At 39.3% G+C, this 72089-nt stretch overlaps 2 protein-coding genes across 6 annotated transcripts; both read right to left on the minus strand.

Annotated features, from left to right (window-relative positions):
- Nucleotides 1-10946: 10946 nt before the first annotated feature.
- LOC143040308 (uncharacterized) lies at nucleotides 10947-29851 on the minus strand. Its single transcript, XM_076211202.1, has 3 exons — nucleotides 29693-29851; nucleotides 20237-20353; nucleotides 10947-12070 (listed from the first exon to the last, which is right to left on the minus strand). The coding sequence occupies exons 1-3, from the start codon at nucleotides 29748-29750 to the stop codon at nucleotides 11829-11831; spliced, it is 417 nt and encodes a 138-aa protein (XP_076067317.1). The 5' UTR covers nucleotides 29751-29851; the 3' UTR covers nucleotides 10947-11828.
- Nucleotides 29852-35706: 5855 nt separating this feature from the next.
- On the minus strand, nucleotides 35707-53622 carry Lipt2 (Lipoyl(octanoyl) transferase 2). 5 transcript variants are annotated; one of them, XM_076211254.1, is made up of 6 exons: nucleotides 46976-47146; nucleotides 46378-46457; nucleotides 43443-43603; nucleotides 40538-40715; nucleotides 39977-40092; nucleotides 35707-36249 (listed from the first exon to the last, which is right to left on the minus strand). In XM_076211254.1, exons 3-6 carry the CDS (start codon nucleotides 43594-43596, stop codon nucleotides 36011-36013), a joined length of 687 nt encoding a protein of 228 aa, XP_076067369.1. In that variant the 5' UTR covers nucleotides 43597-43603; nucleotides 46378-46457; nucleotides 46976-47146; the 3' UTR covers nucleotides 35707-36010. The 5 variants fall into 5 exon arrangements, with proteins under 5 accessions (XP_076067369.1, XP_076067338.1, XP_076067348.1 ...); XM_076211223.1 differs by lacking the exons at nucleotides 46378-46457; nucleotides 46976-47146 and adding an exon at nucleotides 53539-53622; XM_076211233.1 differs by lacking the exons at nucleotides 46378-46457; nucleotides 46976-47146 and adding an exon at nucleotides 53488-53604.
- Between the last annotated feature and the right edge of the window lie 18467 nt (nucleotides 53623-72089).

A 72089-nucleotide genomic window follows, 5' to 3' on the forward strand; every position in this document is an offset into this window, starting at 1 on the left:
AATGACAAGACATCTTGTCATCGGAGTTGAATGGGTTAAGAATGGAATGGTGAGTTTTGAGTTCTCAACTGGGGAACATAAAGTACAGAGGACCAAAGAATAAGTTTCTTAATGAGACACATCAATTTCACCACAGAATATTAGTATTCTAAAGTAATAATGATAGCGATAATTATTGTTGCCTCAAGTTTCAGTGAGTGATTAAAAAAAAAAATAATAATAATAATAATCCGCAGCCCCATAGTGGTTGGTCGTGATCTTCAGAAACTCCTACAGATCTCTCTGGGAGGCAACTTTGAACTTGTCTATGTTGCATAATTCTGGGACTGTTTCTGTGTGACCGGCTAAAAGTAGTAGGCTGAGATGGAACAGAAATCAGATGTCGGTTCTTCGTGTGCGAAAAAATGTAAAAAAAAATACAGATAAAGTTGATCTTGGGGCTCAGCCCGGTGACCCAAGTGTCAACAGTCTAATCGGTCAGTAGTTACTAAGATGTTCCTGGTCTCCTTTCTTGTGAAGTAAAATCACCATAGCATTACACGATGATTCAGGAACGCTTTCCTGACGTAAACGCTGGCTGCATAATTAGCTAATCTACAATGAATTTCTTTCCCTTTTTCTATCACAAGAGAGGAAAAAATCTAAGATTCATTTGGAACTTACATTGAACAGAAATGTGCAGATACAAAAAAAAAAAAAAAAAAAAAAAAAAAAAAAAAAAACAGGAGTACAGGGGAACCCTGGTCGCCAATGAGCTAGAAAGGAAGAAGACCATTGCTTCCACTTATACCATTAGTCACAAAGGTCGGTAATCAGTGGGTCACTTTTACCAACTCGGTATAACAGAAAAGACACATTGAAGCTGTCCAAAGTCTGCGGGATAACCAGGAAGTGACCATAAGATTTGTCGATAAGGCCTCAGTATTCGTCCTTATATCCACCTTTGAATATCTAGAAATGGCTAATGCCATCCTGGATAATAGAACCAAAGTCTAATCCATCTAAGAAAATCCTATCCCAGAAAAAGTCACATAGGCTAATTCGATAGGACTAAGGACGCCACTGGCGCGGTCGCTGGAGGTACCAAACTGTAAATTGTCCGGTGAATACAAGCCAGTGTATTGTTATGGTAATGTAAAAACACACAAACCTAATAATAACTATAGCAACGTAGTGAGCAAAATAGATAAATAAATAAATAGATAATAAAATAAATAAATAAATGAATAAAAATAAAATAAAATTGATAGATAAATAAACTAGCTCCATTTGCCCTTAACAGGTGAATGCCGTATTTTATTATCTAAATTTTACTTTCATTGGCTGAGCAGGTTAGGGCGTCGTTACTTGCGGCGAAGGTCGAGGGGATGGCGGTTCGACTCCTGCCACCGGCGAAGTTGAACCAAGGGCATGCTTCATTAAATTCCACGCTGCAAAGTCCTCTGTGAGGGGCACTGTTCTAGCCTTCCGATGGGAGGAGTTTGTGACGTTAAACCATATCTACATACTTAATCTGAATACTTCTCTTTCATTATGTATACCTTATCACCTCCTCTACATTTGTCTTTTCTTCTTTTTGTTATTCCATAATTTTATTTGGATTTGTTCTTGAAACTGGCCGTATTCGATTTCTCTGATATTTCTCCACGCTGTCCTTGAACTTAATCTTATCTTTTTTTTTAAATTTGTTATAATTACCCTTTAACTCCTCTTTTTTTCTATAAAATGCCATTCATTGATATTGTTACCTCATTTTACTTTTCTAATTGTGAATTTTAATTGTTTGGCCAGTTACTTGTTTCTTGAGTAGTTTCATTTCGCTTTTAGTCTCTGCCTTATCTGACTCTTTTTTTTTTTTTTCTTCTTCTTATCTAGTTCATGGTTGACACTCGTCTTGGGCTGATTTATAAGACCTCTTTCATTTATGATTTTGAATTTACTATGACTTCGTTGACACGGGGCTAGTTTACTAGACGCTGGAGCTAGCGACTTGTAAACTTCCCTTCTACTTGCATAATATCTACGGAAAATTATTTAACTTGCCTCCAAACTACCCTAGTGTCAACACTTACTTGCCGGGTAAGTTAACTTGCAGCTAGTAGCATCGGCTACTAAACTAGCCGCGTGTCAGCGAGGCTTGTCTTCTTCCCGGTCGTTATCAATAACCACTTCAGTTCCTCCTTGATCTTCAGCCGCCAACTCTTTCAACAATGTTCCAGTTGTATATAGTGTGTTGATTTCCACTATTTCCATTTTAACACAATATAAATTTTTTTTGTCATACATCAGGATCCTCTGTTCTCCAAAACGACAGTTTGTTGCTCTTGATTAGGTTGTTCTCCTCGACTGTTGTTTATGCCTATACCATGGATGTTCCAACACAATCCGTCATTACCCCCAAAAGGACACTATATTACAGGCTATGTCACCGATGGCAAACCCGCTTATCTTCCGGAGACTTGAATTTCAAAGAACTTCCTCTTCTCTCACTATGTCCAGAGCGTTATTAACCACTTAATACTGTAATCAAAGTTGGCCCGAGTCCATGAGAGATTAGATGAGGCTAGCACTTATCCCGAAGGTTACGTGATCTCCTTCTGCCATGATCACGACGGACTGACGTGGGTCACATAGATGTACACGTGCTTTGGACAGGTACACAAACCAGGCACGCAGCTACGTAGGAGTATTTTTTCACACATACATACACATATATGCAATAAAAACACTAGGAACATGTGCTTTATAAATGCAAGGTAACCGCTTAAGAAAATAAACAAACGGAACAGAGCGCTTTCGTATATTACATTTTCAGTGTAATCTACACTGAAGATGTAATATACGAAAGCGCTATGCTCCGTTTGTTTATTTTCTTAAGTGGTTACCTTGCACACACACACACACACACACACACACACACACACACACACACACACACACACACACACACACACACACACACACACATATATATATATATATATATATATATATATATATATCTATATATATAAATAGAAAAATATATATATATAAAAATATATATAAATAAATATATATATATATGTATATATATGCGTAAGTAACCACTAGGAAAAGTAAGCTAACGAAGCAGAGTGCTTTCGTATAATTACATCAGTGCAGATACAAAGAAAGAATTATAAAATGAAGAAACAAGGTACAGAATATATGACATAGTGAAGAGGGCATTCGGAGAGGTAGTGGAAGAAGTACACGTGACGGACATTTGAACCGTCCTGGTAACCAACAAGTATGGGACAACTGTTCATAATTTATAATATGACCAGTTGTCCCATATTTGTTGGTTACCAGGACGGTTCAAACGTCCGTCACGTGTACTTCTTCCACTACCTCTCCGAATGCCCTCTTCACTATGTCATATATTCTGTACCTTGTTTCTTCATTTTATAATTCCTTCTTTGTATCTGCACTGAAGATGTAATTATACGAAAGCGCTCTGCTTCGTTAGTTTACTTTTCCTAGTGGTTACTTACGCATTTGTGAACACACGCTCCTAGTGTTTTTATTGCATATATACATATGTATATATACATATATATATATATATATATATTATATATATATATATATATATATATATATTGTGCGTGTGTGTGTTTAATATGCACGCTTCGAGAATTTCAATTCTTTTGTGGTCTTTTTTCGTGTCATTAATGGAAGTACCTTTCACGAGGTCCTCTCTTGTGAGTTGTAGTTGGTAGTGGTCTCTGTAATGATTTCTGATGGCGCCTGAAGATAAAAGAAGAATAAACCTTCCCGATACTTTAGTTATAGTCATACAATTATACGACATATGAGGCCCACAGTCCTCATGTTGGCATACAAATTTGTATGCGACATGACTACGTTGAGGGAGAGGGCATTCCGGGGTGGTGTTATTTCTCATGGCCAGATTACTAATCCTTTTATTTTTTTTGTAGAAAATTACTATATTTAGCTTATCGCTCTCATTAGTTGATTTGACATTTCCTTTAACGATGTCCTTGGTAACACGCTCTTCCAGCTTCTACGAGGTTGACATCTGTGACTTATGATACGGACGTACACTGATACATACACACGCACACACACGAACACACATAACGGCACCTACACACATGTACAAACACACACACGCACAGAGGTCATTAAAAGAGAATAGATAAAATTGACAGAATTTTTCATGGTCTGGGAGGTGAGAGTTATTAGTACATTAGAAGAAATGTGTATTCACTTGGTCTTGGTCTTTGGATCACGTGTTGGACTTGTGATCGACAGCTATTTCCCTCCTGGAAGAGAGCTCAGAGCTCGTAGGTCCGATCTATGGGTAATGTTATGACCTTACACACACACACACACCCAACTCCCCGCCCACGAGAGTCAGAGTAACGACCCGAAGCGCAGCGGTACCGAAATAATTTCGGCCCTGGGCAGGATTCGAACCAAGAACTACGGGCCACTAGTGGCAGTTCAGCGTTCTACCAACTGCGCCACCGAGTGTGTGTGTGTGTGTGTGTGTGTGTGTGTGTGTGTGTGTGTGTGTGTGTGTGTGTGTGTGTGTGTGTGTGTGTGTGTGTGTGTGTGTTTATGTGTGTGTAAGAGAGAGAAGGATAGGTAAATATATATAGAAAGAGCTAAATAGAGAGATAGAGATGAATGGATAGAGATTCTAAAGATTTCCAGGTAAATCACAGGTCAGATGTCCTCATAAGAAGTTATCTGAGGAAGAGAAAGCATCCCAACAGAGTCCACAAGAGGCTAACCAGGTGTGGATACATCACAGACGTAAAGAATGTGCGCCTCTAAAGGATATGTCACACTACACATCTTTTGAGTCAGAGTGGCCAGGCGAGGGAATGAAAGGCGTGCGTCTTTTAACTATCCTGTGTTCAAAAGGTGACTCATTGCCATAGGTAGTGGTGTGTGCTACTCAGTTCATCAAAGCTGTTGCAGCTTTGTTCAGGTAATGCTTCAGTTGCCACAGGAACAGGCTATCCTTGTACAGTTCTATTAGTTTAATGAAGTCTTCACGGCACCAGTGGAGCTGAGACTTCTGTGACATAGTGAATGATGTAGTTTGGTGGGTCTTTTGTCGCGCGTCACCACCCCACCACTACCGATAGGACAGAGGGGTGCGTCAAGTTTCCCGCGCGACTCAATTTGGGTGTGTTGCAGGGACCGTCGGGATGAGTTCCCCACGATTTGACGCGTAGAGTTGATTAGCTGAAAATCACAGAGGCCCCCTCTGTGATTTTCAGCTAATCAACTCTCGTAGCCTCCCGCCGCCCTCCACCACCAACATCATCTTAAAGTATTCTAATCTGGCTAATACCGGACTATTTCATTCAGTTTAGGGTGAATAAAGTCATTGAAATCATGCTATAACTTTAAAGATTCACGCAATGTCGCAGCCAACAACTGTGCTATTTTCTGATACGCATTCTTGTGATATTCAATCATGATCCACTTCGGATTGGGGTCAGTTGCAATATCTACTGACACCTTTAAGCCCAAGGTCATCAGACGATAAGACCCTGACAGGTGCATCTTGATTCAACCCAGGTGTTCCTTGTCTTGCCTAACCTTTGGTTTGCTACACATTTACATACTTTTTTTTTAATCCTCATTATGCCGTCGCCAATAAGAAAAAACACATCGGGTATATTGTTTCATTAATTCAATTTAGCATCCTACTGTCCAGAACTACCTAAGCAGCTAAGATGATCTCCAGTTATTAGTATCTCAATGTTTTGGGCCAGGACACGAATGAACTATTGGTGTATGGAGTGCACACAAACAGAAGAGAAAAAAATAAGGGCCAGTGAGCAGTTATTAGACAGGTTACTGGTTCACAATGACTGGTTATTACATGAACGTTCAAAAACACTGGAATGTCAACGTTAGAGAAAGAATAAAGGGAATCAGGAGACATGTTCCTCTTATATAAGTACAACCAGGTTGATATTTTCTAGATAGATTATATACATTAAACAAGTAAAAGTCAATGCAAAAAGCCTTGTCTAAGAATAGTAAAAACAAACAAATAAACAAGAACGTGAAGAAATCTCTTTCTAAGTAGTACGATAGACGAATGAAGATTTTTCTAACGGGAAAATTTTATGTTTGAGAGTTTGTGTTTCCAACAGAGATATGATAAGCGAATGCTACTCAGTCGACGAAGGTGATTCAGTCACATTGCGTGACACGAGTGTGCTCTCAATCATGCTTCAGGAAGGGGAGGAGGAGGAGGGATCGCCGTCTAAAGGGGTTATCACACTGGGCTATTTTTCCTCCAACCTCCAATTAATCGACGGTACCGCCCATCTCTAGAACGTTTTCCGCCGTAAAATCACTAAGGCAAACTATTTTGTTTTGCTGGAGGAAAGTTATTTTCCTCCAGCATATTAGATTTCTTTCCGAAAGCTGCGGGGTGTAAATCTGCTTCAACATCATCATTATCATTTGGGGGCATACACCAGGGGGCGCGTTGTTTCACTCATACGCCAGCGCCAATCCTCACGGTCTCTCCGAGCAAGCTTCCATGCAGACACCCTTCCTACTCCCAAAGAACTTTCTACATGTTCGATCAACTTGCTCCACCCATGAACTATGTTGGCGTCATCCCCTTCTTCGTCTCCTCCATTGAGAATTGTCTTCTGTAGAGACAATTCTGTGATTAGAATCATCATTAGGGAAATGTGCCACAAGACCATATAGCTGGAATTGACATTCACGAATTATGCTGGTAACTGGCTTAGAGTGGGTCTCGCAGTAGTCCCTGGTTTGATATGAAGTCATTCCAGTGTGCCACAAGCCCATATAGCTGGAATTGACATTCACGAATTATGCTGGTAACTGGCCTAGAGTGGGTCTCGCAGTAGTCCCTGGTTTGGTATGAAGTCATTCCAGTGATACCTCATGATTCTCCGAAGGCATTTAGTATCAAAGGCATCGAGAATCCTCTTCAGGTTTGCATTCATTGTACATGTCTCGCAGCCGTACAGGAAGGCAGGGAGCACAAGTGACTTGAAGATTCTATTCTTAGTCCTGCATAGGTAACGACAAAGTCATATACACTGGTTGAGCGAGTCCATAACGCCATGGGCAATGTCAACCCTTCAAAGCACTTCCTGACATGACCCATCACTGTTATGCACTATACTTTCCAAGACCTCAATGTCCTCGCCACATACATCGACAGACTAAACCGTGTCATCCAGTAAACCCCCAAACTCCTGGACCTTGGTCTTGATCCAGGAGACCTGGAATCCAATAGCTCTCGTCTCCCTGTGCAGTAACTCGAGGGCTGCAACCAAGACCTCCAACGACTCTGCAAAAAGGACAGCATCATCAGCAAATACAAGGTCAATGACCTTGGTGTTGCTAATAGATGCTCCGCAACGACATTGATCGACAACTCTGTCCTGTACTAAGTCCATGCAAGTGTTGAAAAGTGGTGGGGAGAGGACACACCCTTGCCTCAATCCTGAATTAACAGGAAAGAAACTGGACACGCCTCCTCCACCTTTTACAGAATATAAACCAGATATCAAGTCAATAATCCTTGCAGGAATCCTTAGGATCCGCAGAAGATCCCAGAGCACTCCACGATGCATCGAGGCCGGAAGAAAAATAGTCTAGTGCAATAATACCTTAAGTGAAACGCCCCGGCTGTGGATGTACTGTGCTTTGCTGCATTGCCTCTGACCCAGGCAGAGGGTAAGAGATATCACAAGGAGCTAAGATGAGAGAGAAACAAGAATGGTGGATGGGAGAGGAATGGGTGGGAGTGGGTGAGTGCTTTGATTGGCCATCTCCCTTATGAGGGGGAAGAAGCCCCTAATGTATAGATAAATAGCTTCAGGAATATCAATAAACGGTTTTCCGTACAAAGCGTCAACTTGTGAAATAGCCTGAAGAAGGATATAATAGAATCTTAATACATAAACGAATATAGAGTTAAATTTGATTGCTAAAATTAGGTAAACAATTTCAAATTTCCTGCATAATAGATATTTCAACTGAGAACCTAATCTTGTTAACCCTAGACGACAAATTATAGATTATGAAAAAGGTGTATTAAAATAAAGTGTATCAAAGCAGATGCGCAGGGCAACAGACTGTCTATCTTAGATACACTGATATGGAGGACGGGCAACAAGTTGAAATATTCAGCTTACAGGACACCGAAAAATAGAGATGACTTCAAACACTATTTGTTGGTAAACAGCAATTCTCCCGACAAAAACAGTGACAGTGACTTGTTTCTTCCTTACAGCCTTGAGAATTTGTAGAGAAGAGTTCTTAGAAAAGTAATCTGAATACATAACACTTCCAAAGAATATATTTTCAATAGGCCTGCTAATGAGGTAAGAGGAAAGTGATTCGAATAATGAAAAGGAGGAAAAAGACGAGACAGCTAATGGATTCATAAGTGTCCCAAGTTCGAAATTAACGGCAGCCCCAGAGAGACATCTATTAAGATGAAAAAAAAAAAAAAAAAAATCGATAAAACTAACAGCAGTTTTGGGGTCATTATGGTGACCTGGCCATCTCACCCACGGGTGGGGGGCCATCATGCCTACTGCCAATTGCACTTGGACACCACTCAAGCCAAAGGTACGGGCGCCACAGGTGGAAATGTGAGAAATCAGAAAAAGGCTCAACTTTGGTAGGTCACCACACAGACGCCCTTGGGTCTGGGTTCCTCGCGTCTACCTCACAGTACCCTATGTACGACTCTTTCCCTCTGGCGTAAGTTTGTGCCAGATCGTTGACCTGACGATTTTCGGCAAATTCCGTGGCTTTTGAATTTTATTCGTTTTGGGATCATGGTGATCTGCTGCAATTGGTCCATCATCTCACTAACAGGTGGAAGCCCACCAGACCTGCTGCCGATTTTATTTGGACACCACTCACGCCAAAGGTACGGCATCACAAGTGGGAACGTGGAAAATCAGAAGAAAAGGCTCAATTTTGGCAGGTCACCGCGCACACACCCTTAGGTTCGGGTTCTTCGCGTCTACTCCACAGTGCATTGTGTACGACCCTCTCCGTCTGGCCTAAGTTTGTGCTAAATCGGAGATATGACGATTTTCGGTCACCGATTCCGTGGGTTATCCACCTTTGAATTTTACTCGTTTTGGGATCATTATGGTGACTTGCCCCGATTGGGCCACCATCTCACCCAGGGTTGGAGGACCACGAGGCCTGCTGTCGATTGCACTTGGACACCATTCAGGCAAATTCCGTGGGTTACCCCTTTCAATTTTAATCGTTTTAGGGTCATTTTGGTGGCCTTCGATTTGGCCAACATCTCAACTACGGTTGGAGGGCAACCAGTCCTACTGCCAATTGCACTTGCACACCAGTCAGGCCAAAGGTACGGGCGCCACAGGTGGAAATATGAAAAATCAGAAAAAAAAACTCAAATTTGGCAGGTCGTCACGTACACGTTCTTGCTTGTGAAAAAACTTGTATTAGCCATATTGACCCAGGATTCAGTAATAGCTATAATATCAAATCTCTCTACGCATGCTTTACCTCGCAGTAAATCCATTTTATTTATTAAGCTTCTGCTGTTTGTATAGTAAACTTTTAGTTTGTCCTCTCTCCACCTGATTTGGTGATTCTTTACACAGTCCCTCACTGAGCTGTTTCTATTGCCTTAATTATATTCCAATACTTACCTCCATGACTCCCACGTAATCTGCCTGAAAAAAAAAAAAAAATAGGATGACTACTTCTCACTCAAAGGATTCAGCAAGGAGCCGAAATTCTCTGGGCGACAAGTGCACCCCGTACTTTGTATATAGATGATTCTTACCGTAAAAGCGACCCCAGTTGTCGACAAATGCCATCAATTGGCCTTACAATATTTTACCAGCCTGCAATTCATTGCAATGGGCCTGGAATGCTACATGCCTCCAACTCTACGCCTCGGAAGGATTCCACATACAACAGGAACCCATCCCTTTTTCCTAATCTTATCTAGCACATCCCGAAACCGCGCAAACAATTCCTCACTCCCTAACTTACCTATGTCATTCCCATCAGCATTCAAACAAACGATGGGTTTTACACCTTCCCCGACTACACACTCTTCAATCCTCTCTCTAACATCACCTATCCCCACCCCGGGGAAACACATCTGGGTCTTATGCTTCCTATCTTTATCGCAGAAGGCCCTATCTATGTACTGCACCTGGCTATCTCCTACAACTAAAATCTTACCTGTGGACAGGGACCTAGCGACTGCCCTGTCCTTCTTCTCTTGCATTTTCTCCTTGTAAACCCACGAGAGCTTGATATGAGTTTCTGCATTCAAGCAGGTTTGGCGAGTTTGTTTTTTTAACCCTCTCCCCGTGTTTTGTTTGTCACCTTTTTCCTCCCAGGTTCCAAACATGGTTTGTAATCCGTGTTTTGGGTCTTCGAGCGAAGAACTTGAGTCTCCCCTTTAAGGCCCTCAACAGTTTTCTCTAAGGCAACAATTCTATTACGTAGAGATTGTACCTCTTCGGCGCTGATCACTGAAACACAACCACTCGCCATCTTACTGTTTGAAGCAGCTACCCCAGTTGACCTGACCTGTTTGAATAACACGTGTGTAGGTGGGTGTGGGTGCTGAATATCTTAAGGCCAATGAGAGGATAAGTGGAGGAATAAAATCCCAAATACTGATGAAAATATAATGTTTTAATGTTTCGGTTTTTTATTTAGCATAAGCTACAAGTATACTGATTACCAGCAACGTATATGGGCATCACATGGAGTGTCATCAACAGTTAGGGATGTGTCCCAGGCGTCCTGAAAGATGGCTCATTTATGTGTACAATTCCATATTTCAATAGGTTTCAGCTTAGACATCGAGGCTCGCTACATTAAATATAGTTCTTAGATTATTCCTTGTATCTTTCACCTTCACACACACACACACACACACACACACACACACACACACACACACACACACACACACACACACACACACACACACACACACACACACACACACACACACACACACAAGCATACACACACACAAGCATACATACACACACACAAGCACACACACACACACACACACACACACACACACACACACACACACACACACACACACACACACACACAATAACACACACACATACACACACACACACACACACACACACACACACACACACACACACACACACACACACACACACACACACACACACACACAATAACACATACACACACACACGCACAGCTAGATAGTCATTGTTTTACTGCTTCTATATAAATGTAGAAAATGAGATAAATATAACTTTATCAAACTACAATTTTATGCCAACGAACATCATATTTTCATATTCATGAAGTATGGTAAAAAACAATATCATATACAAGCATGAATAAAATAATTGAAAAGAATGTACGGTATTAAGACAGCGTAAGCCTCTCGATGAGATATTTTTTGCCTAAAATGTTAAGTTACTAAGCCATCTCATTTTGTACCATTACGGGCACAAGTACCTATGGATCCGAGTTATGCAAATTCATCTTTTGTTGTTACGTGAGTGAATTTTGGCTTTTAGTAAATCACTTTAATCCTGAGAAAGCTACCTAAAATTGTGGTATAACGAATATTTAACTTCTATGTCGCAAGTTAGGTTCGGATATCTACAATAGTTTGCGAGCTCCGCTTTTTCCATCTGGAACCACAAATGGTACACTTGATATATTACGAACTATTGTAAAGAAAACTTTTTTACACCATAGGGTGTCAAACAGCTGTGTAGTATCGTCCAAGCATCCTTTGCTCATATTCTGTACCCAATAACTTGAAGCCCAGGTTCACTGTGGTGCCTCTTTAGGTTATGTCCGTGCTTAGAGGAAGAGGTTGCTCCTGAAGTGGTGCCTGAGTTAGCTGCTGAAGTTGTGCCTGAGGTGGCTGCTATAGTGGCTGAGGCACCGCTGTCTCCTCGCGACCGTGATTCTGGAGTGCTTTGACCGGATTCATGGTGATGGTGATGATGGTGATGGCGGATCCTCGAGATCATTCCTATTGGATGAGAAGGGCGTATTAGTTATAAACTCAACTGACAAACAGTAGCGATCGTCCTTATATATATTTCCGCTTGCTATCGGGAGATTGTATTCAGCCTAGAGAACTCACCGTTTAAGACTTGGCGCACACTGAGACGCAGGCGACAGAGACAACACAGAACAGTGCAAAGGCAGGCTTCCTCTTGTTGAGGTGAAGTATAATTTGAACTTCTCTCTCAATTGAAGTGCTTCTAGATGTACTACCTCAGCATTTCAAGTAAGAGAAAAGTTCAAACGGTACTTCAGTTCAGCAATAGGAAGTCTGCCTTTGCTCTGTCCTGTGTCGCCTGTGTCGCCTGTGTTGCCTGTGTCGCCTGCATCTCCGTTTGCGCTCAGGCTACGGCTTAGATAGAATACGAGACTGATTTTGCACTCAACGTTGGCACGGTCAAATTACTCATGTTTTGGGAAAAAAAAAAGAGTAATAAGGAGAAAAACAAAGATATAGTTTTCGAATAAATGACCGTTTCTGTTGGGATTCGAACCACTGATTGTGTATTCATTAGGCTAAGACGGTGCCCGTAATCGCACAATTTCAGATGCCTGTTAGTTTAATCTACAAAGATATCAAAGACTAAGGTGTGAGGGTTAAGACGGTGGAAATTTGCAGAAGACTTTTTGAATCATAGAGTTTAATGCAGTATGTCCAGGGCCTATGAGAGGCAGTCCAGTCCTTTGTTCCGGGATTCAAGAGGTAAGATGGGCCGCACACCAACCATACAACATCCATCTCCCCTCGAGAACAAGCACTTTCTATTACCTCCAGCCCGACATACACTTGCATTTACATGCACAGATGTCACTATACTTATCACACCACACTAACTTATTTTCATTAGTATTAATTTTTAATTTAGATTTACTGGACATGATCCTTAATTAAAAAAAAAAAAAAATCTTTGCCTGCCTCGGGACCCCCAAAAAGTCTTGTACCACCTTGCAAAAATTCTCTTGGAGGCCTTGAATGTGCAATTGCTACGAACTCGCTCCACCGGGCAGCCTCGAATCACTTCCATTCACCTCGCGCCTCGGGGACGACGCTCCAACCCCGCTTGACTACCTACCAAAGGGTCTCTGACCCCGAAAATGAATTTGCGTGAGTTTAACCTTGTGTGTGTGTGTGTGTATGTATGTATGTATATATATATATATGTATGTATATATATATATATCTATATATATATATATATATATATATATATATATATATATATATAGGGTGTAGGTTGAGCATCGTGGACATGAGTGAAACAAAAGTAACGTGGTGCAAAAGTGTAACAGTGTCTACGAGCATAAAGAAATGCATGTATATGAAGGTGAGATTAGATAGTATAAAATCAGTGATTGCAACTGTGTATGCCCCACATGCACAAAAGAGGGAAGGAAGAGAGAGAATTTCTGGTTGGAGCTGAGTGAGAGTAGGAAACCACTTAAAATGGGAAAGAGTCATTGTGTTAGGGGATATGAATATAAAAATTTACACTAAGCACAGTGAAGAAGTTACAGACTGTCTTGGTGTGGATGAGAACGAAGAATACTTGCTTGGCATAGGTGCTACAGAGATTATAATTGCTTCGAGAAGAAACTAAGACATAAGTATACATGGAAGCATGGCAGTAGAAATGTAAGCAATATGATTGCGGATCGAATATCTATGAGACATATCAGATATGAAAATGATATGAGAAGCATGAGGGTATATTGAATCATTCTCTTCTGTTGACGGAGATAAAACGAATAAAGAGCGAAAATGTAGACATGAGAGAGAAAAAATAAAAAAAATAAAGACCACTGTTGGGAAACTAAGGAAATATGAAGTAGAAGAGGATTGTAAAAGACGGGCTATTACTTTGTTAGTAATAAACAGTGTCTCTGTCCTGAAGGACAATATTGTGCAGAAGTGGAGTCATAAAGGTGGTAAGAAAGGATTTAAGAAGTATAGGCGAACGGAAGTAGAAGTTAAAAAGCGATCAGCATTTTTTTTAAGTGCCGATTAATTGTCATTCACAAAGGTATACTGCGTGACTAGTTTGTAAGGATACCGCTGAAGTCCCTAAAATATTGACTACATAAGAGGGGGTTAACACGGTCTCTAACGGTTCGTCGAACGCGGTTCGACAGACACGTGTTTAAAGTGATGTGTGAACGTGTAAACGGGGTATTTGGTTGTCGAACACGTTGGTTAAACCCCAAATACCCCGTTCACACGTTCACACATCACTTTAAACACGTGTCTGTCGAATCGCGTTCGACGAACCGTTAGACCCTCTTAGACGTTGTCAATACCTTATATGGGTATAAAAGACGGTTGAGGGAAAAGTAGGATAAGGTGAAAGACGTCTAGTGGAAGAGGTGGAAGAAGAAAAGAGGAAAGTAAAATTGGATATAAAAGAGGTGGCTCTTGATTTGAGAAATGTGTGAGGTTGAACGAGGTAGGAGAGGAACTGACAAGTAGATTGAGGAACAAAAAAAAATAAGAAACAACAGCTACTGCTAAATAAAACAAAGGAAAGTATGGTTTAACAGAAGGGAATTTAAATTCAGGGTACTATGCAAGCGCGAAGGTGATAAGAAATGAGGGCAGATGATATCTGTGAGTTACAAAAAATAATCATATTTTCTTCTGGAAATAAGTGAAAGAAGTAAGAAAGCCAAATGCTAAGATGAAGAGTAGAATTAATGATAACAAAAGATAATTAACAGAGGAATTCAAGATTGCGGAACAGCGGAATACCTGCTGAATATTAGTAAAGATTGGTGAAGTTGAAATGTCGACGTTACACAGGAATGGAATGAGAAGCATAGAGTGGAGTATGGAGAAATTAGTGACAAAGAATTGAAGGCTAAGTTGAAATATCGAAAGCAGTGGGGCTAGAGTAGGTTAACATGAAGTTCATTCAAAAGGGGAATAAAATTGTTGTGAGAGAGTGGAAAGGGGGTGTTCTGTTTGTGATGAAAAAAGTCGAGTACCCGGGGCTGGAAGAAAATTGAGATCCCGTGGAACCATAACATCTTTACTGACATTAGTGCTCGCCGGCCATATATAGTCGTGATTGATGGCTCTCCTGAAAAAAAGACTCAAGGAAATTAAGACTACATACTGCACCGTGCGAGTTGACGTTAGGGAATGGTTAGGCCAAGTTCCAGAACATTCCTTTTAATATTTAGCACAGTACAATGGTAGCGTCATTGCCTTTTGGTAACATGTCGCACAGTCATTGGTTCGAGTCCCAGTGACATAGTTAATACATTTGTCGTAACTACACACACACACACACACACACACACACACACACACACACAAGATATATATATATATATATATATATATATATGTAAATTTATGTGTATATATATAAATATATATATATATACATATATATACTGTATATATATATATATATATATATATATATATATATAGTGTGTGTGTGTGTGTGTGTGTGTGTGTGTGTGTGTGTGTGTGTGTGTGTATTTACCTAGTTGTATTTACCTAGTTGTATTTTACGGGAAGGGGAGCTATGCTCGTGGGGTCCCGTCTTCATATCTCATTTTATCTAAACTATTTTTAAATTCATGTATTGTTTTTGCACACACCACTTTCTCATCTAACTTGTTCCAACTGTCTATTGCTCTGTGAGGAAAGCTGTTCTTTTTAAAATCTCTTCTATAGCTGTCTTTTTTTATTTTCTTTCCGTGTCCTCTTGTATTTCTGTCATCCCATTTTATCAGATTCTCTCTATCAGTAATTTCTATGCCTTTCATGATTCTGTAAATAGCTATCAAATCTCCTCTCTCTCTTCTTTGCTCTAGTGTCTGTAGTTTAAGTTTTTGTAGTCTCTCTTCATATGATAGTTTTGAGAGTGTTGGTGCCAGTTTTGTAATTGCTCTTTGTATTCTTTCAAGTTTTTTTATACATTTTTTTGTACTTGGTGACCATATCGTTGCTGCATATTCCAATCTTGGTCTTATCAGGGTGATTAGGATTTTCCTCACCATTTCTTCATCCAGGTATGTAAATGCCACTTTGATTGTTCTTATTAAATTATAAGTTTCTCCAAAAATCTTATTTATATGTTTCTCAGGTGACATATTATTCATAACAATGACTCCCAGGTCCTTCTCATTTTCTACTTTTTTTATTCCTTCTTTTCCCAAATTATATGATCCTGTTATTCTGTTTTTGCTTTTTCCAAATTCCATTATACTACACTTTTTTGTATTGAACTCCATCTCCCACTTCCTACTCCATTCTTGTACTTTATTTAGATCTCTCTGTAGTGATTCACAATCTTCTTCAGTTTTCACTCTTTTCAGTAATTTTGCATCATCTGCAAAGAAGCTCATATAGCTTTCAATTCCTTCATCCATATCATTAATATATATAGCAAACATTATTGGGGCCAGAACTGTTCCCTGCGGGACACCGCTTATTACTTCATTCCATTTTGAGTGCTGATCTCTTATCACTACTCTCATTTTTCTTTCTTGCAAAAAGTCTTCCATCCAATTTAGCAATTTACCTTGTATTCCTCCTTCATATTCTAATTTCTTAAGCAACTTCTTATGTGGTACTTTGTCAAAAGCTTTTTTTAGGTCTAGAAATGCACAATCAGCCCATCCATCTCTTTCTTGTATTATATCTATTAGTCTTGAATAGAAACATATTAAATTGGTGACGCATGATCGTCCTTGTCTGAATCCAAATTGCCTTGGATTTAGTACGTTGTTTTTTTCCAAGTATTTTACCCATCTACTTTTGATAATTCTTTCACATATTTTTGCTATTGTACTTGTTAGAGAGACTGGTCTATAGTTGGTAGGTTCTTCTTTATTTCCTCCTTTATATATAGGTACTATATTTGCTTTTTTCCAATCTTCTGGAACTTTTCCTTCTTTTAAGGAACTGCTTATTATGCTATGTACTTTGTCTGCCAGTTCATTCCTGCATTCTTTCAGAATCCAGTTTGCTATTTCATCTGGCCCATGCGATTTTCTGACATCAAAATTACCCAAGTGTGTCAATATTTCATTCTTTGTTACTTCTATTTCTTCCATAGGGGGGACTTTTTCCTTCCACTCAATCTCTTCAGGTTGTATATTTTCCCTTGTAAACACTGATTTAAAATGTTTGTTCATAATTTCTGCCATTTCCATTTCCTCAGTGTATTCAACTCCTCCTTGTCTTAATTTCTCTAAGTCTTGTTTGTTTTTCAGTTTATTGTTTACAAATCTGTAGAATAGTTTTGGTTGATCTTTACACTTTTCTATAACATCTTTTTCATATTTTCTTTTTTCTTCTCTGCACTTTTGTACATATTCATTTCTATAACCAGTATATATTTTCCATTTTTCAGGTCTTCTGTCTTTTTTCCATCTGTTCCAGGCTTTGTCTCTTTTGTCCTTTAACTCCCTACAACTTTTGTTGTACCAGCATTTTACATATTCTTTTTCTTGTTTTTGTCTTGGGACATACTTTTCCACTCCTTTTTTGTAAATTTTTGTCAAAATATTCCATTTCTCTTCCACTGTTGTTTCTTCTTTGTATATTTCTTCCCAGTTTTCTTGTTGGAAGAATTCTCTTATTTTATCAAAGTTTGTTTTTTCATACTTCATTCTTCCTTTTCTATATTGTTCATTTCTTTTCATATATTTTTCTTCATTAAGTTCCAGTTCAATCAATATGTGGTCACTTTTACCTATTGGTGTTTTATATTCAATCTTGTCCACTATTCTAGGTTCAGATGTAATTATTAAGTCTAGCCTCGATGGTTCTTCTTCATTTCTATACCTAGTGTTCTCTTGTATCCATTGTGTCATTGAATGGTCAGTAATCATCTCAAGTAGAGCATTTCCCCATGAGTCATCACCACTCTTTACTGTCATTTCTTCCCAGCAGATTTCTTTGCAATTAAAGTCTCCCATCATAACTATTCTTCCTCCGTCTTCCATTATTTTAGTTAATGCTATCTTTGTGTCCTCTAACATACTTTTATGTTCACTCTCCTCCCATGAGGCTGTTTTCGGAGGCACATAATTGATCACAAATTTTCTGCTCTTCTTATCTCGGTCTTCCACTTCTATCATAATCATCTCTACTGTATTCTTTCCATATATGACACCTTTCACGTTTATATCCTTCTTAGTCAGGAACATAACTCCACCCCCTTGTTTTTTCTCTCTGTTTCTAATCCAATAATTGTATGTATCATGTCCTACACTGTTGGGTGGTAGTGGGCCTTTTAATTTTGTTTCTACAATTCCCATTATGTCCGGTTCTTTTTCTTTCAAATAATCATTTAGTTCATTCAATCCTGTTATCAATCCATCTATATTTGTGTAAGACACTCTTAGTTTTCTGCCACTTCCATTGTATTCTCTGTTTCCCTTATGTTTTTCTTCAGTATGTCGAACTGCTTTATTTTCATGTTCACTACTCTCCAATAGAATCTCTCTTTCTCTGACTCCGTTCTTTCCTCGTTTTTTGCCTTAGCTTCAATTCTTTTCTGCTTTTCTGCCTCTCTTTCCTCCTTATTCATTTCTCTTTTTATCCATACCTTTTTATATTGATCATTTGTTGCTAGTTTCCCTGTCTTGGATAGAATTTTCTCTGCTGTTGTTTGTGACCTGAATTTAATCTTAATTGGTCTGGTCTTATCTGTACTATATTTTCCGAGTCTGAATTTTTCCTCAATTTCCTTTATAATTTCTGGTTCATCTTCCTGGACTAATTTTAATAAACTGCTTACTCTTTCATTTTCCTCCTTGATTCTTGCAGTTCTATCTGGGTTATGTTTCTCTTCCATTCCTAATATAATTATACATTTCTTTTTGTCAGCTAATTCTCTTACTATATTCTCCTTCTGTCTCATCACTTTAATAACTGAGTCTTCATTATGTTCTTTCAATTGCTGTTTGACTATGTCAGTGAATGAAACCTTATTCCCTTCTTGAGTTATTCTCCAATTTTTAGCTTCTGTAGCTAGTTTCTCTCTGTTTTCATTACTATTCTTCTTCAATTTCTCATTCTCCTCCTTTACATTTCCTAACTGTCTTTTTAGGTCCTCTATTTCTTCAGTTAAGTTTCTGTTAGCCTTCTCTAGTTGTTCCAACCTTTCAATTCTTTGAAAAATGGAGTCTACGTTACCTAACTTACGCTCCAAGTCCTCGATCACCTTATCAACTCTCTCCTCTAGTCTTATCAGTCGGGGGGGGGGGGGGGGGGGTTGTGTCCCCCCACCCTCTTTAAATCCCTGGAACATATTCTCGTCACTTTCTTCTGTATTGCTCCTCTCTATACTTCTAATCTTTACATTTTTATTAGACATTTGATCCTCGCTAAGTCTTTTGTTTACCTTCCGCTTGTCTGGCTGGTCAAAGTCTACTCCCTCCTCATTTCCTTCCATTTCCCTCAGTAATCCCTCCCCTTTTCCTCTTTCCCTACGTTCCCACTACTCCACGAGCAATTTCCCCCCCACCCTGCAAAAACACTAGGCACTTCTCTTTGCGTTGGGATCCACAGACTTCACTTTTCTTCAGAACGTCTTCTAAGCCGTCCATTCGTTGAAGTGTGTGTGTGTGTGTGTGTGTGTGTGTGTGTGTGTGTGTGTGTGTGTGTGTGTGTGTGTGTGTGTGTGGACAAGTGGACAAGGTAGAGGGATGACCCGTCATCCAGGAGGTGCTAAGATAAGAGGGAGGATGGAGGGGTGTGGAGTGTATTCAGGGATGGAATGGGTGGGAGTGATTTAGTGCCTTTTCCTTTTTGGCTACCTCCCTTGTAAGGGGGAAAAAGTCTTGGTATATGTATGTATATGTATGTATATGTATGTATATATATATATGTATATATATATATATATATATATATACACACACACACACTACGGGATCTTCGAGGAAGGATGAAAGAGTCGTCCTTTCTTAACGGGTTTCCCCCCGACTTACGATCATTTCTCACACTTCGCACCTACTAACCTAATGTTACTTATTTTAACCTAACCTTCTTTGACATACTGCGAGGAAAACAAAACGTCACCAGACGTATAGTGGGAAAGGATGCAAAGTATCCAAAGTCGGGGAAAGGACCTGATGGCAAAGAATTATATTTCTGCTTCTAACTTACCTTTAACACCGCCGATGCTGGAACTTCTGGAGTCTCTGGTTGGTGGCGGCGTCTGCGTTCCCTTATCTGCCTTGGCATGTTCTGTGTTCCAACTCTGACTTCGAGGCCTCTCAAGAACTGAAAAGTGGATTCTATTTATTCTTTCTTATAATTCTAGAATTAAGAGAAACGTAGTCTAGCATAAAATTCGTATCATACAATCCTTAAAACTGAATTTTCGAGCGGTAGATTTGTTGTACATATGAATGTAGTAATATTTACTATTAATTTTGTGAACTCTATTTTACCGTTGGCGTTCATAAGTTAGAACATGGTTAGAAAATCAGGGAATTAGATAGGAAAGGCACAGTACAATGCACTAAACTGAAGCTAAAATTCAGAAATCTTAGATATTTCTGACAAAACTGGTAATATCAGAGTTAGAATATTTTCGGTGTGAGTACTATCCGAACCAAGCTCATTTGGAACCCATCAGGGTTATTCGGTGCATTTCACAAAGTAAATAAACAGTCCAAAATTGCTACAAAGGCGGTTACATCTTACACATCTCAAACTTGAAAATCACATGACACGTGATGGAATTGTGGGAGAAGAGAAACCAGACAGAACTGGGATAACTTAATTCACTGTCCTTTCAAACATAGATCTTTAATTGAATATTCAAGATTTGGCGGTACACTCAACATTCTCCTTATTTGGGCTAAGATATTTCTTGCTGGTCTGCTTTTCTATCATATTTCAACTATTTTTTTAACCACCCAACACGAAATATGTCAAGGGGCTGAAAGAGTCAACCAATGCAGTTTTGACCTTGTTTATGTGGCCGTCCATCAGTGGCCTCGTTATCTCCCTGCGTTTCCGAACCCTATTGGTTGCAGCACAAAAACTATGCCAGCTATAATCAAGACTTAAAAACATCCACGAAAAAGCACGTCATATCTTATCACGTATTTCCCTGTCATAGAAACGTTTCGTATCATGCCTGTTCTCCACAGGGCAGAACGGTGACAATTGACCAGATTTTCTGAATTAACAATCTGCAGTACAACGTGAATGTCACCTGTGCTACTCTTGGTGTGAACAACGTTTACTAAGTAAATATGCAGTTCAACGATAAGGTACTTTTAACTCTATGTTGTCGAGCATTTAATCACAGATTATTTAATTAGGAGGTCTTGAAGAACTGGAACATTGGCACCAGTCGCACGTGCCTCCACAGGATCTAGACGACCTTCATTGTGGCTTCGTCACCATCGTTCAAACTGCAGCGGAGAAGCCTCTCCCCAAAACCAAGCTGTGCTGCAGACATATGTTAGTTCCCTTTGGCTGAAGGCGAAACGGCTGTGCTCCTGCTATCTCGTCGGCGTGCTGTGCAGCCCCAGGGAAAGTGACATTGAAGTCATTGATGAAAGCCTTGGACGCTGCAGCACATTACCCTAATACCTTCTGAGCACTGTTGTAGCACATTGTTCTCTTACCTCCTGAACGCTGTATACTGCAAATAAGGAGCAGAACTTAAGCCTGCAGGCACTCGCCCATCGAAGTACCCTGGACAACCTGCATCCTGAATACGTCCCTCCTCTTCCCTGACAGCATCCCTGCGCCAACTTTCATGCCTTCAAGCTGACTCAAATGAAAACAGGTTGTGGTCCAGACAGACTGAGGCCTATGGTTCTCAACCGTAATGTGCCGATGGGTCAATGGGCCCACATCACCAGAATATGCGGAGATGTGTTTGTTGCGGACGACGTCTTTGGAGGGTGAGTAATGGAATCTCTCATTTCTGGATGGAGCTAGCTACTCTCAAAGAACTTAGACCAGGGCTTAGCTGTACTCCTTACAGACTTCTGGGGGTCCCAGAGACGGTATTCAGGCTGACATTACTCTGGATAACGCCAGTTTGTTAATATCATTACAGACTATGTTGAGGTTGCCAGATCATGAACGGAATTATGCACTCTTCCATTGGATCTCGGTCACATTTATGTGCCAGGCAACACCCTCACTAACGATGAAATCGAGGCGACCGTGCGGCTGGACGGGATTGCGCTGACCTTGGCGTCCACGATTACATAGATTAAGCGCACCAATGAATAACACGCGCCAGAACGATGACCAAAATCAATCATATCAGCCTCAGTGCCACCTAAGACACCATGAAAGAGTATTGCTTAGTCACCAGGTAGATACGAAGCCCTCCACTTCACTTTTGATCCAAGTAGACGCGTAGAGTCTATCATGCATAGGCTACGATTTAGCTGTCTATGTTTGACCAATACTAGGTAAATAATATCTACGGGACAGGAGATGCCAGTTTTCGGGGAAGAGCCACCACAATCTTTCCGTCATTATCTTATAGAGAGTGTGAGTGGGCTACTCCCCCTAGTCTCCTTCGCATAAGACTCCGCCTACCATTCACTCCAAGAGTTGCACGGCACCTAACAGTTACTGTGACGATTATACATTTCCTAAAGGCAGAGCTGGACGTGTTCCTCGATGCGTTCCTCGGTGCGTTCCGCTTTAGTTTGGCCGCGGTTAGCTCTCCCAAACTATTAAAGCTTAAGAGACAGGTTCATACCGAAATAAAAGTCCGGTAGGCCACATACTATACCAAAGAAAAATTTCGTAGGCCATATCCAAAATGTAGGCCACATACTATACCGGCACCTATATTGCTTTAATAGTTTGGGGGCGCTAACCACGGCCAAACTAAAGCGGAGCGCACCGAGGAACGCATCTAGGAACCCACCGAAGAACGCGTCCAGCTCTGCCGAAAGGCACGTTTTCCTCCTGGATTTATCTGAAGGAGAGATGAATCGTTCCACCTAGGACTTGACCACCTTAGGGTGACTGGGTAGGGATACAATTCCATGGCTACCACAAATATGGCAAATTGATAAAAGATAGAAAAAATACAATAACTTCGGAGAATCGCGAGCTATTACTGGAATATTTTCGTATCAAACCAGAGACTGTACTGTGAGACTCAGTCTAAGACGGTTATCAGCATAATTCGTGAATGTCAATTCCGGATATATAGGAATGTGGTACGTTTCCCTGATGCTGATCCTACTCACAGGGTTGGCTTCGCAAGAGATAAATCTCAAAGGAGGAGACGAAAGGGATATCCACAGAATTCATGACTGGGGCAAGCTGATCGAACCTGCTAAGAGTTGTTTGAAGTGGTAAGGGTGGCTGCATCGGAGATTGCTCGGAGAGACCGTGGAGGCTAACGCTGGTGTGTGAGTGGCGCAACACGCTTCCTGACCTATGCCTCCAGTTAATAATGATTATGAGTTTACATTGACTAGCTAAATTAAGAGATAGCCCTGGACTTTACTTTTGAGTATAAGATCATAATCTACAGGGTTTTTTTTATTGTGTTAACTTGACAACTCAAGGATGTATGACAGTGGTACCAAACTCCTTTGCTACACGACGTACTTCCCAGATCTCGTTCTAGGCAGTGCCAGACGATCATATTTAGCTAAGGGAGGGGGGTTATAATGAAGGGGATACGATTGTCCTGATCAGCCTATTTACTACGGTGACACCTATTAATACTTTCTGGATAATTTCATGTCAGCAGAAACACCGAACGAGAACAGGTGTCACGTTTCGATCGTCATAGCCGCACTACTAAATCTGCATATTTATTCATTCTTGTATGAAATCAATCTCATATGTAAGGTGCCTTGCCTCACAACGAACAGGTGCTTCTGAACAAGGTCATATCTAAAGCTTTCCGTCTTATCAACCCATCTTTTCTATCTGATAATCTTCAGGCACTTCATGTTCATCGCGTTACTTATTCTCTAATCTCTTTCCTATCGCTACTTTCACGGCCACTGCTTCTCTAAACTTGGTAACTACGTGCCTACCTTCCTTCGGATACCACACTACACAACACTTTCTGAATTGCTTGACTACATGTCTGGGCAAGCAATGGAAACGACCAGGTCAAATAACATATGTAAGAGCCAACCAGTACGCTTTGTCTTTCTTTCTGCTGGATGCCTTCTGAACACATATTTTTTCCGCTCGTTTGTGGCTTGAATTCCACAGGAAATTTCAATACACATCCTCTCGCCTTGCAACGGTTCTTGACTTCGGATTCGATGTTCTTCGGACTAGTCTTTTCGGAGCGATCCTCTGAGGGTGTTTTATTTACAATTTTCTTGTCTTCTGTTGCTCTTTGAAATATGTATACTAAAGAAGAAATATTGTTTTGACAGTGGCAGCCATTTAGGAATGAATATAAAAACAAACCTGCGATAAATTTATATCCATGTATCTATGATATGCAGATCCACCTTCAATGACTACACCGACAAGGACAACTGAGAGCAAACTGCTACGGACAGAAATGAGTGGAGATCAGACGTGAAGAGGGGGACAGAGCTGTATAGAGAGGCCAACTGAGAAGGGCGATGGACACAAGGAGCAGGTAGAGAGAGAGAAAGAGAGAGAGAGAGAGAACGTGGATGCTGCTGGCGGCTTGTTTTGGTGCTACTTCTATAACAGGGCCTGGTGAGTGAACATCAGTCGCATCAACCACGAGAGGAGCTGCCAAGTTAGAAAACTAGAAACTAAGGGGTGCAGCAGCCTATTAAGACGAAAAGAGCCAGAAAATATATAGACAAAAGGCATGCACCCACCCTTCACCCATCTCACACCCATCCAACATTCACTTGTTTTCCTTTTTATCTGATAATCTTCAGATGATGGACCATCCCCTCCGCCCTCCGCCCGCTGTCCGGGTCAGAACCAATGCAGCAAGACACAGCACCTCCACAGCAGGGCCTGGCAGCCAAAACTGGTTTACTCAAACCAGTTTATTCAATGGCGGCCCTCCTCTCTCATCCACTCATGAGTATTTAGAGAAGACAAGAAGAAAACCCATCGGACCGCGTTGTTTATCATCCATTCATGGATATCTCTTGCTCTCTCCATTCCCCTATTACCTAAGGCCCCTTCATCCCATCCATCCACCCCTTGGTCTTCCCCTCAAGTTCACTACGTCTACCTATGCTCTCCACGTTTTCTATTTCTTTTTTCACTCATTCTTTCCGTATGCGCAAACCATCCCAGAATTCTTTGATCAAATCTATCTGCCAACCCCCTTTCCACCCCCTCTCTCAGCCTCACCTCCTCATACCTCATTCTATCTATCATCATGACCCCAAACATACATTTCAGATGCTACATGTCAAACATATTTAGATTTCTTCCTTATGCCTCCCTTAACCCATTCAACTCCGATGACAAGATGTCTTGTCATTTGGTCAAATAAAACAAAAAATCATAAAACACCAAAATGTTTGATCAAACACCAGAAAAATATGACGTCAATCCTCACTTCGCTCGCAGCGAAGCGAGGACTGACGTCATATTTTTCTGGTGTTTGATCAAACATTTTGGTGTTTTATGATTTTTTGTTTTATTTGACCAAATGACAAGACATCTTGTCATCGGAGTTGAACGGGTTAAATACCAAGTCCCTGACCCATACAGTGTCGTAGGCACAAACATTTCTTTATATGGTCTCCTCTGTGCGTCCATCCCCAGATTCTTATTTTTCATGACACTTTTCATTCCTCCCAGATATTTACTTCTCTCGCTCTAAAATAAACTTCCATCCCACTCCTTCATTCCCTGCTACATGTGACCCTAAACACTCAAAACTATTCACTTCTTCTTGTATCTCTCCTCTAAGTCTTACAACTCTCTGCCTCCCTCACCCCTTGTATATCTCATCGCCTTACTTTTACCCAAATTTAATTTCAACTTTCTCCTATCACATACCTTCCCAAACTCCGTCACTAACTACATTAGACCCTATTCTGACTCAGCCACGAGCGCATTGTCATCTGTTAACAACAACTGGCTCACCTCCTACCTCCCTCCACTTCCACTAAGCATCTCCAATCTCTCACCCATCGCCTTGGCATTTACCTCCAGTATAAACCCATCGAAGTACACGTTGAACAACTATGATGACATTACAAAACGCCGGAGCAACCCCACCTTCACCTTAAGTCACTCACTCTCACAATTTCCAACCCTAAAACAAGATCTTACAGCCGCCTACGATACAGTCAATCATAGGGCACTCCTCTTGAAAGTCGCCAAAACACTACAGAATCACACCTTGGTTCACATCATCCAGTCTCTTCTAACAAACCGCCGTTTCTATGTGGAAATGGATGGCAAGAAAAGCAGGTACCGTTTCCAGAAGAACGGACTCCCACAAGGATCTGTGTTGGCTCCAACACTGTTCAACATTTATACCAATGACCAGCCACAGTATCAGAATATCCATAGGTACATCTATGCAGATGATCTGTGCATTGCCACTCAGTCTGATTCCTTCAACACCATCGAAGACCGACTATCAGAGGCCCTAACCACACTCTCCACGTACTACAAAAAGTGGCATCTCAATGCGAACGCAAACAAAACACAGGTGTGTGCATTCCACCTTAAAAATCACCAAGCCAAGAGAGAGCTACGAATCAGATGGAACAACACTGATCTGGCACACCACCCACACCCTGTCTATTTAGGTGTTATTCTCGACAGGACTCTCTCTTACAAAGAGCATATCAGCAAGTTGATTGGAAAAATCTCAACCAGAAACAACCTCCTCAGCAAATTTGCCACCACCAGCTGGGGAACAGACCCAAACACCCTGCGACAAACAGCTTTGGCACTGTGTTATTCCACTGCAGAATATTGCGCACCAGTATGGGCCAGGTCATGCCATGCTCACAAAATAGATCCAGAACTGAACAGGTCGTGTCGAATAATTACAGGTACCCTAAAACCAACGCCATAACATACTATCTACAGACTGGCAGGGATTCCACCTCCCCACATTCGGCGCGAAATAATTACCAAGATAGAAAAATATAAACAACAAAATGATCCCAGGCATCCACTATACGGTCACCTTCAGGTTAGACAGAGACTGAAGTCCCGCCAAAGCTTCATGACGGTGGAGGGACTGGATCCAACCCAAGCTGTGGCCCATAGACTAGAATGTTGGCAGGAATATGACAATCTGGGCCATAACGAGGCCATACCATGCCCAAACGAGACCTTGCCCCCAGGAGCAAACCTAACCAGGAAGGACTGGGTTACCTTAAACAGAGGAAGAGCCAAGGTGGGCAAAACGAGAGAAAATCAACACAAGTGGGGATACACCAATAGCCCCCAATGTCCCTGTGGCGAAGTACAGACAATGGTCCACGTCCTCCGGGAATGTCCATTGAGTCCCCATTGCTCCGACCAAGACCTTAGGGAAGCAAATGAAACTGCCCTTATATGGACACGGTTCTGGTGCGACAAGATAGGATGACTACTCGTAAAAGCTTTTGACGGCCCTTAATAGCTTTCCCCCTATTCCATACATCTGCTAAAAGTCACAGAATGCATTTGTGTAGACCCTATAATGAGCCTTCTTCAGATCTATAAAAACCGAAAAAGCATCCTTACGCTTTGGCCCCCAAAAACTTCTCTCAGATCTGGCTTAAAAAAAAAAAAAAAAAAAAAAAAAAAAAAAAAAAAAAAAAAAAAAAAAAAAAAAAAATTATGTATCCTCTACTTTCCCAGAACTCACACGGTTCCTCCCTAATCAATCCTGTTCCTCTCCTAATCCTCTCAATGAACACCCTACAATATGCTTTTCCAACTACATCCAACGGACTGATCCCTCTAAAACCACTACATCCATATTTGTCTCCTTTTCCTTTGTAAAGTGAAACTATATAAACACTCCTCCAGTCCTTCGGCACATTCCCCTCCCTTGGGCACACATTAAACAACCTCACTAGTCAATTCATTATAACAGTTCCTTCGTTTGTGATTCACCCCACACGACATCTATCCAACATAGGGACTTCACCAGTTTCCATCACTTTCAATGCTCTTTGTATTTATTTATTTTTTCTATGGCTCCGTTACTTTCTCCTCTCACCACAGTCATTTTCCTAGCATCTCCCACTGTTACAATCAATCTTTCTTCCTCCGCATTCAGCAATTCTCTGAAATATTTTGTCCGTCTTCTTACCATAGTTACTTGCATTAACATCTGTACCTGTTAAGATATATTTGCTAACCGAGATTTCGTTCAGGGTGATGGACAATCTTCATCTGAATAAAATTTCCTTTGTGTATGCTACAGTATACTTAAAATGAATAGTGTGTCATTGTGTCAAAGGAATTAACTTATAAGTAAAATCAACAGTGAATAAAGAAGAGGAAATAAATGTTTGAGACGTGAAAACTACTCCACTATAATCTGGACTAGTTAAACATTATTTTTACTATTCATATTGCAGAAACGAACTTGGTCGTCACGCTGTATGTTCAGACTTCCAGGATGAATGTAAGTCACTGTTGGATTCGAGTGTGAATCCACATTCTGTAAGCACGAATTCAAGCGCCTCATGTAGTTCTCAGTGGCTACTAGAAGTTGGAGACACTCTGAGGCATCTTGGAGACATCTCAGATGCACTTCACTGTGGTAACTGATTATTTTGTATGTTTTTAAATGTTTTGTAGTCCTCTACCAACAATTATTTATAACCTGAAGTATCTATTTACTGATTATTATTTCTTAATTTGTCTAAATTTGGGTCGGAGATTTTCGCCGACAGCAATTCACAGGCACAGTTGATGTATGAACACTTATTTCCCATTAATTCCAGAAGATTAGGGTGTGAGGAAAATCCAATATAAATTTATTGGATGGTGTTTTTTGGTGTATGTATTTTTTGTACTTGTATATATGCCATGTTATTTGAATCAATAACATGTTTTTTCAGAGAAAAAATAAATGTCACCAAGTATCACTGAATGTCTTGCTGTTATCATGTTATGCATTATTTATTGTCCCTGGAATTGGTACAGAATTACATTACATCGGTGATATGCAGCCAAAAGGCTACAGCACACTCGAATTATCACAAGATACAAATATTCTGCGACCTAATAGACATAATTGGTTTTCTTCACACCATACTAGCCAAATATCTTAATCTATGGTAATTAATGGGAAAAAAATGTTCGTGCAACAATTAACTACGTTTGTGATGGCGGTTGCTTAATCATACTAACTACTATCGGCGAAAATCTCCGGCCTAAATTTAGACAAATTAGGATATAATAACCTGTAAATAAACACTTTAGGTGACACATAATTGTTAGCAGAGGATCATAAGATAATTAAAAGCATACAAAAAAATCATTCATCACCGTGGAAGTGCCTCCGCTAGGTCTCCGATTTTTACTACCCACCGTACTTCTCTATAATAATAATGTATCGAAATGAAGAACGAAATATATGAGGACTTTGCACACCGCAGCAAACATTATCTCATTATCACCTGAAGAAAAAAAAAAAAGAGAGAGAAAAGAAAGAGAATGAAAAAAGAAAAAGAAAGAAAAAAATACCGTGGGGAACGCGGGCGGCAACTGCACGGTGCTGCCATCTTTCTTCACCAAACACCATCCTGCTGGAGAGGAAGTCTGTAAGGTATCTTCTGTAGCAGAGGGAACCGCCAGGAGCACTGTTGTAAAGCCAGGATGGCTATGAATTGTCAGCGGGCAGCTCAGTCGCGACCTTTATCAGTGCAATGCTACCATGACGTCATATCGTTTTCAAGCACATCTCACGCTGTAATCAGCTGACTCGGGTTAAGGTGAAGCGTAGCTAAGAACATACATGGTGAGGTTCGTTGGGTGTATGGCCACTGAGGGGAACTGAAGAGAAGACTGACACTAATAACAAGGAAATAATTTTCTTCTTTATATTCGAACGAATACAAATCATATTGCGCTTTGGTATTTGCAAATAAATCTCTTAGAAAAACAAATGCCCCATTTGTATACGTGCGCATCCACACGGACGCTGATTACGCTCTATCAGCCAAATCTACCAGACTGAAAGGAGGCGCAGTCTTTTTATTACACTGCTACATTTGATAGGTTTTGCTCTGCACTTAACAGAATCATGAGGCCGAATTGGAATGTTAACTCAACGTTTTATGTAGTAGTAATATGAACAATGAAAAGGTAACATTTTGTCCTAATGCTTCTTCAGGAGTAATGGAAACCTTGAAGAATGTATTGAGGACACAGTACGGATCAGTAACTACACAATTTCCACTTAAGAGGTATAAGCTTAACCTATGCCGATTAGAATTGACACCTGATTTATTTTCTGGTTAGATTATTCCACAATTGTCCAGTCATGGTCTATCTACATGATGGTCAGGGTGGTGGATAAAAAAAAAGGCCTTTATCATATATACCAGTGTAAGTAGTATGACCCCCTTTCATAATAGGTGTTAATTGATCAAACTTTTTGCGAATATACTCAAAGACCAGAGTGTGAGAGAGACGAAAGTTAAGACGTAGATGTACCCTGGACATTGGGAAGGGAATATTGAAGGACTGCACGTGAGCAGGGAGCCGGGAGTATCAACCTTACTGAAGGCCAAAACACGGCGAAGGTCGCGCATGTTTTGTTGCACGTTTTCGTGTTTTGACACTGCTTGGTCGATTTATCCGGGTAACATGGCAGTTTCGCTTCAACAGATGTAGACAATGTCAAGGTCACACCTGTTGATGCTGCCTGTGCAGCTTTGAAAATGATTTTGTAATTTTTGTAATGGTCTTACTGTAGCAGGTTTGGGTTGATGATTTTAAATCAAAATCTATGTCCTTAGTTCACTTTACTACAGGCCAATCAGTTTGACATCTGTTATAGGTAAAAAGGTTGAATCAATAATAGATCAGAGATCACATCGAGACATAATTTGATTCGTGACTCACAACATGGTTTCTCCAAGGGTAAGTCATGTGTTACTAATCTTCTATGTTTTGACGCTAGTGTATATAAGGCATCAGATAACAATGATAGTTACGATGTTATTTACCTTATCTTTAGCAAAGCGTTTGACAAGGTGCCCTACCAGAGACTACTAAATAAGAGGAAAAGTGTTAGAATAGATTAGAGCTTGGATCAGTGACAGAAAACAGCGGGTCACCATAAATGGTGTAAAATCCAATTGGGGGAGAGTTTCCAGTGGAGTTCCCCAGGGCTCAGTTTTGGGTTCCTTATTGTTCATTATGCACATAAACAACTTGGACAATGGGATTAATGGTGATGTAAGTTTGTATATACATACATATACCAAGGCTTTTTCCCCCTTACAAGGGAGGTAGCCAAAAAGAAAAAGGCATAAAAACCATTCCCACCCATTCCATCCCTAAATACACTCCATTCCCCTCCACCCTCCCTCTTATCTTGGCACCTCCTGGATGACGGGTCATCCCTGCACCTTGTCCACTGCCCTGGATCAGAGGCAGTGTCGCAAGATACAGCACATCCACAGCAAGGCCGCTTCATTAAATCGGCGACCCCCCTCTCCGTCCCCCCCCCCATGCAGAAAAGGAGACGGGGAGAAATCCCTTCAGGATGCGTCAAAAATTTTTCACACATACTACCTCACCCCCCATCCATTCCAACTCATGCATCACAACATCATCCATATACAACCATTCTCCATTCACCCCTGTCTTCTGTCCTCTTCCGTCTTTCCTCAACAGATATTCCCCTCTTCCCCAAAACCTCCTTCACCCCATCCATCCATCTCATCCTAGGACGCCCCCTCATGTTCATTCTCTCCACATCTGCCTTCCACACCTCTTTTACTAGTCTTTCTTCACTCATTCTTTCCATGTGTCCAAACCATCCTAATACTCTATCATCAACCCTATCTCCCAACTCCCTTACCACCCCCGTTCTCCTCCTCACCTCCTCATTTCTCACTCTATCCATCATACTTCTCAGACACCTTATTTCAAACACATTTAAACTCCTCTCTTCCTCTCTTATGTTCCATGTTTCTGTCCCATACAGTGCTGTTGGCACAATCACTCCTTCATACAGTCTCCTCTTAGCCTCCATTCCCAAATCTCTATTCCTCATTACACTTTTTAATCCACCAAGGCATTTACTCGCTTCTCTCAATCTATATTCTACCTCCACTCCCTCCTTTCCTGCCACATTTGCATCCAAGTATCTAAAACTATCCACTTCCTCCAGTCGCTCTCCCTTAATGCTCACTTCCAGTCTGCTGCCACTTTCACCCCTCATACATCTCATAACCTTATTTTTACCCACATTTATCTTCAACTTTCTTCTTTCACACACTTTCCCAAACTCTATCACCAACTTCCTCAATCCCTCCTCTGATCCTGCTACAAGTGCAGTGTCGTCCGCAAACAACAGCTGGCTCACCTTCCACTTTTCTCCATTTTCTTTAACTATCTCCAATCCCTGACGCACCACGCTTGCACTTACCTCTTGCACCACCTCATCCATGTATAAGTTGAACAGCCAGGGCGATATAACACATCCCTGACGAAGTCCCACCTTTACCTCGAACCACTCACTCCATCCATTTCTAATCCTGACACATGCTCTACTACTCTCATAAAAACTCTTGACAGCTCCTAGAAGCTTTCCTCCTATCCTGTATATCTGCAGTACCTTCCTGTCTACCCTGTCATAAGCCTTTTCCAGGTCGATAAAAGCCCCCCAAAATCCTTACCTTTTCCTATAGCTTTCTCACATATGTCTTACCACAAAAATCTGATCTACGCAACCTCTATCTGTCCTAAATCCACACTGTTCATCGTCAATTACTCCCTCTGTTCCTCTCCTAATCCTCTCAATCAAGATCCTCCCATAAGCCTTCCCTACTACACTTAACAAGCTAATCTCTCTGAAACTACTACACTCACACTTGTCCCCCTTTCCCTTGTAAAGTGGAACTATACAGGCACTCCCCCAGTCCTCCGGCACTCTATCCTCTCTCCAACAAACATTAAATAACCTCACCAGCCAGTCCACCATCACTGTACCTCCTTTTTTTTTTTCCAGACCAGGTGCCTTACCGGCTTTCATCATCTTAACAACTGCCTTCACTTCATCCTTCCTTATTTCTCTTCCATTTTCCTCACTCATCACGGTCATTTTCTTAGCACTTCCCACTGCAACTATCTTTCCCTCCCTATCCTCCTTCACATTTAGCAACTCGCTAAAATACTCTGCCCATCTTCCACTAACTGCCTTCTCTTCCATTATCATCTCTCCATCTGCACCTTTTACCTTTTCTTCTCTACTTGATTCGCCTCCTCTTCCTCTCTTAATTTCTTTCCAAAACATCTTTTTATTACTTTCAAAATTTTCTGTCATACTCTTACCCCATTTCACATCTGCTCTCCTCTTTGTCTTCTTTACCTTGTGCTTTACTTCTCTTTTCTTTTCTTTGTACCTCTCATATGACTCCCTCGTCCTATTTTGTAACCAATCTGTGAAAGGTCGCTTCTTCCCTTCTTTCCTCATCCCACCATTCATTACCCCTCCATCTATTTCCACCCATCCTTCTTGTTCCACACACCATCTTTGCACACTTTGTGACTCCCTCCTTGAACCATCTCCATTCCTCCTCCACTCCCAGCTCTACTCTATCCTTCACTCCTCTCTCAGCTTCTTCTTGTACTCCTTCTCCTTTTCATTTAAAGAGTTCACTTTAAGCACCTCCCTACCTTTTGTTCTTTTCCTTTTTCTACATCTATCCTCCACTCTCAACTTACCTTCCACCAAAAAATGGTCTGATATTCCCCTAGTCTCTCCCCTTAACACATTTACATCCTTAACTCTTCCTATTATACTCCTATCTACCACTACATAGTCCATGAATGCTCTATCTACCACCCTTCCATCCACCACCCTCTCCCATGTGTACTTATGCTTGACTTTCTTCTGAAACACTGTATATGCTATCATCAACTCTCTAGACACATCACCATCAACTCTCCACTACGATTCTTTCCTGGAACTCCACATTTCCCAACCACTCCATCAATTGGTTCATTTCCTACCCTAGCATTAAGGTCTCCCAGTACTATTACATTGAAGTTCCTCCCTAATCCCTCTATGCACTCATTTAAATCTACCCAAGAAGCCTCTCTTTCTTCTACACTCTTCTCACTACCAGGCCCATATGCATTTACAAAAAGCCACATCTCCTTCCCCAGTTTCACCTTCATCCACATTATCCTTCAGGAAACCTCCTTCTACTCCACTACACATTTACCTATCTCTTCACTTACTAGTATAGCCATCCCTTCTCGCCCTCTCTTCACTCCTGATAACCTCCCAATTACACTCCCAAACTCACACTCGCCCTTCCCTCTCAACTTAGTTTCACTCAAAGCCAACACATCCATCTTTCTTCTCACAAACATACTACCTATCTCTTCCCTTTTACTCTCATCTGTGGATGAAAGAGTATTGGGATGGTTTGGACACATGAAAAAAATGAGTGAAGAAAGACTAGTAAAAGAGGTTTGGAAGGCAGATGTGGAAAGCGTGAACATGAGGGGGCGACCTAGGATGAGATGGATGGGGTAAAAGGGGCTTTGGGGAAGAGGGGAATGTCTGTTGAGGAAGGACAGGAGAGGACAGAAGACAGGGGTGAATGGAGAATGGTTGTATATGGATGATGTTGTGATGCACGAGGTGGAATGGGGGAGGGATGGGGGAGTATGTGTGAGAAAAATTTGACGCAGCCCGAAGGGATTTCGCCCTGTCTTCTCCTTTTCTGCACGAGGGGACGGAGAGGGGGGGGTCACCAATTTAATAAATCGGCCTTGCTGTGGATGTGCTGTGTCTTGCGATACTGCTTCTGAACCAGGGCAGTGGACAAGATGCAGGGATAACCCGTCATCCAGGAGGTGCCAAGAGGGTGGAGGAGAGTGGAATGTGATAGGGATGGAATGGGTGGGAGTGGTTTTTATGCCTTTATTTTTGGCTACCTCCCTTATAAAGGGGAAAAAAGTCTTTGGTCTATGTATGTATGTCTGGCTTAGTGGTTGTCTTTCCCCTCCCTCACTATGATTTTTCCCTCTTTTTTTTTCTACTTGTCATTTCTGTCTCCTGGTCTTCATATCACATAAATACCTTAAGTGTAGGTAATTTTTTTTACTTATAGTGGGAAATTATTATACTTTTTTATTGTCCTGTTTGACAACCCGCATGTCTTTACATGTTTCCATGGGTCTTCTGGAATATCATTACTTTTTCTAGTTGTTAGCCATGTGCACTTGGCCTAATACAATTTGCCCTCAGTATGGTACTTTTTTTGACTGAATGAACTGTTTATCTGTACACATGCTTTAGCTGTTCTTCCTTTGGGCATGTGGCACTTTATCAAATTTGATATCCATCGTCAAGGGCGTAGGGTTGAATTGTAGGTATATGTGAGCTTGCAGAGCTGGAACATAATTCTAGGACAGTCGTTGTGAACATAATTGAAAATTATACAATCCTTAAACTTCTTTTTGAAGTAAATGTTTCAGAGATGTTTGGATTAATATAATAAAACCTAAGAAAGGTCAACGAGTTTTTTATTCACATCATTCTATAAATATTTTCTCTAGTAGCCAGAATGATATCAATTTGTCTTACAAGAATTTTTTTTATATACATTCTCTGCCATTCCTGTTCATTTGAGCACTTACATCATGATTCCTCAGCATCACAGACAAAATAAATACATTTACTGTTTACTGGTAGCAAAAGTTAAACTGGCCTGAGTAACTTCTTATGGTTTGTCTCCTATATCATTACCCTGACTTTGTAAAAACTTTTCTTCTATTACCATCATGGTAAAGTCTTCCCAGCTCACTTAACCCTTATTTTTTTATATCCTCCAGTGTTCCTTCCATTACCATTTCACAATTGAAAATGTCTGAAAACATTTGAAGGAAGATTGGTGTCACTTCTTCTACAGTGACGTCACGCTTCAATTCTGTACTAAGTGATGTAACTCCTTTGTCTTTGATACCACAGGGAATGATGTGGTCAAACCATTGTAAGTCTATGTTGCAGTTGAAAGCCAAACCATGAGTTGTTACATGACGACCTTGAATACCTTAAAAAAAATAGATAAATAAAAATAAAGTAAAATGAAATAAAATAAAATAAATAAATGAAATTATATAAATGTATGTATTTACATAACTTTGGATACAAGGAATATCTCATACAACCTGTGATGCCACTGGATAATCCAAATACATTATAAATCAAAATCAGTCAAGGTAAAGAATCATTGTGTAGAATAATGATGTACAACTTTAGAAATAATGGTTTGGGTGACATGGGCATTGACATGCTAACAGTGGGTAATTTCATTTTACAATACAGTTGATTAACAAACCAGTGGGTAATTTCATTTTACAATACAGTTGATTAACAAACCTGAAAATCTGGGATAGAATTAGAAAATATAACATGACTGGGAGCAATTCTATCTATATACATACATATATCAAATGCTTTTTCCCCCTTACAAGGGAGGTAGCCAAAGTCAAAAGCCATAATTCTATTCCCTTCTATTTCACCCCAATTCATCACCCCTCCCTCTCATCTTGGCTCCTCCTGGATGACAGGTCATCCCTACATCTCACTTATCACCCTGGGTCAAAGGCAATGTAGCAAGACACAACACTTCCACAGCTAGGCAGTGTCATTTAATTGGCGTCTCCCCAACCTCTCCGTCCCCTCATGCAGAAAAAAGAGAAGATGGAGAGAAATCAATTCAGGCTGTGTCAAATTATCATTCACACATGATGAATCTATATACCAAGAGCTTTTTCCCCCTTATAAGGGAGGTAGCCAAGTCCCATCCACCACCCTTTCCCCTTTCATCTTAGCTCCTCATGATGACAGGTTATGCCTGTGTCCTGCCCACTGCCCTGGTTCAGAGGCAATGCAGCAAGACAGTGCATCCACAGCATGACCACTTCACTTAATTGGCAACAGTCCCCTCTCCATCCCCTCATGCAGAAAAAGAGATGATGAGGAGAAATCCCTTCAGGCTGCATTAAAATATTATTCACACATAAGCACACCTTACCCCCTCATCCCCTGCCCCTCTTTCCTTCCATAAAAGTATCATCTATACACAGTTACTCTCCACTCATCCCTATCTCTTGCCTTCTTCCTTTCTTGCTCAACAGACATTTCCCTTTTGCTCAATGCCCCCTTCACCCCATTCATCCATCTCATCTTGGGTTGTTCCCTCAAATTCTCTCCTTCCACCTCTGCTTTCCACATATCTTTTACTTATCTTTCATCACTCATTCTTTCCATGTGTCCAAACCATCCCAATAACCATTCATCAGCCCTATCTGCCATTTCTCTTTCCACTCCTGCTCTCCTCCTCATTTCTCACTCTATCTAACTTTGTAACCCCTACCATATTTCTGAGATATTTCATCTCAAACACATTTAAACTTTTCCTCTCTGTCTCTTAAATTCCAAGTCTCTGCCCCATACAATGCCGTCGGCACAATCACCCTTTCATACAATCTCCTCTTTGCATCTATTCCCAGTTGCCTATTTCTCATAACACTTTTTAATCCCCCAAGGCATTTACTTACTTCTCTCAATCTACAATTTACCTCCACTCCTCCCTTCCCTGCCACATGCAACATCTCTCTCCTTTTAGACTTGTTTCCAACTCATTACCATCCTCTCCCCTTGTATATCTCATGACCTTGTTTTTACCCACATTTACCTTCAACTTTCTCCAATGGCATACCTTCCCAATCCCTTTTAAGAACAGTCAAGAGTTTCTACAAGAGTAGTAGAGCCTGTGTTAGAATCAGAAATAGAGTGAGTGGTTTGAGGTAAAGGTGGGACTTCGTCAGGGATATGTTATTTCACCTTGGCTGTTCAATTCATAATTGGATGTGTTGGTGTGAGAGGTAAATGCAAGGGTAATGGGGCGGGGATTGGAGATGGTTAAAGAAAATGGAGAAAAATGGGAGATAATTCAGTTGTTGTTTGCTGACAATACTGCACTTGTGGCAGGATGAGAGGAGGGATTAAGAAAGTTAGTGACAAAGTATGGGAAGTTGAAGATAAATGTGGATATTAGTAAGGTGATGAGATGTACAAGGGGGAGAATGTGGCAGCACACTGGAAGTGAGTATTAAGGGAGACTGGAGGAAGTGGATAGCTTTAGATACTTGGGTGCGAATGTGGTAGGAAAGGGAGGAGTGGAGGTGGAGATAGAATGTAGACTGAGAGACACAAGTAAATGCCTTTGGGGATTAATAATGAGAAATAACACATTTGGGAATGGATGCTAAGAGGAGATTGTATGAAGGAGTGATTGTGCTGACAGCACTGTATGGGGCAGAAACATGGAACATAAGAGAGGAAGAGAGGAGTTTGAATGTGTTTGAGATTAAATGCCTGAGAAGTATGATATGGGTTACTAGATAGGATAGAATGAGAAACGAGGTGGTGAGGAGGAGAATGGGGTTGGAAAAGGAGTTGGGAGATAGGGTTGATGAAAGAATGTTGGGATAGTTTGGACACCTGGAAAGAATGAGTGAAGAAAGATTAGTAAAAGAAGTGTGAAAGGCAGAGGTGGAAGGAGTGAACATGAGGGGGCGACCAAGGATGAGATGGATGGATGGGGTAAAAGGGACATTGGGAAAGAGGGGATGGAAAGGGGGGTCACTGATTAAATGAAGTGGCCGGGAGATGCAGGGATGACCCATCATCCAGGAGGACCCAAGATAAGAGGGAGGGAGGGGTGGTGAATGGGAGTGAAGTATATGGGGATGGAATGGGTGGGAATGGATCTTATGCCTTTGTTTTTTGCCTACCTCCCTTGTAAGGGGTAAAAAGCCTTTGGTGTATGTATATATATATATATATATATATATATATATATATATATATATATATATATATATTTTTTTTTTTAGAAAATTCTACCCCAAAAGCTGATCTTTTCTTGGAAAACAAACACAAACAAAAACAGTTGTATCATGCTACACTGGATTGATAAGTGTATAATACTTAGGAGGTCACTTTATAATGAAGTGGTAGGGGACAACCCAGCAATGACCGTTGGGCTCTGCTATACAAGTACTGTGTCTCATTACATTGCCTTTAACCTACACAATGTGGCAAGGAACAGGGATGACCTTTCATCCATGAGATGCTAAAATGGGAGGAGTGATGAATGGGTTTTGGATGGGTGTGAGACAGGTGTGAGGCCACCCCTTTTTTTGGTATCTACATATGTATAAAAGCATATAGTGAATTTTTTGTATTATTTGTATTTTGTACTGGATGATGTAAAAGGGGTGCTGAGCAAGGAGGAAGGAAGGGAGGAGGCAGAGGATAGGGTTAAGTGGAGAATGGCTGTGTATGGATGATACTGTGATGCATGGAAGAGAGTGGGTGGGGAGTAAGGAGTGGGGGTTAGGGAGTGGTTATGTGTGAATGCTATTTTGATACAGATCAAAGAGATTTCTCCCTGTCTTCATTGTTTCTGCAAGAAGAGACAAAGGGGGGGGGGGGTTGCCGATTAAATGAAGTGGCCTTGCTGTGTGTGTGCACTGTGCCTTGCTGCATTGCTTCTGACCAGGTGCAATGGGTGAGATGCAGGGATGGCCTCTCATCCAGGAGGCGCCAAGATGAAAGGGAGGGAGAGAGGGGTGGTAAATAGCAGTGGAATGGGTAGGGATGAAATGGGTGGGAGAGGAATTATACCTTTTGACTTTTGGCTACCTAATTTGTAAGGGGAAAGCCCTTGGTATATGTATGTATGGACATATGTACAATAAACTTACCCAAGGCACAAATTTTTTTATCCTTCACCCAAACTCCTGTGTGAGGTGAGGTTTCTGCTAAAACATCAAGCATCTGACATGTTCGAATTACTGTCCTTTCTAGTGCACACACATACCTGGTGAAAACAAATGAAAAATCATTAGATGAAAAATCAAATTGAAATGGATTTCCAACTTATGCATAAACTTTATATATGTGCATATTTTTCATGACAATGGCCATAATGTGAGTATTTTGTTCATGGCATAAGCATATTGTCTGTGCTATAAGATCATAAATGAATGAAAGAAAAAGAAATTAACTCCTTTTATGAAGGACTGTTCACAGCATATTCTGATTTGGAGAAGCAACGTTCCTCTATGATCAGAGACTAATCTCCACTCAGGAAAGAATACTGATCATTTTAACTTCTCTTTTTCCTTTCTGTTACTTTCCTTAAATTTCTTTTGTCACCTTTATGACTTCACCTCTTTGCCATGGTATTATCTCCAAGGACAGAAGTGCTAATTGTTAACAATGATAAACAATTCTTCAACCTGTAGCTTTCCCGGACTATGTACCATTTGATTCCCTTTGCAAAGGATGCCAAATGTAGGATAGGATATGCTGTGAGTTGGCCTGGACCAAGGAAGGTGATAAGGCCTCCACGATTTGTGCGCTGGAAATCTGCGCCAAGGGCCTTTAGTCTTTCTTCCTCAGCAAGTGTATATTCTGATTGCCGTAATCCAATTGTATATACTGGAAATACACAAACCAGTTAGTTATGATTTATACTGCTAAAAGGAAGATATAAAGAAGAAGAATAAGAAGAAAAAGTTTGCCATAATAATGAGTTCTTAATTTAACAGGCTATTATCTTTTACACTTAATTCCATCCATACTGGGCAGTACTTACCATATGATCTTTCCCCAGGTCCCATCCTCCTTAAACTAGTCATGATTTAGTTAATATATAAATCAATCAATCAATCTGTTCCCCTGGTTCACACTTGTGGTAGACCTGTTGTCTCTAGGAAATCAGCCACCACCACCAATGCAACTCATCAAAGCCCTAACTGAAGAGATTTGTGTTCCTGTCTGGAGGGGTGAGTATAGAGCAGTGTAGTATAAGGTCCCTTGTATTTTTTGTGTAGTGGATGCATCTGGGGCAATGTGAGTCAACTGCTAGGCTGATTTTGTGCTAGTAATGTTTTAATCTGGTGTGATGTCCTGAACACAGATATACCAGAGCAATTCTTACTTATTTTGAGAGTTCTCTATCGGGTTGATTTCTGGGGGAGTTTGGTGGTCTATCCCCCTAAAACACAACAGTGTTTTCTTCTCCAACAAAAGAAATTAAACAAACATTAACAGACATTACAATTGAGATAATCTCACTTCAAACTCATATAAAGAAAACAACTTACAAAACAAATATTCATATACCATTCACCATATCAGTCCCTTGTGGCTATATTCATCAACAACCTCTCAACTCGGTAATAAACCCCATACTGGTAAATGACATGAATGAACATCTCCTAATTTGGCTAAACATACCAACAGCAGATCTAAGAGGAAACAAAATGCTAGAACAACTACTCAACCTAAACATTAAATTCCAGCAACAACTTCATTGAGTAATGTTACAGTTGATTTTACATACATACATACATATACCAAAGGCTTTTTCCCCTTTACAAGGGAGGTAGCCAAAAAAACGAAGGTATAAAAACCACTCCTGCCCACCTGTTGATTTTAACACACAAAAATAACAGGCACAGAGTTCTATGTGAATCCTTAACCATACTCACCTATCTCATTACATCACACAAATATAACCAAATGAAAGAAACAAAAAGACTATACTAGCAACATACTACTCAAACCTCTGCCCTACACTGAAGAAGAAGGTGAGGAGCCTATACCAGATGGTATGTCACTGCAGCCAAAGCCATGACCTTTGTCCTCTGATTTTTGACTGTTGGGGAAGGTAAGAGTCACTGCTGGGAATCGGAGTGGAGTGTGAGATTTAAACCCACAACTAAGTATATGTGAGACCAGCATGCTCCCAATTATTCTACCAGTGCACATCCATAAAAAACATACACACTCAGATCACAAAACATGCACTTCAAGATAGACTACCCAAATCCTTCCTCCAACAAAGACATTAGCTCACTGAAAAGATGGCACTGCCTGGGAATTGAACCCAGGTCCTTCCACTGCCTAAGCAGGTGTGCTTATTGATTACACCATGGTTGTCTCTAGTGACCACTCACACATCTCCCTTCCCTGGGCCTCTGCCTGTCTGGGAATGTGCACTGCAGTGGGTATCCCACTCACTGCACCATGTGTGATAGGGAGCATCACTGAAAAGCTGGCACTGACCAGGAATTGAACCCAGGACCTTCCACTGTCCAGGCAGGCGTGCTTACTGATTACACCACAGTCGCCTCTAGTGACCACGGAGCATAATTGAAAAGCTGACACTGCCCGGAATTTGAAGCCAGGACCTCCCACTGTGGTCTGGTGTGCTTACTGATTACACCATGGCTGCCTCTAGTGACCACTCAAACAACTCTATAAAAAAAATTCCTCCAAAGAGAAGCAAGAACCACACTTGCACAATTGAATTCAGGTCACCATCCAACACAGCATAGGCCTGGCCACAGGAATAAACTGCCCTGGATGCAATCATTACACAGATGGCACAAAACACCTCATATTACACTGCTGTATACTCAGACAGCAATATAATATTTTTTCCTTGAGTGACTTATGAGTCAATCTGGTGGATGTTGCTGATTACCTGAGAGACATGGGTCTTCTGTAAAAGAGATCTGGGGTAACAGAATGATTACTTGATTGTGATATGGTTGTGTATCTTTTTGTATGAGTATATTGTGGGATGCTTGAGGCAGGATATTTCATTTAATGAGCTGTGTTTGAGTAATGTGGTGTGAGGGTTGGACGAGTTCTTGTGTAGATCTGTATAACTATTATTCTTGTGTGACATTCTATGGGAAGGCTTTTAGTTTCTCAACATAAATTATCTGCTGGTGTATTTTTAGTGCAGCCTTTCATTATTCATAATCCTTTGTTTTGTGTTGCTTACAGGATATCTGTTTTCTATGGATGTATAAGTTTCATACATGTAATTCTTAGGAGTTGTTTATGTACAGTGATAAATTTCTTTCTGCTGACTAAATCCTATACCTACCACTGTTTTATGGATGTTCAAATTCATATTTACTTTCACAGTGAGATGAAAGTCATGTGGGGTGAAAGTCATGTACTGTATATATCAAATGAAAGCCCAATTATTTTTTTCCAGTGGGAAAGATTGATTAATGAGCTCTAGGTACCAGAATGACCTTAGACCTTATCCTTAATCTATGGAGTACCCATGCATTAGTATTTTTTAAAATAGATGGAGAGAAGAAAAAAATAAATAAATAAAAATAAATAAGAGTAATATCTTACCTGGGTCATGTTGAACTAGAAGCAGTGTGTGTCCTGGTTCCTCTCCCCTTTCCACCTTGGCATGGACATGTGATGCAACCATCTTTTGAAGCTCCCATGTTGGTGAGTACCTCTGATGACCCAAGTTGTACACACGAACCAAATTCTTAATCATTATTTCTCTGTAACCAATACATTTTACTAGAAAAGGACTAAAATAATCTTTTAAATAACTTTTCAAGTTACTTTGTTTCCTTAAGTTTATAGTGGATGAGGATTCAGTGATGGATACCTATAAGTAATGTCCCATGTGATGGATGTAAGAGAGAACCATCTTTCTATTGCTCATCCCAAGGGACTGACAGTCTTTGGACCATGCCCATGATCTCTATCAACTTTGACTCTTTCTTAAATCTCTCTTTTACCATTTCTATGTCTCCATCCCTTTGGACAAAATATTCTCCCCAAGGATATGCACTGATTAATTATAATTTGTATTTCATCAATGATAATTATCAGTGATGAAATACAAATTTTGTGTCCCCTTTTTACTATGAGCTAACAATCAGTCACTCCTCCTCTCCTCCTACTACTATTAACTAGTGACAAAGACACAGTCCCACACTAATACAATACATATATTAATCAAGCATTTCTTCACAGACATCTATGGGAAGGCCTATGGGCTACTGCCAACTGCTGTAGGGTTACAGGTTTCCTGCCAATAAAACTCAAGGCAATAATTACCATCCTCATGATTCCAGTGGGTGAAACAGCATGTAAATATTATATGTTCAAACTCAAAAAGGAAATGTTCATATCTGCCTTTACAAAGTTCCATGGGCAGCAAAATTCTACCACTGAAGAAATGTATATACTCATTATCACCATATACTACAAAGTCTTTTGCTCCTTGCAACAGGGGTGGACCAACACCCATTTGTTGTCCCTTTCATCTGAGCTCCTTTATGTTTCTTTGCAGTACTTCCTCTCTTATGTTCCATGTTTCTGCCCCATACAGTGCTGCTGGCACAATCACCCCTTCATACAATCTCCCCTTAGCATCCATTCCCAAATGTCTCTTATTACACTTTTTAATCCCCCAAGGCATGTACTTGCTTCTCTCAATCTACAGTCTACCTCCACCTCCACTCCTCCCTTTTCTGCCACATGCACCCCCATACAGTATATCTAAAACTAACCACTTCCTCCATTCTCTTTCCTTTAATACTCACTTCCAATTTACTGCCATCCTCTACCCTTGTACATCTCATCACCTTATTTTTACCCACATTTATCTTCAACTTCTTCCTTTTACACACATTCCCAAACTGTATCACTAACTTCCTTAATCCCTCCTCTGATTCTGCTACAAGTGCACTGTCATCAGCAAACAACAACTGGCTTATCTGCCATTTTTCTCCATTTTCTTTAACTATCTCCAATCCTCAGCCAATTACCTTTGCATTTACCTCTCGGACCACCCCACCCACGTACATATTGAACAGCCATAGTGACATGACACATCCATGGCAAAGTCCCACCTTTACCTCAAACCACTCACTCTCTCCATTTCTAATTATAACACAGGCTCTACTACTCTCATAAAATCTCTTGACTGCTCTTAACAGCTTTCCTCCTATCCCATATACTGTATCTGCAAAACTTCCCACAGTGCCTTCATGTCTACCTTGTCTAAGTATTTTCCAAATACATAAAGGCCTGAAAAACATCTTTACCCTTTGCTAAAGCTTTCTCACATATCTGTCTTACCAAAGAAATCTGATGATGCATTTCAGATGAAATGTCTGAGAAGTATGGTAGGGGTTACTAGGCTGGATAGAGTGAGAAACAAGGTGAGGAAGACAGCAGGGGTGGAAAAAGGAGTTGGAAGATAGGGTTGATGAAAGAGTATTGAGGTGGTTTGGACTCATGGAAAGAATGAGTGAAGAAAGATAAGTAAAAGAGGTGTGGCAGGTGGAAGTGGATGGAGTGAACAGGAGGGGATGACTGAGGACAAGATGGATGGATGGGGTAAAAGGGGAGTTGAGGAAGAGAGGGATGTCTGTTGATTAAGGATGGGAGAAGACAGAAGATAGGGGTGAATGGAGAATGGTTGTGTATGGATGATGCTCCAATGTATGGAAGGGAGTGGGTTGGGGATAGGGGGTTAGTGGTTATGTGTGAATGGTATTTTGACGATGCATGAAACGATTTCTCCCCATCTTCTATTTTTCTGCACGAAGGGAAGGAGAGAGGGAAGTCGCTGATTAAATGAAGCAGCCTTGCTGTGTGGATGGGTTGTGTCTTGCTGCATTGCTTCTGACCCACCCAGGGCAGTGAGCGGGATGCAGGGATGATCCATCACCCAGGAGGAGCCAAGAAAAGAGGGAGGGAGGGGTGGTGAATGGGAGTGGAGTAGGTGGGGATGAAATGGATGGGAGTGGAATTATGCCTTTTGACTTTGGCTACCTCCCTTGCGAGGGGCAAAAGCCCTTGGTATATGTATTACCTATACTGACTTGCTCTTTTCTCTTTTTTGATGCAATTTCCTTATTATATATATATTTCTTATTTAGAACTCTCTAAAAAATATCTTGTTTATCTTGCTCTATCCTATTATTTTTCTTTTCCTTGGCTCCATTGACAAGCTCTGGGAATAATGTTGGAAACCTGGATGTGGTGACCCTGTAAGATGGACAACAGAAATCAATTCCTTGTCGCCCACATGTGAAACAAGTTACCATCTTCCCTTCCATTTAGAGGTATAGCCCCACAGAGGTGACACTTAGTCTATTAACTCTGAGTGTCACCTTCCTGCACCTTTTCACATGTGGAATTCTGACTAATGGTGACTACTCTTCTACTCCTACAATTTGCTTCTGTGGCCAAACCTATTCTGTTTTGGTATTGCTGTAAAGCTGGATGGTGACCTGCATGCTAGTGTGGTTCTTACTTGTGGGAGGGATTTCTCTGGAGGGATTTCTCTGTAGGGTCTGTAGAGTCTGTAGGTCTGTAGGGTCTGTCTAGAAGAGTCTGGTGGAGTAAGGAGTTTAGTAGTCAGTCTTGGAGTGCTTGATTTACAATATGAGTGTGCATATGCTTTTGTACGGATGTGTTATGCTGTGTAAGGTATTAGGTTGTTGCTGATCTTCAAATAATATGTTTCCAACTTTTTTTTCAGTTTCTGGGTATACAAGATACAGTAATTCAAAAACTTATCTGCTGTGTATGATGAGGATCACTTATACCTAATATTCATCATACTGAATCTCAAAGAATACTGTAGACCATACTCTAAACATAAGTAACATAACCACTGAGGAGTATCATAACCTTTGTGAATTTTATTCTGGTATATGCCAGACAACTTTACTCAACTGAGGGAAACCATCACTCCTCAGTGGATTGAAGATTATCTCAATTAACCACCTGAGGAGTACTATCACACTTTTGAATTTCAGTCTGGCCAATATCAGACAATTTCATTTAAATGAGAGAAGAATCTACTCCCCAAATGGTTAAAGGATTTTGTCTTTCCAAATGAATCTTACCTCATTATTTTGGTCCTCCAATGTAATGTATGAATGCTCTTTTATTACAAATTTCTGATCACATAGAACATTGTACCTCTTTTCTAAAGACTTGTACTTTCTAGAATTAAATGCAAACTGACTTTCTTGGCTACAGTTCAGTTTTCCTTCAATTAAAACAAAAGAGTTCTTGGAAGTGTTCCATGTTTATATAAAATATGTATGTACATAACTTCTGGTATATTATGAGTTTCCGGTTTTGTTGTATTGTTTCACGATCATGAAGCCACTACATTACTCTTGTTCCACACATCTGAAGTGGTCCAATAGATATACTGTTTCTAAAATTGTTCACTATTCTTAAGTACTGTTAACATTTCTATTCTTAAGTACTGGTGACATTTCCATAAGAAATCTATACAATAACAATTTCTTGTAACTTGTTCTTGCTTTCTACAAGAATACAACTTCATATCCACAAACTCATCACTTATTTACAAAAGGAATTATAAATCAATACAAGTTGTCACTTCTCAAATCTTCCCATGCCACTGACAAATGGATCTTTCATCATCGTTAACTTGCGCCAACCCTGTCTTAATAGGTGCTCTACACGTAACATCTCTGTCCGAGGGATTGTGGAATTTTTGCGAAATTCATAACGTACATTTTCATAAAACCCTGGCTTGTGCTGGGCGGCCCGTAGACATTCCTTATACAATCGCAGGACTTCAAGCTGTATCTTACTATGTCGTGGCATCACGTACTACAGCAAAGTACTTCCCGACAATGGAAAGCCTCAATTTTTCCTAATGATTTACATCCACCTGGAAGAATATAAATATAGTAAGCACTGTCTTAGCAAAAGCTATGGCTTAAAGCAGTCATAAATTCTATCTGTATGATGAGGATATCTGTCAGTCAAAATATTGGTAATTATGAAACAACTGGAGGAAAATAATCTTAAGAACCTATGTTGCCTGTACAATGGTTTTTCCTGTATGGAATATTGACTGCATAAATACTATGCAGTAAATACTTGAGGTATTTTAGTGACTCTCCTGTGGACTAGAGTCCCAGAGCATTCTTTTATGGCTAGAGACAACTCTTTACTCAAGGAAGAATGCTGATCAATTTTACCTTATATCCTGCCTTTCTCATACTATCCTTGTATTTTCTTACCAATAGTACTTCTACCCTTGGGGACAATATCATACCAAAGAGATGGAGTCACAGAAGTGGTGAAGGAAGGAGAGATTTAACCATCAGAATACAACGACTCCAATGTCATTGTCATGAGGTGTGAGTGGGAAGATGAGGATGCTGGCATCAATGTCCTGATTATATCTATTTTGTAGTTGTAGCTGAGTGACCCCTGTATTCTGTGAACAGGCTTGATTGTTTTTCTGTGGTTATCAACATTCAGGGTGAAAGAGAACTAGTATAACAAAATATCTTATAATGTGCATATTGTGATGCATCATTGTACATCAAGCAACTTAATGTGCATGTGAATGTTCGACTCGTATTGAAGAGGTGAAGGAGGAAAGCAAAGAAAAAGGATAGTAGAAGTTAAGTGTGACTGGCATTCTTCTTTGAGTGGAAATTAGTTTCCAACTGTAAAAGAATGCTGTATGACTCTGGTCCATAGAGGTGTCACTAAGTTCCTGATTTACTGACTGCATAAAATCTACTTAGTCAGTGACCTATATGGGGTACTATCTTCTTTAAATATCTACTTTACCATCTCTATGACTCCTCTTTGACATGTTGTTGACATCAAAGATAAAAATGTTGGTTATTGGCAATGAAATACAATTCCATATCATATTTTCTTTTACTTCAAGGGAATACTAATTGATGTTTAATCACTGACCTTGAATTTTTGTACACAGAAAACTGGGTCAAGTGGCAGTCACTTCTGGTAGCAATTGGGAATGAAATGAGTGTATCTTATTAAATGAAGCAGCTTTGCTGTGGATGTGCTGTGTCTTGCTGCATTGTTTCTGACTGAGGGGTGAGATGCAGGGATGACCTATCATCCAGGAAGAGCTAAGATAAGATGGTGGGATGGGTGGTGGATGGGATTGGAATGGGTGGGGATGAAATGGATGGGAGTGGAATTATGCCTTTTGACTTTGGCTACCTCCCTGGTAAGGAGGAGAGAGCCTTGGTATGCGTACATATTCATTTGATCAATCAATCAATCTGTTGCTCCAGTTCTCTTTAGTAGGCAATCCATGGCTCCTAGATTGGTAGTAGTCACCGGATTGGTCCACAAGGCAATCAAGGAAGAGATATTCTGTTGTCTGGGTGAAGCTACAGTGGGGTACTATAGGATGTGTCTTTTGTGTAGCAATTGCATCTGGGACAACCTGCTTCTGTAGCTGGTGTGGTTCTTGGTTGTCATGTGGGGTATTTCCCTGCAGGGCTGATGTCTGAAAGAGTTTTGTGGAGGGAGTTTGGTAGTTAGTCTTCTTGGAGTGTTTGCTTTGTGATATGTGCGTGTTTGTTCAGATTTGTTGTATAGTGTAGGTGGGGAGTTGTAGCTTTAGTAATAAGCTGCTGTTTTATTCCTTCAGTCTTAGCTGGTTTTGCTTGCATCATGTAATGGGATAGATGGATAGAATTGATGGCTTTTGCAAAGAAATGTGTGCCTATCATTTTCATGTACTGTTCTATGAGGATTTTGGTTTCAGTGTGTAATTGCTCTACTGAGGTGGTTTTGGTGCATCCTATTATCATTCTTAATACTTTGTTTTGTGTAGTTTGTAAAGTGTCCATGCTTGTTTCCTTAAGTGTAGGTAACTGTGCTGGAGAGGCACAGTTATGTGTGGATCTTATCAATTGCTGGTACACTGGGATTAAAGTTTGTGCTTATCAAAAACATTTTGTTACTGATATTGATATGTTTCATTTTCTACTCTTGTTATGATCCTGGTATCATCAGTGAATACATAAGCATAACTGCTTATTGTATCAAACATATCACTGTGTAATGCCGAGACTTTATTGCTTATTAAATTTTCTTATTAAACTATGAGAACAGGTGGTTAAAATCCCACCACTGCTTGGACCAATGTAACGGTGTGAACTTTATCTTTTTTTTTTACTTAAATATATCAACTGTTAACTATATGCAATTTAAGTTATGGTGGTATTAATCTTATTGTAACCTTGACCAGGATAATGTTCTCTCTGGTGTGTAAATCTTATCAAAATGAAATCAGATTTTTAACTTTGTTGAAATGCTCTTTATCTATTTTATTTATTATGAATAGGAACATTTACAACTGAACATTTACAATTGAACACAGGTACTTGGAACAAAGTCCAATATAATAATTAAACCTATAAGATAATACACTTGTAGAAGAAACATCTAGTAGCTTTCATGACCAAGAATATAAGGCACATATGGAACTCTTTCCACTCTGTATCTTAATCCACAGCTAAACAGTGGGGGTCCAGAGGCCACAACTGTACTAATGTAACTGGGTAATTTCTGGACACCATGGATTGGCAATTTTGTTCAAGTAGTTGGTTGACCTCATCTGTTGAATCAAGCATCTTATGTTGAGTCTTAATTTCCTACACATATATATCTAGTTATATCTATATATAATTATCTAAGCTAGTCTCTTATTTCCCTATTCCAATATTTCAATATAGGGTAAGAAGGGGGGAAGAGAGAAGAGTTATTGTTCTGGTGAATCAAGTGTCTTAAGTAAAATGATGCCTAGTCCCTGGGAGTGATGCTTCTGAACCCTACCGACATCCAATTATTCCCTCTGACCATGGCTTCCCCCTCCTAAACCTCTTTCCATTTTCCTATTTAGTTCGTTTCTGGCGCCAAACCTATTCTGTGTTGATATCATCTTAGTGCTGGATAGTGGCCTGAATACAATCATGCTAGTGTGGTTCTTGCTTTCCTTGAAAGGAATTTTTCAAAAAGGATCTAATGGAACGAGGAATTTGGTGGTTGTTCTTGAGGTGATTGTTTTGTGACGTATATGAGTGTGAATATATTTTTGTATGGATGTGTTGTATGGTACAGTTGGTAGGTTGTAGTAAATATTTGAGTTTTTTTGCATTCAGTTGGTTGTGCTTCTGTAATGTAATAAGATGAATGGGGAGGGTTGAAGGCTTTTGCATACAGCTGTATGACTATCATATGGAGCTCCATAGGAAGGACTTTGTCCTCTGTATCCAATGTGCCGTTAGTGTGCTTCTGATGCACCCTGTTATTGTTCTCAATATTTTATTTCGTAACACCCTTAGAGTGTCTGTGTTTGTTTTCCTGATTGATGGAAGCCATACTGTGGAGGCATAGTGAAGTGCAGTTTTCAAGAATTATTTTCAGAATGTGATTCATTTCCTGCTGACCAAAGCCCTTGAATTCCACTGATCTTAGTACTTTTTGTTTATTTTCACTGTTAGGTCCTTGAAGGACATGTGAGTATTAAAAGTGAGGCTTAGGTATTTAGAATTCTTTTCCAATAGAAAAGAATCACTGGTTTCATAATCACAAGTGTACTATTCTTTCATTCACTTAGATGTGGGTTCGAATCCCACACTTCTCTCTAATTCTGTCCTATCACTCCACAAGCATAGAAAAAAGTGACGGCTTTGGTCATAGCTCCTCCTGGTTAAGGTTCTTCAACTCCTTCTTCCAAAAGAAAGGGAAAAAAAAAAAAAAAAAAAAAAAAAATTCTGGCTATTCAATTTCACCATAGGATACCTCTTTAATTCATGGTTGTCTAGGGTGAGCAAAGTTACTGATGAAATGAATAGAAGAGAATAGAAGACTTGTAATATTGATAAAAATTGCTGCCTTGAATTTTAAAGACCAAACACCTGCAGCCCCAGGGTGGCTGGCAACAGCCTTTGGGCCCTCCTAAATATCTCTCTGGGAGGAAAAAATTGGAATGTTGGCCGCATTGTATTAATGTGAGAAGTATTGTAGTTTAGGTGTTAACATTATGGGCTCTCTGGAGACCCACTGCCTTATGTAAGGTAAGAAGTGCATGTGAAGTTTTCTTTGGAATACTGGCTGTGGTTGTGAATGAAGTCTGAAATCAATGTAATCAGCTTGATATTAATTAGGTGCTAGCATATATCTATATGCAACACTGATCTATCGCACCTCTGATGTTTGCCATTGTGGACAAGGTTGAAGAGTCCTGAAACCCTGAAAGTATTTTTGTGTTGACGGGGAATTGAACCTGGACAGTTCCTATATCACTGGATTAGAGTAGTAAGAGGGGAGCAATTGCTGGTTATCACAGCTCTTTTTGTGAAAATGTTGAGGAAATACAGCTGAAGTTGTCAGAGATCTTGGGCTGGTCCAGAGACCGAGTGTTAGCTGTTTGGGATGGAGTTGATAGGTTTTGAAGACAGACTTAACCTCCTGGATTCCCCACTATTTCCTCCCCTCCATTGGGAGCATTTTCAGTTTACCACATAATAATTATTATACTAAATCATTGCTAACTTTTAAGTTCGGCGAAATCAAGACATTTAATTTATATTACTACAACTCCATGCACACCCTTAATATCTACTCTACCCACAACAACACCACTATATAATATAGCTAACAAAAGCAGATGAAGGCGAAAATTCACAAATACCAAATTACCTAAACTAAATCTATGAGCGAACAATTAGTACCACAAGTTTTCATAAAAAACAAAGCATAATTATTTAGTCTGGCTTACGTAAATAAAATAATAGAAGCAGGAAGAAACTTGAGTGGGTGGGTGCTTAGAACTTTTAATTCTAGAGATGGGCAGTGCCTTAAGACCCTATGGAAGTGTCTGGTAGTCCCAAGGCTCGAGTACTGCTGCCAACTATGGTCCCCATACAAAATACAAGAAATAGCCAACCTAGAGGCTATCCAGCGTTCCTTCACTGTAAAAATTCAGGGAGTACAGCACCTAAACTACTGGGATAGACTGAGCCAGTTAAAACTGTACTCTCTGCAGAGGAGAAGGGAATGCTATATAATTATCTATGTGTGGAAAATCCTGGAGGGCAGAGTACCTAATGTGGGAATAGTGGCAAACTACCATCCGAGAAAGGGAAGACTATGCTACATAAAGGGTACTGTAGGCTCCATACAAAGAGTGAAGACAATAAAACACAACTCTTTCACTCACAATGGACCTCGTTTGTTCAACTGCCTCCCAAGAGATCTCCGGGACCAGAAAGATACTAGCCCGGAGTGTTTCAAGAGAAAGCTGGACAAATGGCTGGATGGGTTACCAGACCATCCACCGATATCAGGATACCCCTACAGCCACCACAACACCCTGCCAGAAGCAGTACAGAACCAAGGACAACTTGGAACGTGCGGAAGCCGACTTCAGCCGTGTCATTAAAAGACAAAATTACCGAAAGTAAGTAAGTAAGTAAGTAAGTAAAGTTTATGTACTAACTCAATTGTCTTGGTTTTCTCAAAATTATGACAGATGAACACAGGAGACTAAAATTTCAAAACCTAAGTTGGTTATCTCACACTGTACACTTACATGATTCCCTCGCTCCAACAACAACAAATTATTATCTGTATGGTCTCATACCTTACAAGGTTACGCAGCGGTCGACACCAATGTACATATTTACGTTTGCGTAAAGATCAGCTGTTCAGTAACAGAAAACGGAAAAATATCGTCCATAGAAAACCTTGGAAATTGTGTTCTTTTATTTTATATGATAAAAGGCTACATATTTTGAGAGTAAATAAACCTCATGTGAGGTAGGGTAGATCTTTGTGAGATTGTTTTGAGAGGAATAAAAAGATGATCTAGAAGGAAGTGAAAAAGTGTGAAAAAGCATCGAGGGAGTTCTATCTTTTTAGGCAGAAAATTCAAAATAAAGGCAAGTGCAAAGATCAGAGAAGGTAATGGACCAAATTGAAATGGACAACCATTGATAGAAGAGAAGGCTGTGTTAGAAAGTTAAGCGTAGTATTTACATTGTTTGGATTTATAGGAAAACAAGAAAATTTTGGTTATGATAGTGGGAGATGCTAGGAAAATGATAAGTCCATTACAATAGAGGGTATTCGAGAAACTGGGCCCCTAAAAGAACTGGACCTCCTAAGAGAACTGGGCTCCCAAGTCCAAGAGAATTGGGTCCCCATGAGAATTTGGACCCTGTATGAATATATATCAATATTATGTATCATTGAATATATACATACATATATGCTCTGTAAATATATATATTGTATTTGTTTGGGGGCATTTATATATCCTTTGTGAGCTTATGCACCTTTAAACAAATTATTTACAAAAATAATAGACATTTAAATTAAGATGTTAATTTCACCGCTGGTCAGGGGTTGGTGCAGTGATGTGGGAGATGCCTCTAAGGAGGGTACTGGTTGTAAGCTCACCATAACTGCACTGCTGCTAGAATCTGAAAAAAAAAATCCCTGGATCTATGCCGTTGACTCATCTGCACACGTAACGGCGCAGTTTGTGTTCATCAATCAGCTGTTGTTGGATGGGGATGAGGTGTGTTTCCTGACTCAGCAGCTGGATCAGGTGGTACATTTGAAAGTTCCCTCGCTGTCCTCTGGAATTTATTTGGTTGTGCCGCCCCTCGCAGGTGTTGTTAGTACGGATCAAAGGCAGGGCTGCCGTTTCGTAGAATTTTGTACCAAAACGTAGAAAAATAGTGGCATGTGGCAACTGCACAAGGACATGAGGAAATGTTTTCTACATATCAGCGGGCTATTCAAAACATTTAAAAACTCAAATTTTTATTTAAAAATCATAGAACTAGTTATCAAATAATAAATGGTGCATCAAAATATGACTTTTATTGGTAATTGTGTTACTTATAAAATATTGTACCCCAAAAGATACGTTTTTACGGTGTAGAAAAAATTCTACGCTAAAGTTTCAGCTTTCTTTTAGCGATAATGAAATATATATATATATATATATATACATATATACATATACATATATATATATAGATATATAGATATATATATATATATATATAACTATAAAGTAATGTCGTAACACATTCGTAAAGATTCAACAAAAACCCACTGTGTTGGATAAGAAGAAATGAAATAAAATGAATTCCATATATTTCGATCACGGACTGTGATCCTCTTCAGTGGAATACAGAAAGGTAGAGCAAATGGCATGTCTTATATACAATAAAAATAAGGGACAAGGGTAGGACTCAGGTAGCATCTAGTACTTTGCGGGGCAGGTCACCCGCCTTCACCAACGATGGTAACAATTTGTTGACTGCCCAGGTGGTAATGCAGTCAGGTGACCACTGTCCATATGACATATTAAAATTTGGAAATTTGTTAATCAGGGATGATTCTATTATTTTTCTTTTAAAACTGCATTTTGAATTAAAGATAATCTTTGCCTCATTCCAATCCATATGATGGCCTTCCTTGTCTACATGTTGGAAGACAGCGGAATTATGTTGTGCGTATTTAATTGAATTTTTATGTTCTTTCATCCTAGTATATAAATCTCTACCTGTTTGTCCCCAATATACATTGTTACAATCAGAGCAAGGGAGTTTATACACACCTTGATGTATTTCTTCTCTAGGTCTTTGATGTACATTGACTATTTTCTTAAACAAATTATTGGGATAACTAAAAACAATTTTAATATCTTCCTGTGGAAGAAATTGAGAAATGTCATTTAAGGACCTATTATAAGGCAATTTAATACAGTTTTTGTCCCAACTTAAGTTCTTACTGGAATGGGAAGTGGATCCAAAGTAACTAGTTTTGGCTTTACTTAGGGCTCTATTTAGAAACCAATCAGGATACCCTATTCTTTTTAATTGATTCCTGATGGTTGTTATCTCCATTTCCAAATAATGTGGACTACATAATCTAAGTGCCCTCAGGAAAAGACCTGAGGCAACACTATATTTAATTTTATCAGGGTGGTGACTGAAAAAGTGCACATAACTCCCCGTATGTGTGGGCTTTCTGTACACAGTGAAGGACAATTGGTCCTGATGCCGTATTAATAGGATATCTAAAAATGGTAGTCTATTATCCACCTCCCATTCAACTTTGAATTTAATATTAGTGGCTAAGTTGTTTATTTGTTCAAAGAAAGCATCAAAAGATCCCCATTCGTCATCCCAAATCGTAAAGATATCGTCCACATACCTATACCAAAACATTCCTTGTGGCTTAATGTCTTGTAAAAGCACTGTCTCGAAATACTCCATATATAGGTTAGCTAACACTGGGGAGAGATTAGATCCCATTGAACATCCGAACTGCTGTTTATAATATTGATCTTTAAATGAGAAGGTATTTTTGTTAGCACATAATTCCGTTAGTTTAATGATTTTGCTGACAGAGATTGGTAGTTGGTCCCGATAATTTTGTAATTTTGTTTCCAAGAAAGCTAAAACCTCAGCTACGTTGATGCAGGTGAACAAAGAAACTACATCAAGACTTAGTAATTTTCTCTGCCCAGATAGTATTAACAATAAACACCAATACAAAATAAGTGTGATGTGATAAGTACAGTGATGTTTGTGTATGTAAATGCAAGTGTATGACGGGCTGGGGGGGGTAGTAGAAAGTGTTTGTTCTCAAGGGGAAATGGATGTTGCATGGTTGCTATGGGGCCTTTCTTAGTTCTTGGGCTCCGGAACAAATTAGCGGCTGGACCCTCCCTCATGAGGTCTGCGGAGAGGATGATACTCGGTTCCCGGACCGGTCCTCATTCCTGCTGCTGCAAGTCGAAAAGCGTGAGGAAGAGGATTGATACATGATCCTTCCACCGCGGTTCTGGGAAACTCACCAACTGAAGAAAGTTATCAAAAACCTGTAGAATGAAGAACGAAAATGCAATCTAACTGCACGGACGGGAGAAGTGTTGGTCTTCCAATGGAAGAGGAATAATGAATAGAATCCAGAACTGAACATAAGATCATAAGAAAGGAGGAGACTGTAAGAGACCATAAGGCCGACACTAGGCAGTTCCATGTCCCTTACCACCTGTCATCCCTGAGAATAGTTGTGACAAAGGGATCGATAGAAGAGGTTGTTCTTCAGATGATTAAAAGAGACTGACGGCTGTGAAAGGAGAGTGTTTGAGCTACGAACTATGGCGCGGAAGAGTTAATCGATAAAGGATTTAATCCTCTATCATTCGTAGTATATTCATCAGCATCGCGGCAAAAAGGGATGTGAATATGTATATTGTTTTATGCACACCCTATTTAGTGATGAAGGTCCTTGTGAGGGGGGAAGGGGAATGGAAGGGGGGGATGTTCATCAAGGTTGATTCGCAACAATTGGCTTCTTAATTAGACAGAAAGGGTTCCTGGAGCTCAAACAAGGAGAAACACGTTTTTATAATGTTATCGTGGAAAGAAGGAGTCTGGTGTTTATGATATACGAATATACACACGCACGTGCGCACACACACACACACACACACACACACACACACACACACACACACACACACACTTTCAACGAACGGACGGCTTGAAGAACGCTCTGAAGAAAAGTGCAGATTGTGGATACCAACGCAAAGAGAAGTGCCTTTTTGTATTTGCAGGGGGGGGGGGGAAATTGCTCGTGAGGTAGTGGGAAAGTAAGGAAAGAGGAGAGGGGGAGGGATTGCTGGGGAAATGGAAGGTAATGAGGAGGTGGAGGAAATGGCCCTGACGGGCCGCCGTAAGGTAGACAAACGACCCCAAGACGAGTTGGATGATAACATGTCTAATAGGAATGTGAAGATTAGAGGTATAGATAGGAGCAATATAGCAGAAAGTGATGAGAATATTTTCAAGGGATTTAAAGAGAGTGGGGGGGACACAAACCCCCCCCGACTGACAAGACTAGAGAAGAAGGTTGATAAGGTGATCGAGGACTTGGAGAGTAGGTTAGGTCATATGAACACCATTTTACAAAGGGTTGAAAGATTGGAAGAACTGGAAAAGGCGAATAAAAACTTAACTGATGAAATAGAAGAACTAAAAAGACAGTTAAGAGAGGTAAAGGGGGAGAATGAAGAATTGAAGAAGAATAGTAAAGAAAACAGAGAAACAATAGCTAAAGAAAGTAAAAATTGGAAGCAAACCCAAGAAGGAAATAAGATTTCATTCACTGACATAGTCAAACAGCAATTGAAAGAACATACTGAAGACTCAGTTATTAAAGTGATGAGACAAAAGGAGAATATAGTAAGGGATTTAGCAGACAAGAAGAAATGTATAATTATATTAGGAATGGAAGAGAAACACAACACAGATAGAACCACAAGAATCAAAGAGGAAAATGAAAAAGTAAGCCAATTACTAGAATCAGTTCAGGAAGATGAACCAGGAATTATGAAACAAATCGAAGAGAAATTTAGACTCGGAAAGTATAGCACAGACAAGACCAGACCAATTAAGATTAAATTCAAGTCACAAACAACGGCAGAGAATATCTTATCCAAAACAGGGAAACTAGCAACAAGTGAACAACACAAAAAGATATGGATAAAAAGAGAAATGAATAAAGAGGAAAGAGAGGAAGAAAAGCAGAAAAGACTGGAAGCTAAGACAAAAAACGAGAACAGAACGGAGTCAGAGAAAGAGAGATTCTATTGGAGAGTAGTGAACATGAAACTAAGGAAGTTCGACATACAAAAGAAAAACATAAGGGAAACAGAGAACACAATGGAAGTGGCAGAAAACTAAGAGTGTCTTACACAAATATAGATGGATTAATAACAGGATTGAATGAACTGAATGATTATTTGAAAGAAAAAGAACCGGACATAATGGGAATTGTAGAAACAAAATTAAAAGGCCCACTACCACCCAACAGTGTAGGACATGATACATACAATTATTGGATTAGAAACAGAGAGAAAAAACAAGGGGGTGGAGTTATGTTCCTGACTAAGAAGGATATAAACGTGAAAGGTGTCATATATGGAAAGAATACAGTAGAGATGATTATGATAGAAGTGGAAGACCGAGATAAGAAGAGCAGAAAATTTGTGATCAATTATGTGCCTCCGAAAACAGACTCATGGGAGGAGAGTGAACATAAAAGTATGTTAGAGGACACAAAGATAGCATTAACTAAAATAATGGAAGACGGAGGAAGAATAGTTATGATGGGCGACTTTAATTGCAAAGAAATCTGCTGGGAAGAAATGACAGTAAAGAGTGGTGATGACTCATGGGGAAATGCTCTACTTGAGATGATTACTGACCATTCAATGACACAATGGATACAAGAGAACACTAGGTATAGAAATGAAGAAGAACCATCGAGGCTAGACTTAATAATTACATCTGAACCTAGAATAGTGGACAAGATTGAATATAAAACACCAATAGGTAAAAGTGACCACATATTGATTGAACTGGAACTTAATGAAGAAAAATATATGAAAAGAAATGAACAATATAGAAAAGGAAGAATGATGTATGAAAAAACAAACTTTGATAAAATAAGAGAATTCTTCCAACAAGAAAACTGGGAAGAAATATACAAAGAAGAAACAACAGTGGAAGAGAAATGGAATATTTTGACAAAAATTTACAAAAAAGGAGTGGAAAAGTATGTCCCAAGACAAAAACAAGAAAAAGAATATGTAAAATGCTGGTACAACAAAAGTTGTAGGGAGTTAAAGGACAAAAGAGACAAAGCCTGGAACAGATGGAAAAAAGACAGAAGACCTGAAAAATGGAAAATATATACTGGTTATAGAAATGAATATGTACAAAAGTGCAGAGAGGAAAAAAGAAAATATGAAAAAGATGTTATAGAAAAGTGTAAAGATCAACCAAAACTATTCTACAGATTTGTAAACAATAAACTGAAAAACAAACAAGACTTAGAGAAATTAAGACAAGGAGGAGTTGAATACACTGAGGAAATGGAAATGGCAGAAATTATGAACAAACATTTTAAATCAGTGTTTACAAGGGAAAATATACAACCTGAAGAGATTGAGTGGAAGGAAAAAGTCCCCCCTATGGAAGAAATAGAAGTAACAAAGAATGAAATATTGACACACTTGGGTAATTTTGATGTCAGAAAATCGCATGGGCCAGATGAAATAGCAAACTGGATTCTGAAAGAATGCAGGAATGAACTGGCAGACAAAATACATAGCATAATAAGCAGTTCCTTAAAAGAAGGAAAAGTTCCAGAAGATTGGAAAAAAGCAAATATAGTACCTATATATAAAGGAGGAAATAAAGAAGAACCTACCAACTATAGACCAGTCTCTCTAACAAGTACAATAGCAAAAATATGTGAAAGAATTATCAAAAGTAGATGGGTAAAATACTTGGAAAAAAACAACGTACTAAATCCAAGGCAATTTGGATTCAGACAAGGACGATCATGCGTCACCAATTTAATATGTTTCTATTCAAGGCTAATAGATATAATACAAGAAAGAGATGGATGGGCTGATTGTGCATTTCTAGACCTAAAAAAAGCTTTTGACAAAGTACCACATAAGAAGTTGCTTAAGAAATTAGAATATGAAGGAGGAATACAAGGTAAATTGCTAAATTGGATGGAAGACTTTTTGCAAGAAAGAAAAATGAGAGTAGTGATAAGAGATCAGCACTCAAAATGGAATGAAGTAATAAGCGGTGTCCCGCAGGGAACAGTTCTGGCCCCAATAATGTTTGCTATATATATTAATGATATGGATGAAGGAATTGAAAGCTATATGAGCTTCTTTGCAGATGATGCAAAATTACTGAAAAGAGTGAAAACTGAAGAAGATTGTGAATCACTACAGAGAGATCTAAATAAAGTACAAGAATGGAGTAGGAAGTGGGAGATGGAGTTCAATACAAAAAAGTGTAGTATAATGGAATTTGGAAAAAGCAAAAACAGAATAACAGGATCATATAATTTGGGAAAAGAAGGAATAAAAAAAGTAGAAAATGAGAAGGACCTGGGAGTCATTGTTATGAATAATATGTCACCTGAGAAACATATAAATAAGATTTTTGGAGAAACTTATAATTTAATAAGAACAATCAAAGTGGCATTTACATACCTGGATGAAGAAATGGTGAGGAAAATCCTAATCACCCTGATAAGACCAAGATTGGAATATGCAGCAACGATATGGTCACCAAGTACAAAAAAATGTATAAAAAAACTTGAAAGAATACAAAGAGCAATTACAAAACTGGCACCAACACTCTCAAAACTATCATATGAAGAGAGACTACAAAAACTTAAACTACAGACACTAGAGCAAAGAAGAGAGAGAGGAGATTTGATAGCTATTTACAGAATCATGAAAGGCATAGAAATTACTGATAGAGAGAATCTGATAAAATGGGATGACAGAAATACAAGAGGACACGGAAAGAAAATAAAAAAAGACAGCTATAGAAGAGATTTTAAAAAGAACAGCTTTCCTCACAGAGCAATAGACAGTTGGAACAAGTTAGATGAGAAAGTGGTGTGTGCAAAAACAATACATGAATTTAAAAATAGTTTAGATAAAATGAGATATGAAGACGGGACCCCACGAGCATAGCTCCCCTTCCCGTAAAATACAACTAGGTAAATACAACTAGGTAAATACACACACACACACACACACACACACTTTCAACGAACGGACGGCTTGAAGAACGCTCTGAAGAAAAGTGCAGATTGTGGATACCAACGCAAAGAGAAGTGCCTTTTTGTATTTGCAGGGGGGGGGGGAAATTGCTCGTGAGGTAGTGGGAAAGTAAGGAAAGAGGAGAGGGGGAGGGATTGCTGGGGAAATGGAAGGTAATGAGGAGGTGGAGGAAATGGCCCTGACGGGCCGCCGTAAGGTAGACAAACGACCCCAAGACGAGTTGGATGATAACATGTCTAATAGGAATGTGAAGATTAGAGGTATAGATAGGAGCAATATAGCAGAAAGTGATGAGAATATTTTCAAGGGATTTAAAGAGAGTGGGGGGGACACAAACCCCCCCCGACTGACAAGACTAGAGAAGAAGGTTGATAAGGTGATCGAGGACTTGGAGAGTAGGTTAGGTCATATGAACACCATTTTACAAAGGGTTGAAAGATTGGAAGAACTGGAAAAGGCGAATAAAAACTTAACTGATGAAATAGAAGAACTAAAAAGACAGTTAAGAGAGGTAAAGGGGGAGAATGAAGAATTGAAGAAGAATAGTAAAGAAAACAGAGAAACAATAGCTAAAGAAAGTAAAAATTGGAAGCAAACCCAAGAAGGAAATAAGATTTCATTCACTGACATAGTCAAACAGCAATTGAAAGAACATACTGAAGACTCAGTTATTAAAGTGATGAGACAAAAGGAGAATATAGTAAGGGATTTAGCAGACAAGAAGAAATGTATAATTATATTAGGAATGGAAGAGAAACACAACACAGATAGAACCACAAGAATCAAAGAGGAAAATGAAAAAGTAAGCCAATTACTAGAATCAGTTCAGGAAGATGAACCAGGAATTATGAAACAAATCGAAGAGAAATTTAGACTCGGAAAGTATAGCACAGACAAGACCAGACCAATTAAGATTAAATTCAAGTCACAAACAACGGCAGAGAATATCTTATCCAAAACAGGGAAACTAGCAACAAGTGAACAACACAAAAAGATATGGATAAAAAGAGAAATGAATAAAGAGGAAAGAGAGGAAGAAAAGCAGAAAAGACTGGAAGCTAAGACAAAAAACGAGAACAGAACGGAGTCAGAGAAAGAGAGATTCTATTGGAGAGTAGTGAACATGAAACTAAGGAAGTTCGACATACAAAAGAAAAACATAAGGGAAACAGAGAACACAATGGAAGTGGCAGAAAACTAAGAGTGTCTTACACAAATATAGATGGATTAATAACAGGATTGAATGAGTTGAATGATTATTTGAAAGAAAAAGAACCGGACATAATGGGAATTGTAGAAACAAAATTAAAAGGCCCACTACCACCCAACAGTGTAGGACATGATGCATACAATTATTGGATTAGAAACAGAGAGAAAAAGCAAGGGGGTGGAGTTATGTTCCTGACTAAGAAGGATATAAACGTGAAAGGTGTCATATATGGAAAGAATACAGTAGAGATGATTATGATAGAAGTGGAAGACAGAGATAAGAAGAGCAGAAAATTTGTGATCAATTATGTGCCTCCGAAAACAGCCTCATGGGAGGAGAGTGAATATAAAAGTATGCTAGAGGACACAAAGATAGCATTAACTAAAATAATGGAAGACGGAGGAAGAATAGTTATGATGGGCGACTTTAATTGCAAAGAAATCTGCTGGGAAGAAATGACAGTAAAGAGTGGTGATGACTCATGGGGAAATGCTCTACTTGAGATGATTACTGACCATTCAATGACACAATGGATACAAGAGAACACTAGGTATAGAAATGAAGAAGAACCATCGAGGCTAGACTTAATAATTACATCTGAACCTAGAATAGTGGACAAGATTGAATATAAAACACCAATAGGTAAAAGTGACCACATATTGATTGAACTGGAACTTAATGAAGAAAAATATATGAAAAGAAATGAACAATATAGAAAAGGAAGAATGATGTATGAAAAAACAAACTTTGATAAAATAAGAGAATTCTTCCAACAAGAAAACTGGGAAGAAATATACAAAGAAGAAACATCAGTGGAAGAGAAATGGAATATTTTGACAAAAATTTACAAAAAAGGAGTGGAAAAGTATGTCCCAAGACAAAAACAAGAAAAAGAATATGTAAAATGCTGGTACAACAAAAGTTGTAGGGAGTTAAAAGACAAAAGAGACAAAGCCTGGACCAGATGGAAAAAAGACAGAAGACCTGAAAAATGGAAAATATATACTGGTTATAGAAATGAATATGTACAAAAGTGCAGAGAGAAAAAAAGAAAATATGAAAAAGATGTTATAGAAAAGTGTAAAGATCAACCAAAACTATTCTACAGATTTGTAAACAATAAACTGAAAAACAAACAAGACTTGGAGAAATTGAGACAAGGAGGAGTTGAATACACTGAGGAAATGGAAATGGCAGAAATTATGAACAAACATTTTAAATCAGTGTTTACAAGGGAAAATATACAACCTGAAGAGATTGAGTGGAAAGAAAAAGTCCCCCCTATGGAAGAAATAGAAGTAACAAAGAATGAAATATTGACACACTTGGGTAACTTTGATGTCAGAAAATCGCATGGGCCAGATGAAATAGCAAACTGGATTCTGAAAGAATGCAGGAATGAACTGGCAGACAAAATACATAGCATAATAAGCAGTTCCTTAAAAGAAGGAAAAGTTCCAGAAGATTGGAAAAAAGCAAATATAGTACCTATATATAAAGGAGGAAATAAAGAAGAACCTACCAACTATAGACCAGTCTCTCTAACAAGTACAATAGCAAAAATTTGTGAAAGAATTATCAAAAGTAGATGGGTAAAATACTTGGAAAAAAACAACGTACTAAATCCAAGGCAATTTGGATTCAGACAAGGACGGTCATGCGTCACCAATTTAATATGTTTCTATTCAAGGCTAATAGATATAATACAAGAAAGAGATGGATGGGCTGATTGTGCATTTCTAGACCTAAAAAAAGCTTTTGACAAAGTACCACATAAGAAGTTGCTTAAGAAATTAGAATATGAAGGAGGAATACAAGGTAAATTGCTAAATTGGATGGAAGACTTTTTGCAAGAAAGAAAAATGAGAGTAGTGATAAGAGATCAGCACTCAAAATGGAATGAAGTAATAAGCGGTGTCCCGCAGGGAACAGTTCTGGCCCCAATAATGTTTGCTATATATATTAATGATATGGATGAAGGAATTGAAAGCTATATGAGCTTCTTTGCAGATGATGCAAAACTACTGAAAAGAGTGAAAACTGAAGAAGATTGTGAATCACTACAGAGGGATCTAAATAAAGTACAAGAATGGAGTAGGAAGTGGGAGATGGAGTTCAATACAAAAAAGTGTAGTATAATGGAATTTGGAAAAAGCAAAAATAGAATAACAGGATCATATAATTTGGGAGAAGAAGGAATAAAAAAAGTAGAAAATGAGAAGGACCTGGGAGTCATTGTTATGAATAATATGTCACCTGAGAAACATATAAATAAGATTTTTGGAGAAACTTATAATTTAATAAGAACAATCAAAGTGGCATTTACATACCTGGATGAAGAAATGGTGAGGAAAATCCTAATCACCCTGATAAGACCAAGATTAGAATATGCAGCAACGATATGGTCACCAAGTACAAAAAAATGTATAAAAAAACTTGAAAGAATACAAAGAGCAATCACAAAACTGGCACCAACACTCTCAAAACTATCATATGAAGAGAGACTACAAAAACTTAAACTACAGACACTAGAGCAAAGAAGAGAGAGAGGAGATTTGATAGCTATTTACAGAATCATGAAAGGCATAGAAATTACTGATAGAGAGAATCTGATAAAATGGGATGACAGAAATACAAGAGGACACAGAAAGAAATAAAAAAAGACAGCTATAGAAGAGATTTGAAAAAGAACAGCTTTCCTCACAGAGTAATAGACAGTTGGAACAAGTTAGATGAGAAAGTGGTGTGTGCAAAAACAATACATGAATTTAAAAATAGTTTAGATAAAATGAGATATGAAGACGGGACCCCACGAGCATAGCTCCCCTTCCCGTAAAATACAACTAGGTAAATACAACTAGGTAAATACACACACACACACACACACACTCACACACACTCGACTTGATGGCGCAGTGGTAGTATTCGCAACTGCTGCTACATCGGTCCGAGTTCGAATTCAGCTCAAGGGTGAAATAATTTCAGTATCGCTGCGAGTCGTTACTCCAACTTTCGTCGACGGGGAGTTTAGTGTGTGTGTGTGCGTGTAAGGTCACAACATTGCCCATAGATCGGTCATATATGAGCTCTGAGCTCTCTTCCGGGAGGGAAATAGCTGTCGATCACGATTCCAACACGTGATCCAAGACCATGGTGAATCACACACACACACACACACACACACACACACACACACACACACACACACACACACACACACACACACACACACGCACACACGCACACACACACACACACGCACACACACACACGCACACACGCACACACACACACACACGCACACACGCACACACGCACACACACACACACACACACACCCACACACACACACACACACACACACACACACACACACACACACTTCAGCGAATGGACGGCTTGGATGACGTTCTGAAGAAAACTGAAGTCTGTGGATCCCAACGCAAAGAGAAGTGCCTAGTGTTTTTGCAGGGTGGGGGGGAAATTGCTCGTGGAGTAGTGGGAAAGTAGGGAAAGAGGAAAAGGGGAGGGATTACTGAGGGAAATGGAAGGAAATGAGGAGGGAGTAGACTTGGCCCAGCCAGACAAGCGGAAGGTAAACAAAAGACTGAGTGAGGATGACATGTCTAATAAAAATGTAAAGATTAGAAGTATAGAGAGGAGCAATACAGAAGAAAGTGACGAGAATATGTTCCAGGGATTTAAAGAGGGTGGGGGGGACACAACCCCCCCCCCCCCGACTGATAAGACTAGAGGAGAGAGTTGATAAGGTGATCGAGGACTTGGAGCGTAAGTTAGGTAACGTAGACTCCATTTTCCAGAGAATTGAAAGGTTGGAACAACTAGAGAAGGCTAACAGAAACTTAACTGAAGAAATAGAGGACCTAAAAAGACAGTTAGGAAATGTAAAGGAGGAGAATGAGAAATTGAAGAAGAATAGTAATGAAAACAGAGAGAAAATAGCTACAGAAGCTAAAAATTGGAGAATAACCCAAGAAGGGAATAAGGTTTCATTCACTGACATAGTCAAACAGCAATTGAAAGAACATAATGAAGACTCAGTTATTAAAGTGATGAGACAGAAGGAGAATATAGTAAGAGAATTAGCTGACAAAAAGAAATGTATAATTATATTAGGAATGGAAGAGAAACATAACCCAGATAGAACCGCAAGAATCAAGGAGGAAAATGAAAGAGTAAGCAGTTTATTAAAATTAGTCCAGGAAGATGAACCAGAAATTATAAAGGAAATTGAGGAAAAATTCAGACTCGGAAAACATAGTACAGATAAGACCAGACCAATTAAGATTAAATTCAGGTCACAAACAACGGCAGAGAAAATTCTATCCAAGACAGGGAAACTAGCAACAAATGATCAATATAAAAAGGTATGGATAAAAAGAGAAATGAATAAGGAGGAAAGAGAGGCAGAAAAACAGAAAAGAATTGAAGCTAAGGCAAAAAACGAGGAAAGAACGGAGTCAGAGAAAGAGAGATTCTATTGGAGAGTAGTGAACATGAAAATAAAGCAGTTCGACATACTAAAGAAAAACATAAGGGAAACAGAGAACACAATGGAAGTGGCAGAAAACTAAGAGCGTCTTACACAAATATAGATGGATTGATAACAGGATTGAATGAACTGAATGATTATTTGAAAGAAAAAGAACCGGACATAATGGGAATTGTAGAAACAAAATTAAAAGGCCCACTACCACCCAACAGTGTAGGACATGATACATACAATTATTGGATTAGAAACAGAGAGAAAAAACAAGGGGGTGGAGTTATGTTCCTGACTAAGAAGGATATAAACGTGAAAGGTGTCATATATGGAAAGAATACAGTAGAGATGATTATGATAGAAGTGGAAGACCGAGATAAGAAGAGCAGAAAATTTGTGATCAATTATGTGCCTCCGAAAACAGCCTCATGGGAGGAGAGTGAACATAAAAGTATGTTAGAGGCAAAAAGGATAGCATTAACTAAAATAATGGAAGACGGAGGAAGAATAGTTATGATGGGCGACTTTAATTGCAAAGAAATCTGCTGGGAAGAAATGACAGTAAAGAGTGGTGATGACTCATGGGGAAATGCTCTACTTGAGATGATTACTGACCATTCAATGACGCAATGGATACAAGAGAACACTAGGTATAGAAATGAAGAAGAACCATCGAGGCTAGACTTAATAATTACATCTGAACCTAGAATAGTGGACAAGATTGAATATAAAACACCAATAGGTAAAAGTGACCACATATTGATTGAACTGGAACTTAATGAAGAAAAATATATGAAAAGAAATGAACAATATAGAAAAGGAAGAATGATGTATGAAAAAACAAACTTTGATAAAATAAGAGAATTCTTCCAACAAGAAAACTGGGAAGAAATATACAAAGAAGAAACAACAGTGGAAGAGAAATGGAATATTTTGACAAAAATTTACAAAAAAGGAGTGGAAAAGTATGTCCCAAGACAAAAACAAGAAAAAGAATATGTAAAATGCTGGTACAACAAAAGTTGTAGGGAGTTAAAGGACAAAAGAGACAAAGCCTGGACCAGATGGAAAAAAGACAGAAGACCTGAAAAATGGAAAATATATACTGGTTATAGAAATGAATATGTACAAAAGTGCAGAGAGGAAAAAAGAAAATATGAAAAAGATGTTATAGAAAAGTGTAAGGATCAACCAAAACTATTCTACAGATTTGTAAACAATAAACTGAAAAACAAACAAGACTTAGAGAAATTAAGACAAGGAGGAGTTGAATACACTGAGGAAATGGAAATGGCAGAAATTATGAACAAACATTTTAAATCAGTGTTTACAAGGGAAAATATACAACCTGAAGAGATTGAGTGGAAGGAAAAAGTCCCCCCTATGGAAGAAATAGAAGTAACAAAGAATGAAATATTGACACACTTGGGTAATTTTGATGTCAGAAAATCGCATGGGCCAGATGAAATAGCAAACTGGATTCTGAAAGAATGCAGGAATGAACTGGCAGACAAAATACATAGCATAATAAGCAGTTCCTTAAAAGAAGGAAAAGTTCCAGAAGATTGGAAAAAAGCAAATATAGTACCTATATATAAAGAAGGAAATAAAGAAGAACCTACCAACTATAGACCAGTCTCTCTAACAAGTACAATAGCAAAAATATGTGAAAGAATTATCAAAAGTAGATGGGTAAAATACTTGGAAAAAAACAACGTACTAAATCCAAGGCAATTTGGATTCAGACAAGGACGATCATGCGTCACCAATTTAATATGTTTCTATTCAAGGCTAATAGATATAATACAAGAAAGAGATGGATGGGCTGATTGTGCATTTCTAGACCTAAAAAAAGCTTTTGACAAAGTACCACATAAGAAGTTGCTTAAGAAATTAGAATATGAAGGAGGAATACAAGGTAAATTGCTAAATTGGATGGAAGACTTTTTGCAAGAAAGAAAAATGAGAGTAGTGATAAGAGATCAGCACTCAAAATGGAATGAAGTAATAAGCGGTGTCCCGCAGGGAACAGTTCTGGCCCCAATAATGTTTGCTATATATATTAATGATATGGATGAAGGAATTGAAAGCTATATGAGCTTCTTTGCAGATGATGCAAAATTACTGAAAAGAGTGAAAACTGAAGAAGATTGTGAATCACTACAGAGAGATCTAAATAAAGTACAAGAATGGAGTAGGAAGTGGAAGATGGAGTTCAATACAAAAAAGTGTAGTATAATGGAATTTGGAAAAAGCAAAAACAGAATAACAGGAGCATATAATTTGGGAGAAGAAGGAATAAAAAAAGTAGAAAATGAGAAGGACCTGGGAGTCATTGTTATGAATAATATGTCACCTGAGAAACATATAAATAAGATTTTTGGAGAAACTTATAATTTAATAAGAACAATCAAAGTGGCATTTACATACCTGGATGAAGAAATGGTGAGGAAAATCCTAATCACCCTGATAAGACCAAGATTGGAATATGCAGCAACGATATGGTCACCAAGTACAAAAAAATGTATAAAAAAACTTGAAAGAATACAAAGAGCAATTACAAAACTGGCACCAACACTCTCAAAACTATCATATGAAGAGAGACTACAAAAACTTAAACTACAGACACTAGAGCAAAGAAGAGAGAGAGGAGATTTGATAGCTATTTACAGAATCATGAAAGGCATAGAAATTACTGATAGAGAGAATCTGATAAAATGGGATGACAGAAATACAAGAGGACACGGAAAGAAAATAAAAAAAGACAGCTACAGAAGAGATTTGAAAAAGAACAGCTTTCCTCACAGAGCAATAGACAGTTGGAACAAGTTAGATGAGAAAGTGGTGTGTGTGCAAAAACAATACATGAATTTAAAAATAGTTTAGATAAAATGAGATATGAAGACGGGACCCCACGAGCATAGCTCCCCTTCCCGTAAAATACAACTAGGTAAATACAACTAGGTAAATACACACACACTTCAGCGAATGGACGGCTTGGATGACGTTCTGAAGAAAACTGAAGTCTGTGGATCCCAACGCAAAGAGAAGTGCCTAGTGTTTTTGCAGGGTGGGGGGGAAATTGCTCGTGGAGTAGTGGGAAAGTAGGGAAAGAGGAAAAGGGGAGGGATTACTGAGGGAAATGGAAGGAAATGAGGAGGGAGTAGACTTGGCCCAGCCAGACAAGCGAAAGGTAAACAAAAGACTGAGTGAGGATGAAATGTCTAATAAAAATGTAAAGATTAGAAGTATAGAGAGGAGCAATACAGAAGAAAGTGACGAGAATATGTTCCAGGGATTTAAAGAGGGTGGGGGGGACACAACCCCCCCCCGACTGATAAGACTAGAGGAGAGAGTTGATAAGGTGATCGAGGACTTGGAACGTAAGTTAGGTAATGTAGACTCAATTTTCCAGAGAATTGAAAGGTTGGAACAACTAGAGAAGGCTAACAGAAACTTAACTGAAGAAATAGAGGACCTAAAAAGACAGTTAGGAAATGTAAAGGAGGAGAATGAGAAATTGAAGAAGAATAGTAATGAAAACAGAGAGAAAATAGCTAAAGAAGCTAAAAATTGGAGAACAACCCAAGAAGGGAATAAGGTTTCATTCACTGACATAGTCAAACAGCAATTGAAAGAACATAATGAAGACTCAGTTATTAAAGTGATGAGACAGAAGGAGAATATAGTAAGAGAATTAGCTGACAAAAAGAAATGTATAATTATATTAGGAATGGAAGAGAAACATAACCCAGATAGAACCGCAAGAATCAAGGAGGAAAATGAAAGAGTAAGCAGTTTATTAAAATTAGTCCAGGAAGATGAACCAGAAATTATAAAGGAAATTGAGGAAAAATTCAGACTCGGAAAATATAGTACAGATAAGACCAGACCAATTAAGATTAAATTCAGGTCACAAACAACGGCAGAGAAAATTCTATCCAAAACAGGGAAACTAGCAACAAATGATCAATATAAAAAGGTATGGATAAAAAGAGAAATGAATAAGGAGGAAAGAGAGGCAGAAAAACAGAAAAGAATTGAAGCTAAGGCAAAAAACGAGGAAAGAACGGAGTCAGAGAAAGAGAGATTCTATTGGAGAGTAGTGAACATGAAAATAAAGCAGTTCGACATACTAAAGAAAAACATAAGGGAAACAGAGAACACAATGGAAGTGGCAGAAAACTAAGAGCGTCTTACACAAATATAGATGGATTGATAACAGGATTGAATGAACTGAATGATTATTTGAAAGAAAAAGAACCGGACATAATGGGAATTGTAGAAACAAAATTAAAAGGCCCACTACCACCCAACAGTGTAGGACATGATGCATACAATTGTTGGATTAGAAACAGAGAGAAAAAACAAGGGGGTGGAGTTATGTTCCTGACTAAGAAGGATATAAACGTGAAAGGTGTCATATATGGAAAGAATACAGTAGAGATGATTATGATCGAAGTGGAAGACGGAGATAAGAAGAGCAGAAAAATTGTGATCAATTATGTGCCTCCGAAAACAGCCTCATGGGAGGAGAGGGAACATAAAAGTATGTTAGAGGACACAAAGATAGCATTAACTAAAATAATGGAAGACGGAGAAAGAATAGTCATGATGGGTGACTTTAATTGCAAAGAAATCTGCTGGGAAGAAATGACAGTAAAGAGTGGGGATGACTCATGGGGAAATGCTCTACTTGAGATGATTACTGACCATTCAATGACGCAATGGATACAAGAGAACACTAGGTATAGAAATGAAGAAGAACCATCGAGGCTAGACTTA

Source organism: Oratosquilla oratoria, chromosome 2, assembly GCF_046742065.1.
Source record: "Oratosquilla oratoria isolate Oo_2021 chromosome 2, ASM4674206v1, whole genome shotgun sequence".
NCBI lineage: Eukaryota > Metazoa > Arthropoda > Malacostraca > Stomatopoda > Squillidae > Oratosquilla > Oratosquilla oratoria.

Bases quoted from the DNA above. Each gene is read 5' to 3' on its own strand.
- LOC143040308 (XM_076211202.1), bottom strand. From the start codon at position 29,750: ATGGTGTTTGGTGAAGAAAGATGGCAGCACCGTGCAGTTGCCGCCCGC. The intron at 20,354-29,692 runs GTATTTTTTTCT...TCCACTTTTCAG, and splicing joins TGCCGCCCGCGTTCCCCACG to TTCTTGAGAGGCCTCGAAGT. The intron at 12,071-20,236 runs GTAAGTTAGAAG...CTCATCCAATAG, and splicing joins CAGCATCGGCGGTGTTAAAG to GAATGATCTCGAGGATCCGC.
- Lipt2 (XM_076211214.1), bottom strand. The intron at 40,716-43,442 runs GTAAGATATTAC...GTGTATTTCCAG, and splicing joins TCTAGTTCAACATGACCCAG to TATATACAATTGGATTACGG. The intron at 36,250-39,976 runs GTAAGTTTATTG...ATTTTTTTTAAG, and splicing joins TAAAAAAATTTGTGCCTTGG to GTATTCAAGGTCGTCATGTA.